General features: G+C 39.2%; 1 protein-coding gene across 1 annotated transcript; it reads left to right on the top strand.

Moving 5' to 3' along the window:
• Window positions 1–722: 722 nt before the first annotated feature.
• On the top strand, window positions 723–46,911 carry FAM91A1 (family with sequence similarity 91 member A1). Its single transcript, XM_030303906.1, has 24 exons — window positions 723–1,007; window positions 5,958–6,042; window positions 7,821–7,972; window positions 9,592–9,649; window positions 10,638–10,705; window positions 11,282–11,395; window positions 12,662–12,752; window positions 13,091–13,153; window positions 18,203–18,309; window positions 18,823–18,861; window positions 19,377–19,489; window positions 19,950–20,065; window positions 21,590–21,702; window positions 22,060–22,146; window positions 24,091–24,223; window positions 28,620–28,768; window positions 30,311–30,445; window positions 30,605–30,718; window positions 34,628–34,700; window positions 37,600–37,749; window positions 39,718–39,822; window positions 40,329–40,452; window positions 41,721–41,790; window positions 43,113–46,911. Exons 1-24 carry the CDS (start codon window positions 936–938, stop codon window positions 43,296–43,298), a joined length of 2,517 nt encoding a protein of 838 aa, XP_030159766.1. The 5' UTR covers window positions 723–935; the 3' UTR covers window positions 43,299–46,911.
• The last annotated feature ends 3,557 nt before the right edge of the window (window positions 46,912–50,468 follow it).

The following is a 50,468-nucleotide window of genomic DNA, read 5'->3' as shown; positions in this document are numbered from 1 at the left end:
AATATCTCCTCCCATTCAGTAGGCTGCCTTTTAGTTTTGTTGATGGTTTCCTTTGCTGTGCAGAAGCTTTTAGTTTGATGTAATCCCATTAGTTTATTTTAGCTTCTCCTGCCCTTGCCTGAAGAGACTGGTCCAAAAAAAATACTGCTAAGACTGATGTCAAAAACCTTACTGCCCATGTCTTATGGTTTCGCGTCTAGCAGTCTTTAATCAACGTTGAATTTGTTTTTGTGTATGATGTAAACTAGTGGTCCAGTTTCATTCTTTTGCATGCGGCTGTCCAGTTTTCCCAACACCATTCATTGATTGAAGAGATTCCTCAGGGCTGGCAATGGGGTGGGGAGGAGCTCACCGCTCTTTCATTATTTGAAGCCAGCTATGACTCCCTCCCCAAGCCCATCATTCTCAGACAGCTTACCCCTGTGCCTGAAACGGGAGCTACCTGGGTTCACACACTGGGGAAATGAAGACATCCGATGGCAATGCAGACCCAGGAATGTATCTCAATTCATCCGGAGACTGACAGCCTGAGCCAAGCACGTGGGTAGGGGGCGGTTACCCCTTACCTTTTCCTGACCACCTTCTCGCCCCGCCCCACAGAGGGCAGGGGGCGGGGCAGGAGGCCTCTCGGCGCCCCGCCCCTCCGGCCTCGCGCCAGTGGGCGGAAGTGACGCAAGTCCAAAGCCATTTCCGGCGGGCCGAAACTAGGAAGAAACTTGGAGCTGCAGAGGCGCTCCTGGCGCGGGTCACCGCTGCTGCTGTGCCCCGTGGCCCGGCAGCGCGGAGCTGTCGGGAGCCCTGGCCATGGGGCAGCCCCGGCTCTCCGCAGTGTGAGGCGCGAGGCCTCCCGCGGGCTCCCCGACAGGCCGGGGGCGGGCAGGCGGGAGGTGTCGTTCCAGCTGCGGTCGCCGCTGCCGGCCCGGGCTCCCGGCATCATGAATATAGACGTGGAGTTCCACATCCGGCACAACTACCCCTGGAGCAAGTTGCCGGCCAACGTGAGGCAGGTACGGCCGGAACCTGGGCCCTGGGCCCCGCCCTGCCGTCACCTGCTTGCCGTGCCCGCGGGGCCGGCGCTGCTGCTCCAGGCCGAATCCCGCCCTTCCCCCGCCACGGTCTCGGGGAAATCGACCTGCAGGTCAAGGGTTAGGGAAGGACGGCTCTGGGGCCACAGGGGCAGGATGGGGCCGTTGCTGAAAGGGATGGACTCGCCTGGCACCTTTGCCCGCAGCCTCCTTTAAACTAGGCACTGGGCTAGGCGCTTGCGAAATCTGCTTAATACGGTTCTTGACCTCCAGAACTTTAGGATGGTGGGGAATAGACGAACGTTAAATAAATAAATACGTTACAGGATGATAAAAGCTCATACGTACTTGTATTATAGTATATGTGGGTACACAGAGGAGGGAGTAAGAAATTGTCCAGGGAGTGTCTGGAGGCTGTGTGGTGGAGGCATTGAAATTGGGCCTTAGAGGACGAATGAGAGATAAGAGGAAATAAGATTTTCCGGGAAGTGGGAAAGTTGTTTTACGAGGCTCGCACGAGTGAAAGAGCGTGTTCTGAGAGTAGCTAGCAACTTAGTATCACGGGAGGTGGAGTTGTGGGTATATTGGTGTTTGGAGGTGGGATTTTGTGAGTGCGTGGAGGTTGTAGCAGATGAGTCTGGAAAAGCAGGCAGGGCCAGATTTTGAAGGGGCTTTTGTACTTGGTTTTGTGGGACTTTATCCTCTAGGCAAGATAGGTTTATTAGAGATGTTGCAACAGGAGACTGACAGGAGGTTTTCTTCTGAGGGTTAATTCTCAACTGCTTGAGTGTCATTTCTGTTCAGTGCTCAACAGATAGTAATTGAACACCTGCACACTGTGCCTTCTTGTAGGTGCTGGTGGTTAATTTGCACCAGTCAACAAGACGGAGACCCTGTTTTCATGGATCTTACATTTTGGTAAAGAAAGACAGTAAACAAATAAATGAACAAGAGCCTAATACAGCAGGTGGTGTTGAATCTTAGGAAGGTAGTGATACATGCTGCCTGTAAAGCACTGTTTCTCAGACCATAGACCATAGATTGACCTTCAGGTTTCCTCCCTTTCCACTTGGTTGAGAGTGAAATTCTGGTTTCCATTGGTGCTGGGGAGTTATAATCAGAGTTTCGGGTGGTGGTGGTGATGGTATAAGGATTATTTGCTTTTTCCCTCGGCTTGGGGGCTTAGTTCTAAGAAATGAATAGTTTAAGGTTCTGGTGATGCGTCATGTGGCAGGGAAAGTGCTTTCACTGTGAGATACCCCAAAAAACTAGAAGGTAGAAAGACAGAGAAGGAATTCTTGGTTGTCAGTGGCTGCCCATGTGGCATTTATCTTGACTTGAAAGAACAAAGCTCTAAACTTGAGTAAATTTCTCTTGTTAAGCTTGAATGAGGGCTTTGGTACTTTTGTTCTTTAGGGTTTTGTGGTGTATCCAAAGACAACTGGAGGAACCAACAATCTTTTTCTTTGTTTCCATCTTTTCTCTACTCTTCTTTTCACAGAAATAAATGTAGCATAATGGAAGAAAGATGGATGATTCGATTATGTTCAGCATGAATAATTGATCTAAATTCGTATTGGCAAAAGCATATCTAATACTTAGTCATGACTATTAAAAATAATCACAGATCAGAGTTCTAATTAGGTACAGATGTGACATTAAATTAAAATTAGTTTTGGTAAGATCACTTAAAAAAGAGTAGCCATTTTAGCTTAGAAGGAGCTTCCGCTTATAGAAGGTGTTGGAAAACCCATCTGTACAAGTTGCTTCCTTGGACTTCATGTAGCCATGCCACTGTTGGCCTAGGTCAAGCTCGGCCTTTGATTACTACATCACCTTTCTACTTGGTCTCTTGTCCGCAGGATGGGACTCTCTCCCATTCATTCCTCACATTACACCGGAGCGAGATTTCTAAATGCCAACTCAGTCCTACGCTACCTGTCTCCTCCTAGAGATTACTTGTAGCTTCTTGAATGTCAGAACTCTCCAGGGAGGTTTCCCTGACTTTCTACATGTGGGGCAGTTGATCCTCCACAGCGCTGTGTTTCCCACCCACAGCACTGACCCCACTGTGTTGCATTTGCTGCATACGTTACTTGTTTTTTGCTTTTGCATTTTGAGCACCTATCATGTGGTTGGCTTTTAGTAAACATTTTTGGAGTGAATGAGTGATGGTATCAGTCTGAGATTTCTTTTCAAGGAGCTAAAGCTCAGTCACTTTCAAAGTGGGAAGTAGTCCTTGTATGGAAAGAATTTGTTTTTTGCCATTATAATACTAAGTAGTTTGATAGGATTTCCAGTAAGCTTTGATGAGTCTAATTTGGAAATGACTCATTTCCCACTTCTGAAAACTGGGGGAAGGTGATTTCAGATTTTTTTTAAAAAGGTCTGTCAGGCCAGAAGGTGATTTCAGATTTTTAAAAAATGTGTGTAAAGCCATTAGTTTTTATATGGGTGGGATGAAATGTTTTTATGTGATATGGCTATACAAAAACTTAAAAAGTACATTAAAAAGTTATAGATAAGGCCATTATTTCAGGATATTTCTGTAGTTTATCAGTATTTTGTATTCATGATTCAAAAACAATTTATAGGTGTTTTAAGGGAAGTCTTATGATGAGGTTCTGTGTCATGTGAGAAAGGTCAGTTAAAGATTTGGTGTATTTGGGGGGGGGGTGTGATTGGGGTTTGTAGGAGAAAAGTCCGTAGAAAAAAATTCCTTATGCTTTTAGCATAATCTGGTGCACAGTGGGTCTTTTATAACCAGTACCTATGTCACTCTTTCATCTGTTATAGTTCCCATTATATGCAGCTCAGCTTCATTGGTCAGATCTGGTCAGTATTTCTGCAGGGTCAGCGCATCTCAGAGTAAAATGACCTTTCTTTTAGTGTGCCTCCTGTAGTGGTAACAGTGTTTTAGTATGCGAATGGTGGGAAATTTGGGGTAGGAGTGGGAGGGAAGCCAAAGAATCTTTGTGAACAAAGCAATTATATTTTATGTATATGGGTAGTGAAGAATAAAATCAACTTTTAATGTAGTTTTTAGATATCTGTAGGTACACATATGTATTGATTGATCAGGACCAGTCATGACTTTGAATGCCTGGCACAGAGGCTTAGGCATTTAAACACTGTATTCTCTAACTAGCTTAGAAATAACAGACCCTTCCATTTTGAGCAGCGTGATTACACTCTTTGTTCTCGAGTTACCAGGGATGAAGTTAGAAAGGGAGAAAATGCTTGTAAGTCATGATAAATGAAGAGATTTATTTTAAAACAGAAGCGCAAAACCTCATGTTGAGGTTGCTGAGATTCTAGCAAAGTGGTGCTCTGTGTGTGTGTTTTGTGTTCCTTGAGAAGGAGACTTATGTGGCAGCGAAGCAGGAGGAGACCCTTTACAAATTTCACAGCAAGCCCAGTGTTTAACTCCCCTCAATGTCTTAATTACTGACCCTGGCTTTGGTGCTGGGTGGACGATGTGGAGCGGTTTCTCCATAATAAACTTTGTTACTAACCACTTGTAACTTTAAAGAAGAATGAGACAATTTAAGCACATATATTCAGGCAGTAAAATGAGTCACGGTTTAGCCTGTGATAAACTAATTAATTTAGATGAAGGAAGAGAGATGTTAGTTTTCTCACATCACCTTTTTCTTAAAATACATCCCACCAGTGGGTCCAGTTAGGTGCTGGTTTATTTAAATATGAGTTTTATCTGTCTTGTAAGATGGCCTTTGGTGAAAGCGTGTGTGTGTGTGTGTGTGTGTGTGTGTGTGTGTGTGTGTGGACGTTTACCTCAGCTTTCAAACCTGTGAGTAGGAAGTATAATAACTGAATCTTCTGATCTTTTTGCCATTAGTCTCCTGTGATGTCTAATTTTATTTTACAGCGTGTTGGGAAGATCATACCCAGTAATTAGAAGGGGGATAGCAGTCATATATTAAATTAAGTTTATGGTCGCACATTGAATATAATGTTGACTGTAATCAGACACACTTATGCTTTGCTTTCATGAGAATCTATCCTTGAGCTTAAAACACTAAAGCACAGTGGGAAAGTTTTTTCTCTTTAAAAAACATCAAAATTCTAAAATTGTCTGGATTTTTTCTAATGTTTGTTTTCAGACACAGACACACACACACACACACACACACACACACACACACACACACGTGCATGCGACTGGGGGTAGGTAGAGGCAGAAAGAGAGGGAGAGAGAAAATCCCAAGCAGGCTCCACGCTGTCGGCACAGAGCGCAACATGGGGCTCAGTCTCACAAACCCCAAGACATGACCCGAGCTGAAGTTGAGTTGGACATTCAACAGACTGAGCCACCACCAGGCGCCCCTAAATATTTTTCAATGAGGCCATAAGGAGATGATGTTTTTAAGAAGTTATCTTATCATTTAGAGGTACATTTGAAATGTACATTCTTCAGAAATGTTAATTTTTGATAATTATAGCCATCAGCTATAAACAATTAGCAGACAAGGTCTTTTGTTGACAGTCTTACATTTTAGAAAAATGTAGGTGCATGAAGCCATCCGTCCATTTATCCATCTGTCTATTCAACACACGAATTAGGGACAATCAGGAAAGAAGTCTTTGTAAATAGAACTTAGTTTTTTGTTAATGAAGTTATATGCTCTCAGACTGCTCTTTTATTTGATAAGCACTTTAGGTAATTTCAGTAAGTCCTTTAAGGAAGGCAGGCTAAAAATAATAAACACATTGAATTTTTGCTCTAATGTCATAGCATGAAAATTAGTATAATAACATTGAAGAAAATATTCTGTATTCAGTTCTGGAAATTAGAGGTATGAGGATAAAATTAGAGGGAGTGGTTTTGAAATTGTATGAGGAAAAAGTACTGTTGTTTAGTTCAGAGGCTATTTTTGAAACTATTTGAATTTTTTATTTTAATTTTTTTAGAGTCTTGGAAATTCACAGAGAGAATATGAAAAGCAGGTTGTTCTGTACAGTATCCGCAATCAGTTACGATACAGAAATAACTTAGGTAAGTAGAGACATTTTTATATTGAGGTGGAAACGACTATTGCTGATTTACCATTTTCATTAATCCTATCTTTAAAAAAATTTTTTTTTTAATGTTTACTTATTTTTGAAAGAGAGAGGGAGAAAGCACACACGAATGGGGGAGGGACAGAAATGGGGGGGACAGAGAACCCGAGGTGGGCTCCGCCCTGACAGAGAGCCATATGCGGGGCTCAGACTCATGAACTGGGAGATCATGACCTGAGCCGAAGTTGGGCGCTCAACCAACTGAGCCACCCAGGTGCCCCATCCTGTCTTTTCAGTACATGTTTCATAGTACTGAAAGTATTCCATGTACAGACTCTAAGAAGCTCTGTACTGGGGTGCCTGGGTGGCTCAGTTGGTTGAGTGTCCATCTTCGGCTCAGGTCATGATTTTGCGGTTTGTGGGTTCGAGCCCCACATGGGGCCCTGTGCTGACAGCTCAGAGCCTGGAGCCTGCTTCAGATTCTGTCTCTCCTTCTCTCTCTGCCCCTCCCCTGCTCGCACTCTGTCTCTGTCTCTGTCTCTGTCTCTGTCTCTGTCTCTCTCTCTCTTTCCCTCTCTCTCTCTCAAAAATAAACAAACATTAAAAAAAAAAATTAAGAAGCTCTGTACTGACCCATCTCACCAATAATTTGTAGTAGCAAGTAGATTTTTCTTTCGAGTTCTGATTAAAATTATTTTTTAGAGTATAATTTATAGATTCATTTTACCTTTACAACATTAATTTCAACTCAGATGGTAGTTTTTTCACTTTAGGTGAGAATATAAGCCAGAAGGGAAGTACATTAGTTCTTAATAGATTTTGATTTTGAGTATTGTGGGTTTTTTCCCATATATTTTCCACACATGAGTTTAATGAAAACTCTTTCTGTAATTATTGAAACAAATTTTAAGCATAGTTGGTTCCATGTTTTTGTTTTTGTTTTGTTTTCTTTAACTTTCTTTTTAACTGTTTGCTTTTTATTTGTCAGATGACTTTGATTAGTCTGGTCTATTCCCCTGCTGGTCTTCCCCTCCATGTGTTACTCTCATATTAAACACAGTATTTCCGAGAGAATCTTTTTTTTTTTTTTTTTTTTAATTTTTTTTTTTCAACGTTTATTTATTTTTGGGACAGAGAGAGACAGAGCATGAACGGGGGAGGGGCAGAGAGAGAGGGAGACACAGAATCGGAAACAGGCTCCAGGCTCTGAGCCATCAGCCCAGAGCCTGACGCGGGGCTCAAACTCACGGACCGCGAGATCGTGACCTGGCTGAAGTCGGACGCTTAACCGACTGCGCCACCCAGGCGCCCCGCGAATCTTTTTATTTAAATGCATTTTGTGAAAGCGGGAGGTGTTTTTTACGTTTTAGAAACAAACTATCCAATAACTTTTTGAAATAGACTTCATTGAAAATTACCATTCAATTTGGTTCTCTTATAAAGTCACAGAGTAAGGGATTTGATGAATTACAGGTTGCGTTTTACATCTTTCAGAGGGGACATTCCATGATTACTTTCTGTGCTTTCTGCTCTGGTAAGAATTAGTTCTCTGCTTCTCTGTCCTGTTACAGACTTTGCTTGTGTACTCTGAAGGGGGCTTCTTGTGGCCTAGTTGTTTCTTTGTTCCAACTTGGAGTGTTTCGTTTGCTCTCTTCCAACTACTGTGCTTTTATTTTTTATTAAGGTTGGTTTATGAAGTAGTTCCTATTGCATTTGTAATTATATGTAAGTGTAAGACACCTGACAAAAACTGGATAATTTCTCTTTCCCCAGTTAAACATGTCAAGAAAGATGAGCGCAAATACTATGAGGAGCTCCTCAAGTACAGTCGCGATCATCTCATGCTGTACCCTTACCATCTGTCAGATATTATGGTAAAGGGCCTGAGGATAACACCCTTTTCATATTATACTGGGATCATGGAGGTGAGTTGGCAGTGTACATGGGCCATCCCGGGCTACTTGTCAGGGACTCTGCCGACAGTGACCGGCTCTGCACATCTCGGCCACGTTGGCCATCATTCTTGAGTTTATAGCAGAGAGGGGAGTGTTCGTAACAAGTTAACCGCTTGCGCCACACTCATCTAAGCAGCTGCTGTAAGTTCCAGGTGTTCACGGCGGAAGAGTATCTGTTTCTCTTCTGGGTTCTCGAAGGCATTTGTTGACCCTTTGTGCTATTGTAGCATTAATGATTTATGTTAGCAGTGTCTCTATAAAACAGACTGTTTTTAACACATGATGAAGGTCGAAAATGCAGGTGATGGAACTGACCACCGGGCTCAGAAAAACAATGCGTTTGACTCTTCACTGACTACAGAAAGAATTAATGATGCAATACGTGTGTCAGAAACAGAAATATGTTTCTAGTTCCGGCCTTTAATTTCTTTCCTTTATTATTAACTTTTAGATGTTAGCCTTTCTCCAAAAGCAGGTTTTTAAATACCAGTTATATACTGCTTTTAAGTGAGCTGTATGTAAAGATTGGCAATGTTTATGTAGTATTCATTTGCTACTTAATTTTATGTGAGTGCTGCTGTTTTGGGCCCACTCACCGCTTCCAGAGCAGAGAGAAGCCTAGAACTAAAGGAGTTGGGAACCTACGAGTAACAGTGAGGTTCCTTTCCAATGTGGCTTCCTTTGCAAGATGTCCCTTTGCTTTTCTCCCTGAGCCCCTTCTTCACGGGCACTTATGCTGTCCTGCGTCTCCCGCGTCCCCGTTCGGAAGGAAATATTAGAGAAATATTGAGGCCTGACAGCCCAGGTTTCTGTCAGTTCCTTTTCACTAGAACCAAGGCAGCATAATGAAGGCGGTAGCTAATCAGTAAGCATCGTTATGGCTGTCTCTTTATTATTTTGCTGGTATTGACCACAAGGTTTAGGAGAGAAAATAGAGGGAGGTTTTTCCTCAGTCACCCGCTTTCGGTTACATCCACGTGCTTGTTGCTCTCTGGTTTCTGTTCTGACACCATGGGGTATAGCTGCTGGGCTGAAAATGGGCCCTATCTCCACAGTAAACAGTTGGTTTGTTATTGGAGAAACAGATGGGAGTTAAAAAAAGCCGAATACTGCGTTTAACTCTGCTGCTGGTTGGGTCTCATAGGAGCAGAGATGACCAAGTGGTCAAAATCTTGGTTGGTAGCACATGTCTCAGATGCATATTGATGGAGCTGTGAACCATCATGCCCCTTGCTTCGGGGTACGCCTCTAGGGTTGGGTGTGAGGTGTGGAGAGGCTGGAGCCCAGAGCTCTAAATGCGGTATTCCTGGCACAGCTTCCAGAGGGCAGAGGTTACAGGGCAAATGTTTGGGGTTCATAGAGAGTGCTGTGAGAATCCAGACCTGAAAGTCCGATCTTCAGTTACTAGGTTCGAACCACATAGTGAGTACCACAGTGTGGCATGCGTGTTTTAGGTTGCAAACTCTAATCTCAGGGCTTCGTGCCAATAATTGATTATCATTCTGTTTGGCTGTAGTAATACATGTTTATACAAATTTTTATCTAAGGATATTTTGCATTTAGGATTTTTAATTGTTTTTTTTTGAAAGGACATTATGAACAGTGAGAAAAGTTATGATTCGTTGCCCAATTTTACCGCTGCTGACTGTAAGTATTTAATTATGCTGAAGGTAATGATTAGAGTCTGTCTTTCTGTGTGCATGCTATAGTCCGTATCATCACGTGTGTTTTTAACCTAAAACACTCGAAACATGGGAACAGCAGGCAACACTGTTGATAGGAGTTTTATCAGTTTTATACCAGTCAAGTGTAAGATGTAGTCTGAATGTCTATGAGGAATATTTTGGAGTGGTAGAAGGAGAAAAATGAGACTAATCTCTGTATTTCTAGAAAGTGAAATTCTTTCTGATGCTTGGGCAGTTTTGTGTGCCGAATGATGGAAGAAGATTTGTGCACAGTTGTTTTGCAGCATCGACACACGGTTGTTACTAATACAACCTGCTGTGTTATGCTCATTTTAAGGAAGTGTGTATCTGACATGTGACACAGTTCCGTTGTGTAGGAAGAAACTTTTGCTGAGAAGGATGTCCTGACTTCCTGAAGTCAGGAGGGCTTCTGCTCTGTAAAAATTGGCCCATGTGACATTGTCACAAGTGTCAGCTTGAGTTCATCTTTCCCAGTTTGGGTTTTCTTTTTTTTTTTTTTCTTTTTTTTTTATTTTTTATTTATTTATTTATTTTTTTTTTTTTTAATTTTTTTTTTCAACGTTTTCTTATTTATTTTTGGGACAGAGAGAGACAGAGCATGAACGGGGGAGGGGCAGAGAGAGAGGGAGACACAGAATCAGAAACAGGCTCCAGGCTCTGAGCCATCAGCCCAGAGCCCGACGCGGGGCTCGAACTCACAGACCGCGAGATCGTGACCTGGCTGAAGTCGGACGCTTAACCGACTGCGCCACCCAGGCGCCCCTGGGTTTTCTTTTATATTTCGTTTGAGAATTCCTTTTAATTTGATATTGATTATCAATCAGTGACCAAAAGGTGAACAAAAGCCAAGGGGTTTTTTCCTAGAAGACCTGAGTGTCCTGGCATTTTAAGATGCATTACGTGTTTTTAAAGGAAAGGCTTTCTTTCAGGTCTAAGGCTCCTTGGCATAGGAAGAAACCAGTACATTGATCTGATGAATCAGTGTCGGTCATCAAAAGTGAGTTTCTTGTTTTCCTTCCTTTCTCGTTTCTTCCTCCTTATCATACAGTCTCATTAATTGTTTTAAGTGGTAAAAATAATGAATTGAATTTCTTCGATCAAGTGAAATATGCATAATACAGAAATAATACCAAAAACACCTCTTTGGTATTCTCTAGGTTATGCTTATGCGATTACTGAATTTTAAAACATTTAAGGAATAAAACATTTATTCTTAAAAATCAATTTTGCTCTGCTGGTCTTTTTACCTGCTGATTCCACTCCCAGGGTTCACTTAATGGTTGAAATGAGTACACATTTTTCAAATTTGTTTTCACCTCCTAGATTTCCTTTGAATTTCTGGATTTAGATCGAGACTTAATGATTTGTGTTTTGAAGTAATTTACTCTGAAATAATTTAAGAATGACTTTTTCTATTGAGTACATCTAGAGTACTTCAGATTTTAAAACATGGGAATTTAAAAAGATACTTAGCCAACAGTCTGTTTAGAAACAGTCTTACACTGTGATCAATAAAAAAGAAAGTAGTGATTTCAGGCTGACTGCAAATTCTTAAATGTTTGTACCGTTGCAGAAATTTTTCAGAAGGAAAACAGCCCGTGATCTTTTGCCAGTGAAGCCGGTGGAAATTGCCATAGAGGCTTGGTGGGTGGTGCAGGCTGGGTATATCACAGAAGATGACATAAAGGTAGGTCCCTTTAGAAATTAAACATGACTTTTATTTTTTTAATTGTAATTCTTCATCATAGTTCTGTAATTTTTCTGAGAAGTAACACCGTTTGGTTTTCCTGAGAAAATTAAACTTAAGTTCAAAGTTAAATGACTGTAGTAGGGTAGCATATGGGTGGGTTTGAAAGACACTCTTTAATAATGAGGAAGACTTGACTTGGTCCATGTACAGTAATCTGGGGACTTTAACTAGAAGTTTCATGTGAAGTGATGTGATGCTGCCATGACACCGGCCAACACTTCTTGAGCACTTGCTGTGTGCCGGCTCCACCAGGCTCTCCTGCAAGCACTTTTATAGCGTCTCATGTGATTCCTACAACACCCCAGAGTGGTGTATTATTCGTACTCCATTTCACATAGGAGGAAAGTGAGCACGGAGAAGTAAGGTAACGGCTCAAGTCACAGTGGTAGCGAACGTCCAGGATTTTAACTGAGGCAGTTTGCTATGGAAGTTGTGCTCTTAATCACTCTGCTGAAGCGCTGTGCTGACGAGGTAGGTGCTTTGATGGGGGATAGTGTCAAGATCAAGGGAAGTGATATTCCCGGTGGTCAGACCGCATTGGAGGTAAGCCTTACGCATGGTAGAAGAGATGCTAATTTAGAGGTAAAGGGGCAGGGCCGTGGACCAGAGGGCCTAGAGACTAGGTCATGTCTCTCTGTGGTTGAAGAAATGGAAGTGAGCAGGTGGACTTTTTTTTCAGTTTACATTTTATTTTACTTCAGAGGACAGATTAAATCCAGTGAGCAGAAGGCTTAGAAATTTTGCTTCAGTGTGAGAACAGAGCTATAGTGATGTACTTTCTGTGCTGATAATAGCCTTGTGGAATTTGAATAAACTTGTGATCTGAGAGATTCAGAATCAGCAAATGGATCTGATTCCCATTCAAAGAAGATGATTAAATATTGGTATTTATTAGGTAACACTACTTATCAGCAAATATTGGTACTTATAATTTGTCCTCGATTCTGTTGGTGGCATATTTTGGCACCTTAATCGACAGCTGTGTGCATAGGTTTTTCTTCTGAATTCCAGAGCAATAAGAGAAAAAAAATATGTAGTACGTTTAGCTAATGGCACCTAATATTTATAAGCATACATAATAGATAATATATAATCATATATAATAGTCATCATGATAATCCTTGACTTAAACACGAAGAGATTTCAAGAGACTTATAAATTAATTTGGACAGAATTTAATTGAAATTATTTTGTTTTTCTTAGATATGCACTTTGCCTGAGAAATGTGCTATTGATAAGATCATCGATGCAGGCCCTCAGCTGTCTGGATCACTAGATTACAATGTAGTACATAGTAAGTGGTTAGTAGAAGTGGTCTTTTGTCAACATAAAAACTAATTTTAAGCCATCAACAATCGATAGCAATTTTTATCAATCTTTTATTCACATACACTGCAAATTTATACAAATGAATCATAAATAAAAAAATGTTTTTAATTTTGTAGTTCTGAGCATATGAAGGAAACAGATTTGAAAACTTTAATTCTTTTCCTCTTCTGTTTATTTTTTTTCTCCTTTACCTAGTATTCAGTTGTAAGAATCTTTGCAGAAAATCAGGAATCAATTTTGGTTTCTTTTTAAATTTACTGTTGTTTAGTGTTCCATCTAAAACAGCTACTTTTGCTTCTGTAGGCTTATATAACAAAGGATTTATTTATCTGGATGTACCAATATCTGATGACAGTTGTATAGCAGGTAAGTATATGCTAACACTTTCCAGGGTTTTTTGAATGGTTACTAGGTGCTGCACATTGCATGTATCACCCTAATAAATTAGACACATAATCTAGGATCTATGATGTTAGAATCTTTCAAAGAAAGACATTTCTCTTTTGTTATGTTGTAACACATTGTGGTGGTTTTATTTAAATTCCTTATTTTTTATCTTCACGTTATTATACATGCTTCCATTAAAATAATGGAAGTCTGAAATAAATTTCTCACATCCTAAATCAGGTTAATGTTTTCGTAAATTTATGTCCTTTTAGTCTTTGTTCAGTGCATAACTGTTTTTACAGATGTTCAGTCCTATCATAGCTATTATTTTAACTCCACATACCTGTCTTACTTTGTCATGTTGAAGTCATCTTTTTTGTCTTTATCTACTCCTCCCTTCATCCTTCATCCATTCCCTAAGTTAAACCAATATTAAGGCTCTTGTGTATTTCCTTATGGATGTATCAGTTTATTAGAACATTCTCCTATTGCTGGTTATTTAGGTTGCTTATAATTTTTCTTTTTCTTTCTTTCTTTCTTTTTTTTTTTTTTTTTTTCCTGTAGTAGTGATGTGCTTAACATCCTTGAACACAGTGAAGCTTTTTTCCTATAGGTTAGATTTTTTAACAAATTTAGGTTGTGTGTTACAGGTATGTTTTTATGTTTCCCAGCATATCTTTGAGCTATGGTTCTTTTTTTTTTTTTTTTTAAGTTTATTTATCTATTTTGAGAGAGAGGGAACACAGGAGGGGCAGAGAGAGAGAATCCCAAGCAGGCTCCTCACTGTCAGCACAGAGCCTGATGTGGGGCCAGAACTCACAAACCTGTGAGATCGTGACCTGAGCCGAAATCCAGAGTTGGAGGCTTAACCGACTGAGCCACCTAGGCGCCCCTGAGCTATCATTCTTATTTGTTGGTATCTTTTACCATATTAAGATACTTAATATTTGTGTAATGAAATATAAATGTCAAGAATTTCCAGGGAATGACTTTGAGTGATGGTAGGGGCTTATTGCAGAAATACTCCCTCATGTCAGTGTTGAATCTTTACAGGTTATCATGCTGTATTGTATCCTGACCTTTATCTGTGTTACCATGTGTTTGCGGTTCTTTAATAAATGGATTTTGAACCATGTACATACATGAATTCTTTAAATTTGGAAAGAAAATCAAAAAGTAATGAGATACTAATTCTTGTTTATATAATTGATGCTATAGCAAATAAAATCCTAGTTTTACAATTTGAAAGGTTTTGACAAGGAAGAGATTTCTGGAGGACAGGGCTGGTAGTGGTTTCCTGTCACTATGGGAAAATATGAAGGCATTACTCTAGTCTTTACTGTCATCGATCAACTGATATTGACTCATTTGAGAATCCCCTGAAAAGATAGGTTTTTGATTAGTTCATTTCAGTCCCTGTTGACTGATAGTTTGAATATTGACTCACGTTAGCACCAAGTGCATTTAAAAGATGTAGTCAGAGAAGGGCCAAGTGGATGGCTACTCCATTACAGTGATGGGTTCTGCCGTGCTTTACCTACTGTCTAGCAATGTTTGCTGGTGCGGACAGACTCAGGCTCTTATTACTGCTGAATTTACCTTCCTTATCACCGTGGAACATGGAATGTTCACCAAATTGTAATAACCTATGAAAAGCAGTTTGACAACGTGGAAGCCATCAAATTCAGCACAAAAGACGCCTGCAGTTGATTTCAGAGAAAGCATTTCAGCTGTATTTCAACAAAACAAGCACTGTGGTTGGTGGAACAAATAAATTGGGGGAGACAAATACTTTGAATAGTCACCAAAGGGTCTATGGTTTTTTAAATTTTTTTAATGTTTATTTTTGAAAAAGAGGGGGAGTGGGGGGACAGAGAGAGGGGGAGACACAGAATCTGAAGCTGACTCCACGCTCTGTGCTGTCAGCACAGAGCCCAATGCAGGGCTTCAACTCACAAACCGCGAGGTCATGACCTGAGCCAAAGTTGGTCGCTTAACTGACTGAGCCACTCAGGTGCCCCTGAAGGGTCTATTGTTAAAATATGTTTAGTCCATCATTCATCAAACTGTATACTTGTTCAATTTATGTCTCCCCTTTTGCTTATAGATTCTAGATTTCTGTTACGCTTGAATAGAGTACTTTTAAGATATATGTGTATGTATATGTGTGTGTGTATGTGTATATATGTACACATATATGTGCATATATATGTAAATAGTCTAAAAATTCTTAAAAACTTTTGTCATACAAATTCAGACCTGTAGTTGGAACTTATTTTTGTATTTGGTGTGAAATAAGGGTCCAACTTGGTGTTTTTCTGTTTGGAAAACCAATAGCATTTGGGTAAATTCCAGGACTGTTTTTTCAGTAACCCATTACCACGGGGTGGAAATGTAACTTTTGTCATACATTGAATTCCCCTCTCCACTGGAGCTAGTTCTGATAGTCTTTTGTCTTCACAGATTTGTTTTTATTTTTATACCATATTGTTTTGATTACAGTGACTCAAAATAATCTTTAATGTTAGTTATTGCCAGGCGCACCTGAGTGGCTTGGTCAGTTAAGCATCTGACTCTTCGTTTCGGCTCAGGTCATGATCTTACGGTTCATGAATTCAGTCCCTGCATCAGACCAGACTCTGCGCTGACAATGTGGAGCCTGCTTGGGATTCTCTTTCTCTCCCTCTGTCTCTGCCCCTCACCTACTTGCACGGTCTCTATCTCTCTCAAAAATAATACACTTAAAAAAAAATTTAAAAAAATATATTAGTTACGGCCAGGCCTTCCTTGTGAGTTTTTTTTTTTTTAAACTTTCTAGGCTATTCTCAGGTATTTTTCTTTATACTTATTAATTTTTATTAACATGTTTAAAATTTTTATTTTGTTATTTCTTTATTGAGATATAATTGACATACTGTGTTAGTTTCAGATATAAATTGTAATGTTGATAGTTATATATATTGTGAAATGAGCATCATGAGTCTGATTAACATCCATCACCACACATAAAAGCAGAAATCTTTTTCTTGTGGTGAGAACTTTTAAGATCTACGCTTTTAGCAACTTTGAGATATGCAGTGTGGCATTGTTAACTATAGTTGCTGTGCTGTACGTTACATCTCCATGACTTACTTATTTTATAATTGGAACTTTGAACCTTCTTATTCCTTTTACCCATTTCGCCCATTCTCCACCTCTCATTTCTGGCAGCCACCAGTTTGTTCTCTGTGTATGTTAGCTTGATTTTTTTCAATATATTTTTGAGTAGGCAATATTATGATATAATATTCTAAATTTATAAAAGATTATAAAAACATCTGCTTCTGACCCCTGTGCCTGGCTACACAGTTTCTCTCTCAGTGGCCACTCTCTCAGTGGCTCTCTTAAATTTCTTGTTTATCTTTCCAAAAGTATGCTAAGCACATAGGCATGTATGCATATATCCTTTTTTGTATGGTTTTTGTTTTACGCAGATGGTGTGTTGTAATTCATACTTTTTTTTAACTTAGTATGTATTGGAGACTACTCAGTATCTCTTTATCTAGATGTAAATTGTGTGTTTGTAACCTCTTAAGTGTCTTGGTTTCTTCATCTCTGAAATACAGAGGTAAAGTATTAGACAACTCATGAGGTTAAGAGGATTAGATGAAATTGTGTGTGTCAAGTACCTGGAAGTCGTCTGGCACTTAGTATGTGCTCAGTAAATGTTTGCTATTATCCACACAGCTGATAGTGTAGGAAAAGAGTTAAGGATATCAAATAGGGTGTTTCTTATTGATCCTTATTGATCCTTAAAAGTACTTGGATGACTAGAACTCTAGGTAACACTAAATTAGAAAATGACCTGAGGGGTGCCTGGGTGGCTTAGTCGGTTGGGCATCCGACTTCGGCTCGGGTCATGATCTCACGGTCGGTGAGTTCAAGCCCCTCGTTGGGCTCTGTGCTGACAGCTCAGGGGCCTGGGGCCTACTTTGGATTCTGTGTCCCCCTGTCTCTCTGCCCCTCCCCTGCTCCAGCTCTGCCTCTGTCTCTCTCAAAAATAAACATTAAAAAAAGAAAAAAAAGTGACATGAGCCAGATCTAGAAAGTGAATAATCTGTCATTGTGATTTTTTGCAATGTCTTCGTTTTGACCACTTAAGTTTTGTCTTACTTCTCTTTGTTAGGAATAATTTAGGTTTTGGGTGCAATAGATGCTATTAGGTCCAGGAGACACGGGACCCCCAAGTCCTTTGATGGCCTAAATACTCTTCCTTCCCAGGATATTTTCAAGGGAAACGTGCACAGTGGAGAATGGTAAAGGAAAGCATAGTGCCTCTTTATTATCAACTGGGCAGAGTGCTCTAGTAAATTGGATTAGAGTTTCTGGACCAACGAGATGGAGAGAAATGAGTATGAATCCACTTTCAGGTGAACAGCACCTGCTAGGCTGCCTCCTGTGATGAAGAAGGTCTTGCCCTTCTTAATACTGAGGCCACTGAAGAGGGTATAGAAAGAAAGCCCCAAAGAATGAATTAGTGATTGCTGGTAAAAGTGGCCGTCGTGCGGGTGAATTTCTTCGCTTCTCAGCATGGAGCGGGGATGGTGGGAGAAAGGCAGCCAGGACAGTCTTTGTATAGTCTCTCAGTCTTTTGCTTTTCTGCCTTAGCCTAGTCACCCCTGCTGTGTCTCAGGCATTACAACACACCCATTGCAGCCTTCCCCATGCGGAAGCAGCCCCAGTGCCCCTGCCTTTCTACCAAGTTTGTGTCCTCCAGCACTTCCTTTGCCTCAGTAATCTGAGAGTTCCATGGGATTAAATTAAATTAACTCTTTGTAGGATTTCTGCTCTACTGTCAGAGTCCTCTGTGTAGACTGGGTTGTAAATGTCCTTAACTTTGGGGGTTTTAGAAAACTTGCTGTGTAGTGGATAAAATCAAAAGCTGAATTCAATCTCTAAGGTAGAGGTTTTTCTTTTTGAGTAGATATTTGAATTATGCTTTCTTATTTTATAAAATTGTATCACTAAACTAAGTCTATTTTGTTTTAGTTCCTCCTCTTGAAGGTTTTGTAATGAATCGGGTGCAAGGTGATTATTTTGAAACTCTACTTTATAAGATATTTGTCTCAATAGATGAGCATACTAATGTTGCAGAGGTAAGTATGAACAGTGTTTTATGAAAGACTTGGCCTCGAGGTTATAAAATAATCTTTGTGCGAAGTAAAGTTATTTAATGATGGTTAAAGTGTTTTTGGAATCTGTACATGGTAGATCATAGACCATTAATATACTTACGTCACTGTTCTTATGTTACTTCTTGTATATACATACTGAGTTTTTTTTTAGTAATAACATAATTTGGTAAATAACTTTTTATATGACTTCTTGGTAAAAGGACTGTAGGCTGTTGATTGATATAGGCATTTTCTTATTTTAAATGAAACTCAATTAAAGAGAAAAGAATCTTCCATTGTTATGGTCCCTATCTAGACTCCTACTACCCTAAACATCTTAGACATAAGGAAAGGAGAAAGTTCTGATTTCAAAATTTATTCAGTCTTTCAGTTATTCTTAATTTAAAATTTTGCTCTTTATGGTTCAGTTGTTTATTACAAGCTGTGTAATATTGATAATTCTAGGAATGTAAATAATTTTTTTTTATCTTCCAGCTTGCAAATGTCCTTGAAATAGACTTATCTTTGGTTAAGGTATGTAATTTTTATACTCTTTTTACTTATAAATACTGAATGGCTTTTATTATAAGCCATTGATAAGCTACTGAGAGATAGAGACAGTGAGATTCTTATCGCTCTCCAAGGGGACAGTAAAGGGGTCCTTGCAAAGATAGAAAGAAATAAGGATCCTGAAGTGGAATTTCACCCCACGCAGTGAAAGCCGGCATTCACATTCCTGTGCACGCAGGAGGCAGAGTGATCAGTGTCTAGTAAGGAGGTCAGTTAAAGCAACAACTTCTGCTAAACTGCACCACTTCAGCCTCTTGCTTCGGAGACAGCGGCAGGCCTGAGGGTTGGGAGCATTCGCTCTTCTACGGATGTGAAGACCATAGCAGATGAACAGGCCTACTGAAAAATGGCTTTTTCTAGTTATGGGATGAAAATGTGTGAGGATCACTGTAAGCATAGTCCATGGTTATATTTTCTCTCTACAAACGTTCTGATGTCTGGTTCATTGTAAATGCTAATTTCCTTTCTGTTCCTTTCAGAATGCCGTTTCAATGTATTGCCGATTGGGCTTTGCCCATAAGAAGGGACAAGTAATAAATTTGGACCAGCTTCATTCATCGTGGAAGAATGTTCCATCCGTAAACAGATTAAAGTAATTCATTTATTTAGTATGAGATATTAGAGTTTCCTCTTAGGAAAAAATACTGTTTTATGTACAAAAATTTTACTTACCAACCTGTCAGTTGAGGTGAACCCTATATATTAGTGGTTTTTAATCTTTTTTTGTGTGATGAATCTTTTTTAGGATGATGAAAACAAGAACCCTTTCCCCAGAGAAAAGTAAATACAGTATTTTACATGCAGTTTTTTTGTTTTTGTTTTTGTTTGTTTTAGTATTTTACATATAGTTTTAAAGAGTTCTCAAATTCCCTGAAGCCTGTCCATGGGTCTTAGTTGAGAACCATTGCTGTATGTGGGCAGAGCATTTTCAGGCTTGAACATAAGACTGGATTTGGATGGATATTCATAATTTGAGTACTGACTTTAGTAGCTATTTTTATATAAGATAATTTATATGTCTTTTAAAATGTGGATGTATTCTTCGTTAATAGGAGTACTTTAGATCCACAAAAGATGCTGCTCTCATGGGATGGTGGGGAAAGTAGGAGTCCTGTACAAGAAGCTTCATCGGCTACTGACACAGATACTAACAGTCAAGAAGATCCAGGTTAGCACTTACTCACTTTAATTTAGAGTGTTTATAGATGATGGCCTGTGTCTATACATACACTCACAGAGTTAACTCTCCTAGCTTTGTTCTCGGTATCATTCGTTTGGTACATAGTCGTTGAGTACTTACCCATATGCTGGGTACTGTGCTAGGTCTTAAGGGTATAAAATTGACAAGAATATGGTACCTTCCTTCTGAGAATTAAGTCTAGGGAGAGAGAAGGCAGGATAACCACAAAACCCACAGCAACGTGAGAAGTGTTTTGGTGCTTGTGGGAGCAGAGGGGAAGTGCTCCCTTGTTGCCTAGAGAGAGAGGTTCAGGAAGCTTTCCTGGAGAGGAGGATAGTTGGGCTAAAAATGAATAATAGCTTGCCAGCTGGTGAGTGAGGGAAGGCCTCAGTATGGGCCAAGCACAAGGGGAGGCAAAGCTAATGGACGAGGGGGCTACATGTGGTTTATGTTGGGGTGTGGGGAGGGGAGCACAGCATAGGCTCTCATTCTAACCCCAGCCTCTTACCTGAGCCAGGTGACTCGTCTGAAGAGTTTAGGCTAGCTAGTCTTAATGTTCTGTCAGTTATCAAGTCTTGGTTTATTATTGGCTTTTAAGAAGTTTATTATAGGGGTGTCTGGATGGCTTAGCTGGTTAAACATCCGACTTTGGACTTTGGCTTAGGTTGTGATCTCGCAGTTTTGTGAGTTCTAGCCCCACATCGGTCTCTGCATTGGCAGCACAGAGCCTGCTTGGGATTCTCTCTCCCTCTCTCTCCGTCCCTCCCCTGCTCGCTCTCTCTCTCTCAAAATGAATAAATTATAAAAAACACGGGGCGCCTGGGTGGCGCAGTCGGTTAAGCGTCCGACTTCAGCCAGGTCACGATCTCGCGGTCCGTGAGTTCGAGTCCCGCGTCAGGTTCTGGGCTGATGGCTCAGAGCCTGGAGACTGTTTCCGATTCTGTGTCTCCCTCTCTCTCTGCCCCTCCCCCGTTCATGCTCTGTCTCTCTCTGTCCCAAAAATAAATAAACGTTGAAAAAAAAAATTAAAAAAAAAAAACACAAAAACAAAAAAAAGAAAAAAAAACATAAAAGAAGAAAGAAGGAAAGAAATTTATTATAGGGGTGTCTAGGTGGCTCAGTCAGTTAAGTGTCCCGACTCTTGATTTTGGCTCAGGTCATGATCTCATGGTCGTGAGATTGAACTCTGCTTTTGGGTTCTGTACTGAGTGTGAAGACTGCTTGGGATTCTCTCTCCCTCTGGCCCTCCCCTGCTCGCACGCGTGCTTGCTCTCAAACAAACAACAACGAAAGAAATTTACTACACAAGTACCTTTAAAAAAATTTTTTTTAACCTTTTTTAGTTCGAGATAGGTGGGACTGGGACCTTTTGGGACTGCAATATTGGCTTACATTTAGTTATGTAATTTTTTTAATTATCAAAGTTGAAAAGAAATACTTTCTCATTCTAAATGATAAGCAAAGAATAATTTTCATTTACTCGATTTTACGTTATGATTTTTTTTTTTCTAGCTGACACAGCCAGTGTAAGCAGTTTGAGTTTGTCCACAGGATATACAAAGCGTATTGCTTTTCTCTTTGACTCAACTCTCACTGCCTTTTTAATGATGGGAAATCTTTCACCAGTAAGTCAAATTCTTGTTTAAATATGACAGTGTTTAAAGATTAGAATTAAAATAGTTCATGCTTTTAGGTCCCTTTTTAAGAATTAGATTAATTCCTAAAAATGCAAAATGCAACTGTCTTTGTTTTATATTCCTTAGAGGAGCATAGTAACTCTTTAGTGAGGGTTACTTCTGTAATCAGAAGACTCAGCTTCACATGTCACTCACTTTTAAGTGTAATTATATTAGACAGCATAGTATAAATGTGAGATGTTAATGCTTCATATAAGAAGAGAAAACTAGGACTTATGAACAGTAGACTCATGTAAGGTGTTTAAGGTCCATTTTAAGTTTTTTTGTTTTGTTTCTGTATTACAGAACTTGAAAAGCCATGCTGTCACAATGTTCGAAGTTGGCAAACTGTCAGATGAGTCTCTGGACAGCTTTCTTATAGAACTAGAAAAGGTAAATCTGGACTGGTCAGTATGGGATGTCAGGGCATTTGGAACCATTTCTTGATACAACATCAGTTATTGATTGTATAGGTTTTCATATATTCTTGCTCATTCCTGCCTAATTCCTCACCTTAATACTGCAACAGTCATTTAGACTTTAGAATATCAAGTGGATGAACAGATTTTATGATTTAAAAAGTGATTTGTGGACCTTATCTATCACTTAGCGTGATTTGGTTTAATGAAATGGGGTACAGAAATAGTCTATGTAATTTTTTGAATTACGTTTTTCTAAAATAGCTTTTAATTTTCTTTAGTATGATTTTCCAAGATCTCCTTTCAGCTGTTTTATTTGAAGTTTTTGTTCCCCTTATCTTAAATCTGAAACAGTGTCCCTGGGTATCATGTTTATGTCCACTCTCACCATCCCCTTTATTGTCTGGAAGACTTCAGCCAATGCTCTTAGCCACCTTCTTCCCCATGAGGACAGCCCTACTTGGCCTTAGCTCTAAATCTGGATTGCCCTTTTGGGGTTTTCCATTTCCTAGGTTTTTTGGGTTTTTGGTGGTGGTGGTCGTGGTGTGGTAGAGATATGTGTGTGTGTGTGTGTGTGTGTGTGTGTGTGTGTGTTGTGTGTGTTCGTTTTCGTTTTTGTTTTTGTCCTCTGTTTTCCTCTCTGCAAATAGTTTATATGCTGAATCTGTTACTTGACTAATAATTTTGGTACCTTTTGTGTTTTAGTGGTGAACTCTATGTATTAAATGTGCTACTTAGAGGATTTTATGATTCCATTATCCTTTATATCTTAAGAAAAAGACCATGACATTTTTCACTCTTCCTTCTCCATAAATTTTTCCTTTTTTTAGGGCAGAAATGTACTTGAGATAATCCTTGCTATTAATTGTTCTCTTATTGTTACCTTTATACATCCATTATTCCCTCAATACTTTTAACACCTTGTTAACCCCATTTCTTGTTGTGTATTATCTTGGAAAATTTGCCAATAAATTTTTTATTTTCTAGCACATTCTAAGTTCTGTTTTTCTGACTTTTATTTTTCTCACCTCCACTAGTCTTTTACCACGTTTAGCAAATTGGAAGATCACTTTATTTTTTATATATCGATATTCTCTTATATCACATAGTTATTTTTGGGAAGGCCTTTTAGTCTGAAGTCTAGTTTTTAAAAATAGTTTCTTAGCTATTTTTTAAGAAGCTTCATCTTGATGAGGCTTAAGTGGTTATCTTATTTTTTAATGCAGATCTAATTTAGTCATTTTCCCCTATAGACCTGTCTTTCCATTTCGTGTGTTGTTTCTGGGATGTGTGTGTTTTTACGTATGGAACAAGTACCTGACTCAGTGTCAGAAGAACATGCATTAAAATGAAGTCCAGTGAGCACAGCGGTTTTGTCCACTATTCAATCCATACATCCTAGACAGGTCATCCATAGCACATAGTAAGGACTCAGTGAATCCTCGTTGAATGAATTTAAGCTGTATATTTAGTAGCGTTGAAACAGCCGTGTTGAATCACATACTCCACTGAGCTTTGCAGCCAGTGATACAGAACTGTGGACACGGTGATGAGAATTAGGGGCGTAATTGGTGACCATGGATTGGAGTACTCTTCTGGAAGAAGCAGAATGTAGAATGTAGATCTTAAGAGTTTTTTTAAGCACTCCATTTGAATCATATGTGAGACATACAACTTATATAATGGTGTAATTTAACATTATTTGGTTTGTTAGTTTTACTTGCTGGGATAATTTCTGTCATCTTCAAGGATGTATTCAAATAGAAACTCAACTGAGATTTAAGCTAATGTTTCAGTATTGCCTGGGCAAATTTGTGGTTTATTGATTCTTAATGTCTTAATATCTCTACTGTATGGTTACATATTAGGATGAATGGTTTGAGAGTGGTACTGCAAAACTTATTTTCTCTTGGTTTAGGTTCAGAGCACTGGTGAAGGAGAAGCACAGAGATATTTTGATCATGCACTTACTCTGAGAAACACAATATTGTTTCTGCGTCATAATAAAGATCTAGTTGCACAAACTGCACAGCCAGACCAGCCCAATTATGGTATGATAAATGTACTTGATTTTGAAGACATGATCCTATGGAACTTCTTTAAGAAATTAAACAGGTCACGCTCACTTATTTAATACATTTTGTGTAGATGGCATGTCGAGTTTGCAACTAAAGGCTTGTTTTGTGAATTTCTTTGCTCGTGAACTCTTTCTTACCTTATTTTACTCTTTCTCCTTTCTTATGTGCCACTGTAGTATTTGTAGCATTTAAATCTGTTCAGTACCTATAAGAAGGGTTGGAGTGTTTAATTTGTTTAAGTGGCTGGACAGAATTTAGAACAGGCCTCAGTTTGAGGGGTGAACAAGTGCCAAAATGTAGTTGTTTTAAGAAGCATAAAATTTCATGAGTGAAAGATTCCATTGTATAAAAATAATAAACAGGAGCTTCCTATTGAAATGCTGCTGTAATATTTACTAAAGTATTTTACACTAACAAATAAAAAAGAGGACGGAGAACCTTTTTAAAGAGTAAAAGAAGTAGTGACACTTGTAATCTGTGATGAGCCCTGCTGTGGCGATCACCTGGCATGCGCTGTCAGTGTTGGGATAGACGAGGGTTCCCAAACTGGGGGTCAGTGGATGGTAGGTCCTGCGTTGTGCAGCGCCATCCAGGAATATATGTTTTGAAAAGATGACGTGGCCTGGGCACCAGTGAAGAGCATTTGGCTCAGATCCTCAGACATTCGCAGGAGCTGCATCTCGGAAGTCTGTGAAATCTTGGCACCACGATAATATTTACTCTCACTCATTCTTTCATTCACTTGGAAGTTCTGTTTTCTGGCCAAGAACCTTCGAGTTTCTTAGTGACATCCATTCTCATTCTACTTCTTTCACTAGCATCTGGCTTTCTTTTCAACTCCATTTAAAAATTTAAGGACGGAATCAGTTGTCACTCCACAAAAGTGGTTGTGGAGGTGACCGCGAAGCTGCCAGGTGGTTGAGCTGAGTGAGGCTGGACACGCTCAGTTTCCTGTGACTGGGCTCTGCAACCTTTGCGTGTCAGGTGCAGAGATAGACGTGAGCAGAAAGAGGAACGGTCCCATGCTGGGGCTCTTTTTGAGATTGTTCGTAAATAGTTAAAACTGAGACTATTAAATGCCAAGCGGCCAAAGCACTTACTCATAAGCGTTTGTTAATAGTAACCTTTTTTTGGCTACCAAATGTTAGATCATGTGACCTGAGCAATGAGCAGCACAATCTTGAAGATGTCTTTGTACGCAAAAGTTACCGGGACTTTTTAGTGACTTATGGAGATAACAGGTTAGAGTATTTGAAATACTCTGCTATAACCATCTTAAAATATATCATCCTTCCGTGCTCATGATAGAATGCAGGGATGTTGGTGCTAGTGGCCAGGCAAGTTTAACTCATTTTATAGATAAAGAAATTGAAGGTTGTCTCAGTCAGATTTCCCGCCCATATAAATTATGGTCTGTATGATCAGTCAGTGGAAGAAATGGGATTTAAATCCATGTCTCTTGAATTTTTTTTTTTTTTTTTGCTCTGTCCCTTTTATTAACTTCTCTTGAGCACTAAGCTTTTTTTTTTTAATTTTTTTAATGTTATTTATTTTTGAGAGAGAGTGAGAGAGAGAGACAGAGCATGAGTGGGGGGAGGGGCAGAGAGAGAGGGAGAGATAGAATCCAAAGCAGGCTCCAGGCTCTGAGCTGTAAGCGCAGAACTCAACACGGGGCTCAAACCCATAAACCACAAGATCGTGACCTGAGTTGAAATCGGACGCTCAACCAACTGAGCCACCCAGGTACCCCAGGCACTAAGCTTTTTATTGATTTATTCATAAACGACCTCTCAGTAATCTGGACTAAACTTTTTCACCATTAATTTATGTACCAAAATGTATGTTAAAGGGAAAACCTAAACCTTATCTGTGTGAAAGTAGTTAAGTTTATTTTTCTAACCTCGGAGGTTGGCTTGATACTTGACGGGTTTTGGGTACCAGTTAAAGCTTTTGTTGTTTAGTCTCTCCTCTCTCAGATTTTTTTTTATCATTTTTTCACTTGTGGCTGTGATTTCTCCATTTTATTAAATTTGCTTTTGAATTGTTGTACTTAAACATAAGTTTCTCTACTCTTTATAGAACTTTTCCCCTTCTCTCCTCTTCCTAAGCCAACTGCTCACCTCTCATTGTACTTCAAAATGAACATCACATCTGGGTCCAGCCAGTCTTGTCTTATAGCTGCTTTCGGTTCTCTGTCTTTCCTTTGTTTGCCAGAGGTGTGGACCCGATGTTCTTCCTGACATCTGTAGGACTCTCTCTCCTCCATTAACATTAAATCACAGACTCCCTGCGGTTTTTATTTTTTTAAACATCCTATTTGGAAATACTTTAAATTTACTAAAACGAATAAAAGTAGTATAATTACTTTCAGCCCAGAATTTGGGAGTAAGTGAAGTATCATGGTGTTAACTCCACTAAATTTTTCAGGGTATGTTTCTTTTCTATTTTTTTTAGTGTTTATTTTTGAGACAGTGCAAGCGGGGGAGGGGCCGAGGGAGAGGGAGACAGAATCAGAAACAGGCTTCAGGCTGAGCTGTCAGCACAGAGCCTGTCGAGGGGCTCGAACTCACGAACCGTGAGATCGTGATATGAGCCAAAGTCAGACACTTAACTGACAGCCACCCAGGCGTCTCCTCTCAGGGTATGTTTCCTAAGAATAGGGCTATGCCCTCACATCAACTTCAGAAACTGTAATGTTGATACAGTAATCTACCGTTTGTATTCCAGTTTATCAGTTGACCTAATCATGTCCTTCATAGCATTTTCGCCCTTCAAGTGCAGGATCTGGTTTAAGATCAGATCTGCATGAAATTGTTGTGTCTCCTCTATCTCCTTTATTCTGGAACAAATCTGTAACCTTTTTAGTCCTTTAGAACATTCTTTTTTAAGAATATAGTCCCTTTTTGTTGGTTTTACCAGAAAGTTTCTCACCTGGGGTGTAGGTGATGTTTCATTGTGTTTAGTAGATTCAGGTTGTGCGCTCAAGTCTAGAGTATCATGTAAGTAATGTCATGTTCTAAGGGTATGACATCTGGATGCATGTGATTTCCATCTGTCCCCCATTGTGATGGTAATTTTGATCACCCAGTTGATGTGTTTTCTGATATTTCCACCGTACAGTTAATTATTCTCCCCACCCTCAACTACTAAGTAATCTGTGGGCAGATACTTGGAGACCATGCACGTATCCTACTCCTCATCAGTATTTCCTCTCAGATGGAGCATCCAGGGATGGTCCTGTCTGAACCATTCTTTACTGTGATGGCTGCAGATTGATCACTTTTTTCCACTTCCAGTATTTCTTCCAGTGACAGCTGGGACTAGGCATTCTTTCATATTCTCAGTATGGATTGACGAATTCCTATTTTTTTCAGTGGCTTATAATCAGTCATTGCTCTCTTAATTCGTATGCTGCAGTTGTCTCGGATTTTGCCAGTGGGTTTCCCTTCAAGCCGGCTCCTGTTTTCTTGTGCCATGCCTCCATCCTTTAAATTTTTTTTTTTTTTTTTTTTTTTTTTTTTTTTACTTTTGTCGCAGTTCTTTTCTCTCTGGCAAAACAGTGTTATCTTGTCTTGTACTTCTGTCCCATTCCTGGAATCAGCCTTTTCTCTTAGGAGCCTGGTTTCTCATACTAGGGTATGATATTAAAGATCAAGGTCCTGGTGCTAGTTGTGCTCAGTGCTTCTGTGCCCTTCCAGCAGGCCATCTGTTTTTTGATTCATTCTTGGCTTGAGTGAGAGATGGGCCAACTTGACCTTCCAAAGTTTCTTTCAGCCTTAAATATCTCTTTTTAGAGGGCAAACAGAATTGGTATTTTCCGAAAGGATCAAGAATGGGAACACTTAAAATCTGTTGCATGCTGAGTGAGTTCATGCTTTACGGACCGGCAGTCTTGGGTACATATTGTTAGCTGAGGAACTCGTTCCTATGCCATACTCAGAACTTGGTCTTGAAGCTCTTTGTAGAAATCAGAAATTGGGGGAGGCAAGGTGACAGCTTTTTTTGTGGCACTTAGGTCTTCATAACATGCCATTGCCCTGGCGTGGCTGGGGATGGAGAGGAGGCAAGGTGGAGCAAGCACGTACTTTTAACGGAAGAGGTGGCCTCACAGAACACCAGTAGACCATTAATCTTTCTAGACCAGGGAATAAAGACCCTTAGTTTTAAGTCTTAAAGTGTCTTAGTGGTCTCCAAGGAAATTGGGCATTTTTAATAGAGATAACTCTGTGAAAACAATGTTTAAATATCAAGGCAATATTTTATTTTAGACATTTACAATATTTAAATATTTTACCAATATTTTGTCTTGGACATTTTTGCTTCACATTGTCAGTCTTTCACTCTATGTGTATGCTTGATCATAATTCAGGTTTTCCTCTGGATCTCTTACGCTGTGAAAGCCTTCTTGGTTTGGACCCTGCAACTTGTAGCAGAGTTCTGAACAAAAATTACACACTACTCGTCTCCATGGCTCCTCTCACCAACGAAATCCGGCCTGTGAGCAGCTGCACCCCTCAGGTAAAGAGCCACCTGGAGTGTCACTAGCCGTGGCATTTCAGACTTGGTCGTGGTGACTTGAAGAAGAGGCTTTCCGGTTTGATTGTGTTATCTCAGTTTGCTGATACCAAATATGAAGATCAGGGATCAGTAAGCAGCTTTGTATTTTATGCTGTTGTAAGAAGTTCAGTTCGTTGGGTAGAGTTGGTGCATTTTATTCATGTATCATCTCGTGATTGGTGCCACGTTGAAGTTTTCTTGATGAATGCAGTATTTTAAATTTTTTTTTTTTTTTCAACATTTATTTATTTTTGGGACAGAGAGAGACAGAGCATGAACAGGGGAGGGGCAGAGAGAGAGGGAGACACAGAATCGGAAACAGGCTCCAGGCTCTGAGCCATCAGCCCAGAGCCCGACGCGGGGCTCGAACTCACGAAACGCGAGATCGTGACCTGGCTGAAGTCGGACGCTTAACCGACTGCGCCACCCAGGCGCCCCTGAATGCAGTATTTTAAAGAGAATGTTTTGGATGCTCTAGGAAGGAAGCCTGGATCGCCTTGAGGGATCAAGTCAGTTAGGAAAAATGAAATGTTTTAGAAGTGGGGCTATGATGGTAAATAAACGGGAAAGATTGCGCTTGAAAGCTAGAACTTTAGTTATCTCTAAAACTGACTTGTGAAAATTACTGCTGCTCTTTTACTTTTTCAGTGTAATCAGTTGTGTATTTGTGTACTTTGCAAGGATGCCATTTCAAAGAGGGGGGATCACATAGCTGTTCTTCAGGGCTGCATCCTGCCTGGTTTCCTAGATATGCAAGGTGAATGGTGTAGAAGAAAGGAAGGGATCCTTGAATAAGGTTGATTTCGTTGCTGTGCTGTTCTAGCTGCCCTGGTGAGCACACCTCCCTCACCTCCAAATTTGTCCTCTGTTCAGTAGGAGTGGTTACAGATTTTACATTGACCAACTTTTTTTTTTTTTTTTTCATAATTCTTTGTGTGTCCCCCCAACCCTATCCCATATACACATTTCCTCCTGTTCTGTAACACGATTTCTAGGCACAGTAGGAATCCATGAACTGAAGGAATGGTAAGATGGATGGAAGGTTAGATAGTCCCTTTGTGAGGAATTGCATGTGACTAATGACAATGACTGACTTTGAAATAGAGCTTATTATTTGACAGGCACTGTTTTAAACCCTTTTGAGCAAGCGTACAATGTCTTTACAGGGTAGATATTTTGTCACCACGTCACAGAAAAGCAAAGAAGTAACCTTCTTAAGGTGATACAGCCGGGGGGGGGGGGGGTGGCGAGGCCAAGATACAGACCTTGGTGTTTTCCTCCAGGGTCCATCTCCCAATTATGGTGATAAGACGTGCTTTCTCAATTCTGGAATAACATGGAAACCGCTTGGATGGAGCATTTAAAATTTATTTTCATAAGAATAATAGCAGTGAGCATTTATGTGAGGCATTAGCTGTTTGTAAGACCATCCTTGGTCCCTTGTGAAATTTGGCTGCTTTTGAGAAGTATTACAACTTTATCTTACTCGTTTCACGATTACAGCACATTGGACCAGCTATCCCAGAAGTCAGTTCTGTCTGGTTTAAACTATACATTTATTACATCACCGGGCAAGGACCACCATCTCTTTTACTGTCCAAAGGTACAAGACTTCGAAAACTGCCAGATATATTCCAGGTATGTTGTGTGAGGTTTGTTTCTTTAGTTGTTTTTGAGGAGGGTAGAGATTGGTAAGCAGCATTATAGCATTGGATATAAACTGAGATCTTCTTAGTTTTTGTTTGTTTTTTAGAATTTCTAAATGCCATTTTATCTTCATTCATTTCTTTTCCGTAGGGTTATGATCGATTACTAATAACATCTTGGGGTCATGACCCAGGGGTAGTCCCTACGTCCAACGTGCTCACGATGCTGAATGATGCTTTAACACATTCGGCAGTTTTGATTCAGGTACAGTTGCTTTGTTTGAAACAACCAGTTTTGGATTTTTATTTTTAAAGATTCTAATTTGTTAAGTCACAGATGTCGGTGATTTGAAATTTGTAAAGCTGAAACATAAGAGATGAGATACGGATTTTTGCCCTGGCCTTTGTCTGGCAGTGTGGGAATCCCAGAAACAACATGGATTTTGTAGTGAGACCCAGACTTGAATTCCAGCTTCACATTTGCTACCTGTGTGGCCGTAATTGTTTGATACATGTAATCGCTCTATCGAGGTATAATTCACGTAGTGTACAGTTCACCAATTTAAATTGTACACTTCAGTGTTTTTTAGTGTAGTTGCAGGTATCCACAGCCATCATCAAGCTCAATTTTAGAACATTTTCATTACCTCAAAAAGAACTCCCAAACCTTTAGTTCTCAGTCCCCTAGTCCCCAGCCCCAAACAACACTAATCTACTCGCTCTTTCTCTAGAATGCTTCTTCTGGGCATTTCACACACACAAAGTCACGTAATGTGTGGTCTTTTGTCACCGGTCTCTTTTACTTGGCAGAATGTTTTTGAGCTTCATCATGTTGTAGCGTGTTATCAGTCCATCATGAATCATTACTGCGTTCCTTTTTATGGCCAAATAAGAAGTCCCTTGTGCGAATATACCACGATCTGTTTTTCCCATTCATTGTTGATGGACACTTGGGTTGTTTCCACCTTTTGGCTATTAAGAATCATAGTAATCACTGTTGTAACTGTTCATTTATAGGTTTTTGTGTGGCCGTATTGTCATTTCTCTTAGGTATGTGGTTAAGAGTGGAAACGCTGGATCATACGGCGATTCTGTGTGTAACTGCTTAAGGAATTTCCAGGCTGTTTTCCAGAGTGGCTGCACCACTTTCCATTCCCACCAGCACTTGGTATTATCTGACTTTTTAAGTTAGAACCCACCTGGTGGGTGTGAATGGTATCTCATAGTAGTTTTGATTTGTGTTTTCTTGATGCCTGGTGATGGGGCCCTCTTTTCACATGCTAATGAGCTGTGTGACATTTTGAAGATACTTCTGTTAGTTTCCCACCCATGAAACGGAGATGGTGACATTTACTGTATAGCAACAAAAAATAATGTAGCAGCTAATGGTGAGATAAGCAATTTATAGTCCTAGGATTGTTGAGAGAATGAAATAAGGATGTGCTGAAGTGTGCGGCACACTTTCTGTTTCATAATAGGTTCTCAATAAAGATTTCATTGGTTTATTCAACTATCAATCGTTATGTGCCATATTCTGTGCTAATTAACGTGGATATACAAATAAGTCACGGTCCCTGTGTTCAAGGGATTTAAGTCTGGTGGGAAAAGTTGCATAAGCAGCCAGTTTCAGTTTTTTGCTGAGTGCTGAATAGAATTATCTATGCTGCAAGCATTAGAGAGAAGTACCTAGCTCAGCCTTGAGGCAAGGAGAAAGGCTGAGGGGACACTCAGAGAAAATGAGACTCAGGCTGCATACAGAAGGATGATACAGAAGAGAGCCAGGTCAGGCACAGGGGTTAGCATGAATAAACCTGTGGGCAGAGATGTTTTTCTTTTCCTCCGCTGCTATTTCCCTAGTGCCTAGAACAGCACCTGGCTCAGAGTAGCTACTTACGAGTGTTTTGATGTAGGCAGGCCCTGGAGAGTAGTGTGCCTTGACCCTTTTGCTACCGAGCTTTGACTGTACCCTATAGATTGATGAAAGAGAGCAAAGGGTGCTGAGCAGGGGATTTATGTGGTCAGTGTGTCTTGGGAAGATCAGCTTGGAGAGTATGCCGAGAAGGGTTGGGTCAGGTAAGATACTTGAAGCAAGAGGACCAATTAGCATTTGGTGTAGGAGTCCCGATAAGAGGGGAAGTCAGCCTAGATTAGAAGAATAAGTACTGAAAGGAGAAACTGGATTCAATAATTCTTACAAATTAAAATTAATAGAATTGATCAGATGTCTGAGAAGGCTGTGAGAAGAGGAAGGGTAGGATTCCTGGGGGGTTGGCTTGTGAAGGTGGAAGAATGGTGATATCCCTGCTTGAGCAAACAGAGGAGGAAGAGCCGGTTGATGGGGGTCAGGTGATGTGTGTTGTGTTTGGGGCAGGCTGAGTCTAAGGTGCCTGTGGGACATTTGGGTGGTAGGGCTATCTAGTCGGTAATGGAAAACATTTTGAAATCCAGACGAGAGTTGAACAGGAAGCATTGACTTGAGTGTCCGCATCAGCACGTGGAGGTAGTTGAAAGCACGAAGAACAGGATGCGTTCGCCAGCAGGGGGGACACCTAGCAGGGGTAGTGGTGGCAGATGACCTCACAGGATGGGTGAGACGTGGGCTCGAGTCAGTCTGCCTAAGTTAAAATCTTGATTCCACCATTTATTAGGAATCTTGGGCAAATTAAATAATCTTGAATTCCTTCACCTGCAGACTAAAGATAATGGTTCCTAAGGTCGTTGAAGGGAATGAGCGAATTGCACCATCTACATAAAATGCCTGTACCTGTGCCTAGCACACGGGACGGTCCCAGAAGGCGTTAGCCGTGTGGCGGTAGTGGTAGCAGATGTGGCCCAGTTTTAACGTGTTTATGAGGAGTTTTGTTTTTGCTAAAAAAGAATGCCTCTTTTATTTTAAGTTTCATGGGAGAAATTCATCTTGCTGGAACTTAAAACACAATTTTGATTAAAACCACGCTTTCCTTGTAACAGCCTTGATTGGGGTAGAAATCATAATGGTACCGATGAGGTAAAAGTGGGCTCCCGGAAGAAATACATTCGGGTTGTTATACGCACCATTGAAACGAGTGCGGTTTTTCTCTGAAATAATTTTTTTCTTGTGTGTCAGAGTACTTTGAGTTTAAATAACGCAAAGGGTTTTTTCAGTGGAAAAATGTATAGATCCCCAGTGTTAAATTTTCTCTTGTAGCGATACTAAATACACATAAACATAAAATTAAGTTCTTCATTCTTATTATTCTTAAACAGTTATAAAACCAAAATAAACCTGGGGATTTAAATTAAAAAAAAAAAGAACGCTTTAAAATTAACAAAATTCAAATGAACATTAATTGAAAGTAATAGATAAAACTAAATTATTATTTGTAGCATGGGAGTGGGGTGGTTAGACTCAGATTTTTTTAATTCAGTTTTTGAGTTGATAGAACCTTCGCGTGATTCAGAAATAAAACACTGTTAAAAGATGCATGGAGGAAAGTATCACTACCCTTCCAACACTATCTTCCCAGTTCTCCCCATTTCTTTTCCTAATCAGATACATTTTTAGTTTCTGCTGTACTCTTCTAGAATTTCTTTATGCAGATGCAAGCCAACACACAGTGCTATATCCCCATGCTTTTTTCACTTAGCAACTGGAGACCTTTCCATTTCCGTTCATAGGGAGCTTTTTTTTTTCTTTTTTTTTCTTTTTTTTCTGGTAGCTGCATTGAAAATACATACGTTGATTTGTTTAACCCCAGTTGGGGGCATTCATAATCATATAATTTTGAATATGTCACTGAGTACAGGTGTTTGAGTTTTGCATTCCTAGTTCATGATATGCCAGGTGACTGATGATGGGATTCCTTCACCACTTTTCCTCTCTCGGACCTGCAGCTAACCCTTGTATGAGTGTGCCTGATTTCAGTCTTCAGTTGTCTCACACCTGATGTACCTGTTCAGTTGGCCTCTCTTTATCGTTAGCCGTACACTCATTTAGAGACACATTGTCCTATAGGTTAATACACACTTAAGGTCTTTGCTTGCTGAGAAAAATTAAAAATTGTTGAAAGATTTTTGATGGTATGTTAGTGTAGAATATGCCATCACATGGCACAGTCTTATTTATTGTTTGACTATCTGTTACTGGAAATACAGATTTCTTGTATAACTTTCAACTGTGTTTCTTCATGTTTAGGGACATGGTTTGCATGGGATAGGAGAAACTGTCCACATACCTTTTCCATTTGATGAAACAGAACTACAAGGAGGTATCTTGCTTTTAAATTATATCTGAGTTCTTTATCATTAATCTTTGTCAACAGTTTGGTAGAAAACATAGCAGGAAGTGAATTCTTAAAACTTTGAGTTCAAGAGTCTTTAAAAAAATTTTTTTTTTAATGTTCATTAATTTTTGAGAGAGAGAAAGCTCAGGCCCATAAGTTGGGGAGGGGCAGAGAGAGAGGGAGACACAGAATCGAAAGGTCTCAGGCTCTGAGTTGTCAGCACAGAGCCTGACGGTGGGGCTCGAACCCATGAACCGTGAGATCATGACCCGAAACGAAGTCAGACACTCAACTTACTGGGCCACCTAGACACCCTAGTTCTAGGGTCTTATCATTGCCACTTTTAAAGAGTATTGGCAAAGGTAGTTTTCTTTCTTTCTTTCTATTATAATTTATTGGCAAATTGGCTAACATACAATGTATGAAGTGTGCTCTTGGTTTTTGGGGTAGATTCCTGTGGTTTATCGCTTACATACAACACCCGGTGCTCATCCCAGCAGCAAAGGTAGTTTTCTGCCATGTGCCTTTTCCCATAAAGAACTAGTAGAATAAGACTTATTTAGGATCTTTGAAGGAATACTAGTTTGCCTTGGAGATGAAGAGAATCAGTAGGTCTCTGTTTAGGTGAAAGACTAGATTTTCCTGTCTGTTTAGCCTTTTACTTTTCTTTTATTGTTTATTTGGAGGCTGGGGGAGAAGAATTCACAGGGAATTTTTTTACCTTAGAAAGCCAATTTTTTCTTTCCCAGTGTTACATACTATTTGCCTCCCTCTTCCAACCCAGGAGCTTTTTTAGGTGATTTAGAAATACATGCCATTGAATATGGGTATAATACTTTACGGTTTACAGAGTACCTGCATGTATTTCCTCTTTCAGCATTTGATTTTGTTGTTAAATGTTACTTTTTGCAATTAGGATTTGAGTGGATTATAGAGTTTGAACTAAATAAAGCTAGTTAGAATCAAGGGCAGGGGGAAAACCCGTTTAAAGTGTTCTCTTTCTAGAATTGGATGTGAACTAAGTACATTTGGTATAAGATGTTCAGAGAATATCTGTTAAAAGCAAATTTATTCTTCCTTTTGTTTAATATAGGAGATGACCCTTTCTCTGTCAAATATTAGGAAGGTATATATGTTCAAAAGAAAAATAATACGATTAAAACTTAACATATATCTATATAGCACTACTCCATGTAAAATTGCCGTTGTGTAATCTTATTTTTCTGGTTCTTAGAGCCATCTTGCTTGAATTTTTAGAAAGCAGTGAATGGTTCAAGTAATCTAATTTTTGTTAGTTTATATAAGAACTTAATGTTCTCCCAAATAATAGAGTGAGGGAAAGGAAGATTTTTAAAATATCTTTTTCCTTTTCACATAGCCAGACTGCGGAAGCCTCGTGTTTGAAATTAAGTTCTCTCTCTTGCCTGTTGTGAATAAATGTGTACAAAGTTTAGAGAAGAGTTTTCTCTTCCAAAAAATAGCCCCTTTTCAATAAGTACTTCTCTGCAATTAAACTTTGCTATTTAATCCTCTGATACTTTATAAATTCTGTGGAGGGACGCCTAGGTGGTTCAGTCGGTTAAGCATCCGACCTCGGCTCAGGTCATGATCTCATGGTTCATGAGTTCGAGCCCCACATCAGGCTGCACTGAGAGTGCAAAGCCTGCTTCCGACCCTCTGTCTCCCTCTCTCTCTCTGCTCCTCCCTTGTTTGCACACATTCCCATTCTCTCTCTCTCTCTCTCTCTCTCTGTCTCTCTCTCTCAAAAATAAACATTTTACAAAAATAAATTCTGTGGAAAAGTATTAGTTCACCTGAAGATACAGGCTAGTGACAACAGGATCTTAAAATTTATACAAAATCTCAAAAACTGATTAATAGCTCTCTTGCCTTGAGAGATTGTGTGAATTATAAAAGAATCTTCATATCTGAGTATAGAGCATATTTCTGTTACAGAAGTTCATGTATTTATAAAACTTGCACTGGTATTTGAATAATTTATTAAGGATATAATTTCAAGTCCTTTTTGGCTTTTGTCTAAATAGGAATAATTTTACTTTAAAAAGGTTTTCAAAAATATAATATGTATTTAATACATTTCAAAAATGTCGGGGCGCCTGGGTGGCGCAGTCGGTTAAGCGGCCGACTTCAGCCAGGTCACGATCTCGCGGTCCGTGAGTTCGAGCCCCGCGTCGGGCTCTGGGCTGATGGCTCGGAGCCTGGAGCCTGTTTCCGATTCTGTGTCTCCCTCTCTCTCTGCCCCTCCCCCGTTCATGCTCTGTCTCTCTCTGTCCCAAAAATAAATAAACGTTGAAAAAAAAAAAATTTATAAAAATGTAATGTGTATGTAGTACATAGAAGCCCAACAAGGAAGCATTTGAGGCAGAATAGAACCACGAAGAGAAGTCTAGAGAATTTGCCACTGACCAGCGCAATTTTTTATTTTATTTTTTTATTAAAAAAAAATATTTTTTTTAATGTTTGTTTTTGAGAGAGAGAGGCAGAATCTGAAGCAGGTTCCAGGCTCTGTGCTAGCAGCACAGAGCCTGATGTGAGACCTGAACCCACGAACTGTGAGATCATGACCTGAGCTGAAGTTGGACACTCAACCAACTGAGCCACCCAGGCGCCCCTGACCGGTCCCTGTTTGCTTGCTTAGCACATAGTTTGTTCCGATACCGTAAATGCCTCCTGGAGGCTATAAATAAATCTGTGTATGCCAGCCTTTTCCATTCACAAGTAGGTTTTTGTTGGAATCAGTGTTGATAGATTCAAGTATAAAGGGAGTTCTGAGAATTGTTCAATAAAGGTATATTTACATTTTTGATGTTGTTTCGTGTTACAAAACTGTACTTACAGTGTAATGTCACCTCTTTGTTCTTAGAGTTCACTCGCGTCAACATGAGTGTTCATAAAGCCTTGCAGATATTAAGGAACAGAGTGGATCTGCAGCATTTTTGTGGCTATGTCACCGTGTTGAATGCTTCGAGCCGCCTTGCACGCAGAAAGCTCAGTGACGCTTCTGATGAGAGAGGTCAGCCAGTGGTTGGGTTCCCCGAATCAAGGTGGTTGTACTGAGTTTATTGCAATCTTAGTATTTTAAGAAGCAGGGACTCTTGTGGGGACGTCCACACTAAGTATTATGTAATACTTAGAGTTTTCTCGCTAAGGTGAGAAAATATTCTGTGACATCATTTGGACTGATATCAGTTGTTCAGATAGAGAAAATACAGAAGTACTGACCTGGGGTTAGAGTACGGAGTGGTTTTTAGGTTTTAGCCCTTTCTTTACTGCTGGCTCTGTGGTAATAGGCTTTAAATTAAGTTCCTCTGTGAAGTGATGGCTTCAGAACTTGAGTCTCTTTGTAAAGAGGTTGCCAAAGTAGAATTAACAGGTTTTTTTTTTTTTTTTTCCCCATTCAGCCTTTCTTTTTCTGTCAAAGGCACCACTGTCTCAATGACCCAGGCCTAAAATCTTGTCTTTGCCTCTTCCTTTTTTTTTCACGCCGTCCACTTTGTTTCCACGTTCTGGGGAATTAGTCTTTAGAAGTGTCTCTCATATCCTTTCTTCTCTTCTCATTTCTTTTGAAATTCTCTGTAACTGTCCTTCTAACCTGCGTCTCAATACTGTAATCCTGAATCACTGCAGCCATTTCCTGCCTAGCCTTCCTGGCCTCATTCTCCTCTGTCTCCAGCCCATCTTGCGTATTGACAACAGTTAGTTTTCCTTTACTTTTTTAATTAAAGAATTTATTTGCATGTCACCTTCCCATGCTCACTGATTGTTTCCACTCTGGCCTAGTTTTGGCTTGCATGTGGCTTTGGTGGCCATAGTGCCAGCTCTGGTCCATGACTCTGGAAAAACCTTTCAATTCAATCGTCTGTCGTTGATTGACTATATTCCCTGAGCCTCTTAGTGTGCAATCCTGAGTATATATGATTGATGTGCTAGCCATCCAGCGGATCGGATTGGCTCCCTCTGAGTTAAATATCCACCCCAAATATCCTTTACCTTTGGCCAGAAGATGTGAGTAAATTTTAACAGTTGACTGCCGTGTATCACAGGGGCATTTCCATGTTTTATTTTTTCATTCCGCCAGCATTTATGGAGTACCTGCTGAGGTGCTAGAAAGATAGAAATTAGTAAGACCTAAGGAATGAAACCCTAGAAAGGGAGACAAGCAAGTGAGTCAGCCTGCCGCGTAGTGTTAAAATCTGTGCCAAAGCTTGGCATCAGCTCCATGTGCTGATGTAGGGCCGAGAAGGCATATCTCAGGCCAACTGAGCTATCAGAAAAGGCCTCTTAGAGCAGGTAAAGCTTGAAGTAAGTCTTGCAAAGTGAGGATTTGGGTACGTAAAAGATGGTTGCTGTGTATTTGGAGGGTAGCAGCCTTTCAGGCAGAGGGAATCAAGCAGTAGGGTAAGCTCATCTTGGCAAAAAGAAAGAATTTGTTGGAAAGTAGTAGAAAATGAGAGTAAAGAAGTTGGTAAGATCAGGAGATCTTGGAGGATCTTCAGTGCTGGAAGATACGAAGAGTCAAAGAATTTTGAAGAGGAATAACATAATCAGATTGCATATTTCCATGGGGATAGAAGCGACTTTGGTAAAGATCTAAGTGAAAGTCTAATAAACTTATGTCCTGCCTTTTGAGTCCTTGTTTCCTTTGGCCAGGGTTTTACAACCTCAGCACCATTTATATTTTGAGCGGGATAATTGTTTGTTTTGGAGGACTGTCCTGTGCATTGTAGGATGTTTAGCATCCCTAGATATCAGTAGCATCCCTGTCCCCATTCACGACAACCGCATAGGTCTCCAGACATCGTCAGAGGTCTCTTGGGGGACAAAATTGCCCCCTCCTTGGGAACTGCTTTAGGCTGAAGACTGTCCATTATTCTCCATTGTCATTCCTGTTGCTGGAGTCTTCTCTTCCGTTAGAACCGATTTACTGACGACTTGTGCCGACTACTAAACCCTAACATTGTGTATGTCCTTTAATTACAAGGAGACCCTGATTTGGCTTCTGGCTCAGATGTAAATGGGAGCACAGAGTCATTTGAAATGGTCATTGAGGAAGCAACTCTAGACTCGGCAACAAAACACAACTCTGGTAAGGCTTTAAGAATTAATTTGTAGCTTTAGACTAGTTTCTGATGTTTAACTCTTCTGTTACATCATTTGGATGGCATTTGTCTGCTCTATTTATCCACAGTGGGCCTTTTAGTAAGCATTTACCAGGAAACATTTTTTTATGTTTAGAGTAACAATTAAAGTATTATAAAAACATGATCTGAGAATGACTTCAGTTGCGTTTTTCCTATGTTAAATTCTTTCATCCTGTAGTTGTCTTATGATATCTTTTTTGGGGGGAAAAGACCATTTTGAACATCTGATGAAAGCTTTGTACCTTCTCCCCAGAAGCACGTACGTGCTCAAGAAAGATTCTTTCCTGTTTCAGAGATTCACTGACCTCTCTGAATCCTCTCCCCTGTTAAGCCCATTGCTGGATACCGCGGGGGTAGGAGGAATCTGAAAATTTATGAGCCTCAGTTAAACCCTGGTCAGTCATAATATATGTGACTACCTATGTGACTAACAGCTGTGTGCCCTTTGTAGCTGCCACAACAGAAGCGGATTGGGTTCCTCTTGAGCTGTGCTTTGGAATTCCATTGTTTAGTTCTGAATTAAACCGGAAAGTTTGTAGAAAAATTGCGACACACGGCCTTTGCAGAAAAGAGAGGTGAGGGTTTGTATTCATTGTCATCTTTTCATTTGTGAGACTTCTAGGCTCTCAGTTGTTACATCTTATTTTCTTCTATTTCACACGTGAGCATGGTAATTGCCTTGAGTATATTTGTTGATTGAATAGAGATTGCTAATTAAGGATTTTGCTGTATTTTTCAAAATTAAACTTCAGCACCTCAAAAATCTGACTTATGCAAACATTTGGGACACATGTTTTGGTTAATTTTAGTTATGTTAACTTAATTACCAGGTCTGGCGAGGTATATGAGATGATAAACCTAGTGTTTGTAATATGTATGTGTCTAGAACATTTCCCTTGTGCACTTCTGTCACTCTTAGCAAACACACGTTCAAATTATGTCATGTAAATAGTGGTTATCTATTATGGTGGAATTATAGCTGAATTTCTAAATTTTGTTCAGATTTCCATGTTTTCTAAAATGAGCACGTATTACTTCTCAGAGATGGTATGTAGGTTTTGTTTCCCATGCCTACTCTGATCTGTTGGGAGCAGTTGCTAAGAGGCAGTGTTGTGAAAGTTCTGCGACTTTGGAGCATATGGGAATATTCCTCAATCTCATTGTCTTGGTAGGGTGGCTGAGAGAGCTGATGTCCACAGGTCTCCTTGACTTCTTTTAGAAAACAAAGTTGTAGAAGTAATTCATTTAATTGGCTTAATATAGTTTATCAGAAGATTAAAAGTGCTCAGTCAACAAATAATTTCAGCAGTTCTCTGAAAGTAACATACATGAGTAAAAAAGTAGAAACACTAATAACAGCTTTAAAGATGGCCACCATGATTGTTACCAGTTTACATATTTGAAAAATATTTGATTTAGGTGGGTTGATGTGTATTAAATCTGTCAGGCTTTTTATCAGGATGTATTTTAAAATTACATTGGGTATTTGAAGTTTGTATCATAATTGTCATTCCTGCCTGAATTTTCGTTTTAAAATTTTTCTTTCATTTAACATTTATATTTGCTAATAGTTTAAACTCTTCCTCACAATAACTTCTCAGTTTTCGTTTTATACATGGTTTTTTATTTCAGAATGGTCCTTTTATGCACTGTTAAACTCCCTACTCTTAAAACTGGCAGAAATTTCACGGATGAGAACTACTGAAAAAATGTTTTAATTTTTTATGTGATTAATCAGAATGTATTTACGCATATAAATGCATTTAAATTGCTGAAATTATTGTGAGATATTAGTTCTTGCCATTAAAATTATATTTGTCTTAAAATTTCCCTTTTTTTTCAGCCTTCAGAACCTCTTACATTCCAGTAGAAAACTCTCTCTACAAGTCCTTAACTTTGTCCACTCATTCCAGGTAACAAAACCCAAAAAATCCAAATGGTATTTGCATAGAGCTTTATAGGATGCAGAGCAGTTCCATGTCATGCTCAAGTGCAAAGAGTGCAAAGTGATGTTATTTAAAGACTTTTAACTGATGGGGCGTGTGAGCGGGGGAGGGGCAGAAGAGGGTGGGGGGTGGACAGAGGATCCAAAGCAGGCTCTGTGCTGACAGCAGCAGCTGGATGCGGGGCTTGAACTCATGAACTGTGAGATCATGACCTGAGCCGAAGTCAGATGCTCAACCAACTGGGCCACCCAGGCGCCCCAGTTGTTAAAGACTTTTAAATAGGAACGACATTATTTCTGATTGCCTGTTTTAAAAAATTAGTTACTGTTCAGAAAGCAGATGAAAAAGGGACAAGCATAAAAGCAAGACTAGTTCAGAGAATGTTATAATAGCCCAGGTGAGAATTTTTGGTAGCTGAGCTCCCCTTTTCATTAAAAATAGCCCCAGAGTTTGCATGTATCCATAATAAAGGTTGATTGCACATATATACTGTTATATCAACAAATGATATTATAAAACATACACAAAAATAGAAATTTTGTAAGGATGTAATAGTCGATAGAGCATTTGTAAGATTTTTACAGTCCCGTGCCCTGCTTTGGAGTGAGTACCCCACTTTGGAAACCACTGGCCCAGACTGGGTGGCGGGCTCTGTTGACTGTATCAAGCAGTTTGGGATACACGTTGGATGTAGACGGATTGACCTGATTAACTCAATGTGAGGAAAAGATTGAGGGTGTGGTGAGGAAGGGAAGACTCAAGAATGAGTCTCCTGTTTCTGGACTAGCTTCGTGTGTGGAGTAGGGAAGGCTGGCGAGGAATTGGAGAATTAAGGTCATGGACATGGTAAGTGTGGAACGTGTGGCGAAACATCCAGGAGCAGATGTCAGCTCGGTGCATGTTTGAGCCTGGAGTCCTGGGGAGAGGTCTGTGCTAAGTGTTACGGGAGTCTGAGAGCCTTGGGAGCATGGAGTGTTCTGGGTGCTTAATGTCACGTGAGGGGCTTTTAGAGATTGTTGAAGAATTAACTTTTTTCTTGTCCTCTGGCCTCCTAGCCTATTTTTGTTTATTTCTAAGCGCTTATCGTGGTGTGACTTGTGTCAGTCATTACCGCGTACAGTAATTCCCCTGACTGATTATTGGGGATTGTGACGTAGATCTTGGCATCTCCCACAGTGCTTTGCATCCCAGAAACATTTCTTGGGCAAAGTCTGTATTTGTAACTAGCTATGTTCAGTGGTTTGGTAAAGTGTCGAATATGGGATTTTTTCTCTTCCTTGGTCTTCTAGGAAGGTGCTTCCACACTGGATGTTCACACAGAGGCCAGCTTTTCCAGTGTGCCTTCACAGTCCTCCTGTGCCGACACGGGAGTTCCGCTTCCTGCAAAGAACTTAATATTTAAAGATGGTGTCTTATCAGAGTGGAGTGGACGGTCACCTTCCTCACTTCTTGTTGCTAATCTCCATTTGCAATAATTTCGTTCCACCATGCATTGCTCACACTTTCTGCCTTTTTTTTTCTTAACGTAGCTTTATAGTGCCCGCCACTAAGAAGCACCCTGCTGCTACAGTGCACTTCATGCTTAACTGATGTGAAGAGATTGGGGAACATGTTCATGTTTTCTAAAGTTTTCCTCATTATTGCACTTCCTAATGCAACAAAGAGCTTTTTAGCAGCCTGCACCGTATTTTTTACCTTGAGACAATCTGCATTTCTTTTATAAAACTGAGGATATACTTTATAGGCTTTATGATGACTGTTACGTTTATAAGCAGTCACTATGAATATTGCAGTGGTAATTTTATATGTTAGTTTATCAAACATAAATCTTGTTTAATTTTATATTTTGTTACCTACTCTTTAGGGGATCACAGGAAGAGGTGGAACTCTTCCCCTGAAAAGGCTTCTTGGTACTTAAAAGTAGCAAAACTATAAAACAATAAACATCCAGTTTTGAGAGATGATATGATGGGGCATTAAGAATTTCTGTGGATGTCTGTAAATTATGTATATGAGTTGAACATTGTTGAAGGTATGTAAATCAGCATAGTTATGTATAACTTAACCTTGATTTATAAGGTCTTAACTCAGACTCTGACTATACATTGACATCTCATGAGAAGCTTTGGAAAACATTCTATTTTTAAACAACATTTATATGTGGACTTCTGTCGTCACTCACTTTGGGCTTTATATTTTCATAGAGTCTTTATGGAAAAATAGAATTTGTTTTCCACTGTTGTAACTGTGGCTGCTGCACGTTTTTACCCACATTTATTTTTTGTTTAGTAGCTTTACCAATGAATTGTTATGAAATCGAATTTGGTGTTTAAAAACCAAGGATTGTGATTTTAGGTTAGAATTACATATTTAGAGGCATTAAGGCTATATGTCTTCTGATCAAAACACTTGGTGATAAACCTACTTTGAAGACATTCTTAGGCAATCTGGACCTTAAATTTATGTGAATAGTTTTGGAGGGACTGATAAAGAAAAATTGAGCAATTTCAAAATGTTTCTCGACTCATTAATTCTTTTAGATCTCAAATGTTAATTAGAATAATTGGAATCACTTTCTAGATTTTTTAAGTTACCTTCCTTGGGAGGTTTGTGCAGTGTTCTAGTTTAGTGTAGCTCTTCTCATAGGATAACGGTTTGCTTGTTTAAAACTGTAACCAAACTAACTGGTCAAACAACATATATCTAAAAACACTTAAAGCATTAGAAAATTTGGGAATGTTATAACCTAAACATTTTTGCTGATAATTTTTGGTCATTTATAGAACTGATATTTGTGTATTTAACATACTTCTGGAAATATATGCCTTTCTTAAAACTGTTAACATAACCATGCATTCAATACCATGGCCTACCTATAGAATCGAATATCTTGGAGCAGGTTACCTGTGGCACACGGTCAGTGCTGTGTTTGGGGTAAGTGCAGTAACGTTTAGTTTTCTACTTTGTCTTATATGAGGTAGAAATCAAGTGTATGTTATAAATGTTTGTCTATAAAAGGAAAAATACATACTAATATTAAAATAATTTCTTATGACTGTGAATCACTCATTTATTTTTCCAATAATTGATATTGTACATTCCTAGTGCTATTAGGTATGTATGTAACTTACAGTTTTTCAACTGAAAGTTGTAAGTATTTCATTTGATCAGGGCTCTTTAATCTCATTTTCATTTGCTTTGTTTATATTAACTGTAGTTATTTTATTTATTCCTGTATTAACAATCTAAGCCTACTGTAATGACATGTACACTAATAAAGAATCGAATAATTTGTAGTTGTTGGCAGTGAACCCAGTTGGTGGTTAATTGAAAACTTAAAATATGGGAGTGATTTGCTGCTATATTACCTTTGAGAGAATAGAGGAAGAAATAGAACCTAACAGTGATCATGAATTTTAGGGAAAATACTGGAAAACATGTGGACAACTCTGATTTCTCCGGTGAATGGAGAAAGTTCTGATTCCCAGCTGGAAACCTCTCATATGTTTAAGGAGGGAGAATCTGCTTTGTAGAGCTGTTAGTAAAATGTGAAAGCTGCTTTTGTGCTTTGCTTTATGAACTTGGCTTTGTTTCATTCATATGTTAACTCACGTAAAGATGTATCTCCTAAATCTTACAAGTTTTGATCCAGTTCAGCAACATGTTAAATTTTAAATACAGACTTTATTATTTGCCAAAGAAGACTTAAGAAAGAATTCTAAAGTAATTTCATTTGGCTTTGTGCTACCTCCCCATTCGATTCCCCCCTTAATGTAGCTTAAACCATGGGAAACGTTCTTTAGAAACCAAGAGAAAACGAAGTCACAGAGGACATAGAGTTTAGCATGGTCCAGATTAACCTCTCAGGTGGGTCTAAAGAAATACAACTTTATGTCATTTACAAACATACCAGGTTTTCTTGATTCCTTTCTTTCTTTCATTTTAAGTATGTAATCAGATGATTTTGTATTTGTTTTTTGGGGGGCAATATCACTTTTCTTTTACTTGATGTATTCAATATTCTCTGCCATTCATGTTTCTATTTTATGTTCAGTGTTTCAAATACAGTTTGTATTTATAGATCTTGAAGTACCAAAACTGTAAGTGAGTACAGTGGACTGTTTTCTGGTATGATGTTAATATTATACAACAAAATGTATAAAGTGTTGTCAATTTGATTATTGACACCTTATAATATGTTTACAATAAACTGTGGTGTTGATCAAATTACTGTGGACATGTGTATATAATCTGTAAGTCCCTTTCTCAGTATTAAATACAGCACCTCAATACTAAATGCTTTCAGTGCTGTGGCTTTCCTACGTGTTTTTTTAATGACCTTTTTACTTTAGAATAATTTCAGATTTATAGGAAAGTTGCAGAGAGTCCAGAGATGTTTCTTCTACCCTTCCCCACGCTTCCCTTAAAGTTAACACCTTGTGTAAACTATGGCATTTATTTGTCAAAATTCAGAAATTAACCTTGGGACAGTTCTGTTAACTATGTCTACTACGGACTTTATTTGGTTTCTGTTTTCCACTAATGTCTTTCTGCTGTTCTAGGAGCAGTCCAGGACACCACACTGCATTCATTTATTTAGTCGTTAATGCCTCCTTTGTCTCTTCCAGTCTGTGACAGTTAGTCTTTCAAGACCTTGACACTGTGAACAGTACTGATTGGTTATTTTGTACAGTGATCCTTAATGTGGGTTTGTCGGACGTTTTCTTGTGAGTAGATTTGAGGTTATGCTTTATCAGGAAGGAGAGCACAGAGTTGATGTGCCCTTCTACACTGTATAATATCAAGTACATGATGTTAGTAGGTATTACCGGTGATAGTCCTTCATTGGCTAGGTTGGTGCCCACTAGGTCTTTCGACTGTATTTTTTCACTTTCTGTACTTTTTTTTCCTTTGGAAGTGAATTACTAAATCTAGCCCACAGTCAAGAGGAGGGGACAGTGTATATATTATTTAGCATTTTTCTTAAAGAAAATTTGTTCCTCTTTCCTATTCATTTGATACTTTGTATTAATATGTGATTGTGGCAGTTTATTTTCTGCTTTAGATTAAAATCTAATACCGTTGTAATTTACTGGGTGAATTATTTCAGCTTTGGGACTCTTTGAGGTTGGCTCCTAAATTCTTTTGACATGCCCTTATTTTTCTAAGACCATATTTTTACCTTTTAGCACTGCCAAGTATTATCTGAGTGTCATTCCTAGAATTAGCTATTTCTCCAAGAAGCCCTCGTTTCTTTCATTGGAGAACAGTATTTTTTTTTTTTTAATGTTTATTTATCTTTGAGAGAGAGACAGAGTGCGAGCTGAGGAGGAGCAGAGAGAGAGAGAGAAAGACATAGAATCAGAAGCAGGCTCCAGGCTCTGAGCTGTCAGCACAGACCCCGACGCAGGGCTCAAACCCACAAACTGTGAGATTTTGAACTGAGCTGAAGTCGGTCGCTTAACCAACTGAGGCACCCAGGCATCTCTAGAGAATGATATTTAGAAACAAAGATCTGGATGTTGGATGTGCTCACTGCTACTGCTGCTGTGGTTTTTCAGTGAAATGTGCTAAGAGATGACAAATATGCATACTGACCAATGTACAGTACACGTCTCTGTAATTATTTCTAGATCTGTCTGTATATATATTAAACATTCAATTGTACTGACTCTCAGCCAGCATTACAAGGTTTTGCCTCCATGTTTATTTGTAACTGTTTTTTTGAGAGTGAGAACCCTGACTTCTTTATCTACAATTTATTTGCTTGTTGAACCTTAGAATACTTAAAAAGTGGTTTCAGAATAGTTAAGTTGTACCCCTGTGAGAAAAATGGACCAACAAATGGAATTCGGTGTTCAAGTCTTGTCTTGTCCTTAGCTTTACGGTATCTGCTCAAAGTACTACTTTCCATAGTAACTTAGTTCAGCTCCCTTTATTTCCCACTTTCTTTGTTGAGGTTATGTCATACGTTCGTGAAACAGATTACTTGTCACACTGCGCACCCCACTTGAGGTCTCTTGACATCCCTGTTGGGTTTTTCACACCATAAAGTCCACTCTGCCTGAGCGTTGACAAGTTTGTGATTATGTACCCACCATCTCCGTACTACCCAGAGCAGTCCCATCACCCTAAAAATTCCTCTTTGTACTCAGCCCCCACCCCACCCCACCCCTCACAACCACTTATCTCTTTTCCATTCCTATAATTTTGCTTTTTCTGGAATGTCAAGTAAATAGGTTGTACAATTCATAGCTTTTTTAATCTGGCCTCTTACAAGAGCAATGCAGAATGCATTTTAAATTCATGGTGTCATGCTAATCAATAAGTAGCTCGTCCCTTCTGTTGCTGAGAACTTTGCTGGGTGGATGAATCAAGATGTGTTTATCATTTAACGGTCATGTGCAGGTTCTTCATAATAAACATAATTTGGTTTGCCAGGAGTGGGTTTGTTAACTAACTCATTTGGTAAGTGTACGTTTAATCTTATAAGAAAGACACTGCCACCCTGTCTTCCAAAATGATTGCAGTTTTGCACCCCGCCAGCGGTGAATGAGAGTTTCCGTTGCAGTGGTAGCTCTTTGTGGCTGAAATACTCATTTCCCTGAGGAAAAATGATGTTGAGCATCTCCGTCTCCATATGCTTACTTGCCACCCATATGCCTTCTTTGCTGAAGGGTCTGTGCAGATCAGTTGTCCGTATTTTAGAAATTGGGTTTTGCTGAGTTTTAAGAGTTCAGTATATTATTCTGAGTACAATTCCTTTGTCAGATGTGTTTTGCAAATATTTTCTCCCACTCTGACTTGTCTTTTCATTCTCTTAATAGTATCTGTTCAAGAACAAAAGTTTTTAATTTTCATGAAGTCTAGCTTTTTTTTTTTTTTTTTTTTTTTTTTTTTTTTAAGGGATTGTACTTTCTGTGCTGTTACCTAAAAACTCCTCATGAATGCTAGGTCATGCAGATGTTTCCTGTTTCCTTTTGAAAGTTTTATAGTCTTATGTGTAGGTCTTTGACCCCTGTTGAGCTCATTTTAATATATGGGGTGAGGTGTATGTCAAGGTTTGTTTTTGCACATGAACATCCAGTTCATAGAACACCATTTCTTGAGAAGACTTCTTTCCTCATTGACTTGCCATTACATCTTTATCAAAAGTCAGTTGATAGGTCTTTAGATTGGTCGTTGCCACAGGTAGAAATGGGGAGTGAGTGCAAATGGGCAGACAGCATCTTCCTGGAGTGCTGGAAATGTTACCAAAAAATAATTGCATTGTACACTTGAAACAAGTGAATTTTACTATATGTAAGTCATACTTCAATAAAGCTGTTTTTAAAAAACCAGTTGACATTTGTGTGGGTGTGCTTCTGGGCTCTCTGTTCTGCTGCACTGATTAATGTCTGTGCTTCCAATGCCACACTGAAATTGGATAGTAGGAGTCTTCCCCAACTTTGTTCTTTTTTTTTTTTTTAATTGATTTTGGCTCTTTTAGTTCTTTGCCTTTCCATATAAATTTTAAACTCAGCTTGTGAGTGTCTACACACAAACTTGCAGGGGTTTATTCAAAGTTTTATTGAATCTATAAATCAAGCTGTGGAGAACTGACACCCTAATCAATATCTGTCCACTTATTTAGAACTTCTTTTTTGGTCACTGTTTTACAGGTTTCGGCAGACATGAACTACATCTTCTGTTAGATTTCTTCATAAGTACTTCATTTTTTTGAGCTGTTGGAAGTTTTTTAATATTTCAATTTGAAATCGTTCATTACTCATGTATAGGAATATGACTGACATGTACATTTTGGGCTTGCCAAGCTCACTTAGTGAATTTTTTAATAGATTCTTGAAGATTTTCTACATAGATGATTATGTTGTCTATGAATAAAGACATTTTATTCTTTCTAACATGTATGCCTTTTATTTCTTTTTCTTGCATTATTTCACTGGCTTAACACTACCAGTGTGATACTGAATAGGAATTGTGACAACAGACATCCTTACCTTGCTCCCCCATCTTAGGGGAAAGCATTCCATCTCTAGCTATTAAGTATGATGTTAGCCACAGGTTTTTTTATTTTAAAAAGTTTTTTTAATGTTTATTTATTTTAGAGAGAGCGAATGAGCTTGGGAGGGGCAGACAGAATGGGGGACAGGATCCCAAGTGGGCTCTGTGGGCAGTAGAGAGCCCGATGAAGGGCTCAGAACTCACAAACTGTGAGATCATGACCTGAACCAAAGCCAAATGCTTAACCCACTGAGCCTCTCAGGCTCCCCTTAGCTATAGATTTTTAAATAGATGACCATTAGGTTAAAGAAGTTCCTTTCTAGTTCTACTTAGGTGTTTTGTTTTGTTTTTTTAAATCATGAATAGATGTTGGATTTTATATGTTTTCACTATCATACGGTTTGTTTTTATTTAGACTCTATATGGTGAATTCCACAGATTAATTTTTGAATCTTTAATCAGCCTTACATCCTTGGTATGAATTCAACTTGGTCACAATGGATTACCCTTTCTATCTATTGATGGATTTGATTGGCTAATATTATTTTTATATCCATATTCCTGAAGGATGTTGTTTTGTGGTTTTGTATTAGTCTGATTTTGGTAGAATTTGCTAGTGAAACTACCTGGGCCTAAAGTTC

Source organism: Lynx canadensis, chromosome F2, assembly GCF_007474595.2.
Source record: "Lynx canadensis isolate LIC74 chromosome F2, mLynCan4.pri.v2, whole genome shotgun sequence".
Lineage (NCBI taxonomy): Eukaryota > Metazoa > Chordata > Mammalia > Carnivora > Felidae > Lynx > Lynx canadensis.
The sequence above is the reverse complement of the archived record's forward strand: the minus strand, read 5'-3'. Positions and strand labels throughout refer to the sequence as shown.

Coding starts and splice junctions, on each gene's coding strand:
- FAM91A1 (XM_030303906.1), top strand. CDS start 936: ATGAATATAGACGTGGAGTTCCACATCCGGCACAACTACCCCTGGAGC. Junction 1,008..5,957: donor TGCCGGCCAACGTGAGGCAG/GTACGGCCGGAA, acceptor TAATTTTTTTAG/AGTCTTGGAAATTCACAGAG. Junction 37,750..39,717: donor TGACGCTTCTGATGAGAGAG/GTCAGCCAGTGG, acceptor TTTAATTACAAG/GAGACCCTGATTTGGCTTCT.